The 69799-nt window shown below is 38.4% G+C and overlaps 2 protein-coding genes and 1 pseudogene across 15 annotated transcripts; 1 reads left to right on the forward strand and 2 right to left on the reverse strand.

The window, feature by feature from the left end:
• Nucleotides 1-4057: 4057 nt before the first annotated feature.
• Nucleotides 4058-6070, reverse strand: TCEAL3 (transcription elongation factor A like 3). 10 transcript variants are annotated; one of them, XM_032269312.1, is made up of 3 exons: nt 5907-6070; nt 5297-5369; nt 4058-4938 (listed from the first exon to the last, which is right to left on the reverse strand). In XM_032269312.1, exon 3 carries the CDS (start codon nt 4912-4914, stop codon nt 4312-4314), a length of 603 nt encoding a protein of 200 aa, XP_032125203.1. In that variant the 5' UTR covers nt 4915-4938; nt 5297-5369; nt 5907-6070; the 3' UTR covers nt 4058-4311. The 10 variants fall into 10 exon arrangements, with proteins under 10 accessions (XP_032125203.1, XP_032125204.1, XP_032125209.1 ...); XM_032269313.1 differs by having other exon boundaries at nt 5919-6069; XM_032269318.1 differs by having other exon boundaries at nt 4058-4933; nt 5940-6068.
• Nucleotides 6071-24109: 18039 nt separating this feature from the next.
• On the reverse strand, nt 24110-26128 carry TCEAL4 (transcription elongation factor A like 4). Of its 5 annotated transcripts, XM_032269323.1 has the most exons (4): nt 25988-26122; nt 25513-25758; nt 25329-25401; nt 24110-24961 (listed from the first exon to the last, which is right to left on the reverse strand). In XM_032269323.1, exon 4 carries the CDS (start codon nt 24932-24934, stop codon nt 24299-24301), a length of 636 nt encoding a protein of 211 aa, XP_032125214.1. In that variant the 5' UTR covers nt 24935-24961; nt 25329-25401; nt 25513-25758; nt 25988-26122; the 3' UTR covers nt 24110-24298. The 5 variants fall into 5 exon arrangements, with proteins under 5 accessions (XP_032125214.1, XP_032125212.1, XP_032125215.1 ...); XM_032269321.1 differs by lacking the exon at nt 25513-25758 and having other exon boundaries at nt 25988-26128; XM_032269324.1 differs by lacking the exon at nt 25513-25758 and having other exon boundaries at nt 24110-24956.
• A 9747-nt stretch (nt 26129-35875) lies between these two features.
• On the forward strand, nt 35876-37468 carry LOC116543599 (annotated as a pseudogene).
• The last annotated feature ends 32331 nt before the right edge of the window (nt 37469-69799 follow it).

Below are 69799 nucleotides of genomic sequence, written 5' to 3' on the forward strand. Positions count from 1 at the left end.
TGATTCACACAATCACAAGGTGAAGTCCCACAATAGGCCATCTGCAAATTGAGGAGCAAGGAAGCCAGTCAGAGTCCCAAAACCTCAAAAGTAGGGAAGCCAACAGTGCAGCCTTTAGTCTGTTGTTGAAGGTCCAAGAGTCCAAAAAATGAGGAACTTGGAGTCTGATGTTTGAGGGCAGGAAGCATCCAGCACTGGATAAAGATGTAGGCCGGAAGACTAAGCCAGTCCAGTCTTTCCAGGTTGCTCTGCCTACTTTTTTTTTTTCTCTTGAGACATAGTCTTGCTCTGTCGCCCAGGCTGGAGTGCAATGGCACGATATCGGCTCACTGCAACCTCTGCCTGCCTCAGCCTTCTGAAGTGCTGGGATTATAGGCGTGAGCCACCGAGCCCGGTTTTTTTTTGTTTTGTTTTGTTTTGTTTTTTTGAGACAGAGTTTTACTCTTGTTAACCAGGCTGGAGTGCAATGGCACGATCTCGGCTTACTGCAACCTCCGCCTCCCGGGTTCAGGTGATTCTCCTGCCTCAGCCTCCCGAGTAACTGGGACTACAGGCATGTGCCACCATGCCCAGCTAATTTTATACTTTTAGTAGATACAGGGTTTCTCCATGTTTGTCAGGCTGATCTCGAACTCCCGACCTCAGGTGATCCGCCCGGTCTCTCAAAGTGCTGGGATTACAGGTGTGAGCCACTACATCTGGCTTCCTCTGCCTACTTTTATCCTAGTCACGCTGGCAGCTGATTAAATGGTGCCCACACAGATTGAGGGTGGGTCTATGTCTCCCAGTTTGCTGAATCAAATGTTAATCTCCTTTGGCAACACCCTCACAGACACACCCAGGAACAATACTTTGCATTCTTCAATCCAGTCAAGTTGACAGTATTAACCACCATTGTAGTTTTACTTCTACATATGTTACAAACCATGTAACATATTGTTCTTATTTTTATTGCAGATAATTGTTTCATTTTAACAGCTTTATTGAGATATAATTCATATGCCTTATAATTCACCCATGTAAAGTGCACAATTCTATGACTTTTAGAATATTTATGGAGGTGGGCAATCATCACCACTATCCAATTTTACATTTTCATCACCCCTAAAGAAAACCCGCTTCCTATTACCAATTGTTTTTTATTCCTGCCTTTCTGCAAGCCCCAGGCAACCACGAATCTACTTTCTCTATAGATTTGTTGATATGGCCATTTACTATAAATTGAGTAATAAAATATGTGATCTTTTGTGACTGCCTACTTTCACTTAGCGGCATAATGTTTTCAAGGTTCATCTATGCTATACCATGTATCAGTAGTTACTGCCAAATATATTCTATTGTATAATATACCATATTTATTTATTCACCAGTTCATGGACCTTTTGTTTTCTATTTTTTAGCGATTATGAACAATGCTGCTATGAACATTTGTGTATACATTTTTCGTGACTGTATGTTTTCATTTCTCTTGTGTATATATCTAGGAGTGGAATTGCTGGGTCATATCACTACACTGTGTTTAACATTTTAAAGAATTGGCAATTTGTTATCCCAAGCAAGTGCATTTCCACCAGCAATGTATGAAGGCTCATTTCTCTCTATCCTCACCAAAACTTATTTTCCATCTCTTTCATTTTAGCCATTCTACTCTGTGTGAAGGTATCATTTTGTGGTTTTGGTTTACATTCCTTAATAACTAATAATGTTGAGCTTCTTTTCTTGTGCCTATTGGACATTTGTATATTTTCTTGGGAGAAATATTTATTCAAATCATTTGCACATTTTAAAATTGGGTTCTCTTTTTCTAATGGTTGAGTTGTAAGAGTTTTTTATATATTCTGGATATTAGCTCCTTATCAGATGTATTATTTGCAGTTATTTTCTCCCGTATGCCGTCATGCAAAATGTATACACAAATATATGATTTTGTTGTCATATCTAAGTAAAATTGCCTGACTCAAGGTCATGAATATTTATGCCTATGTTTTCTTCTAAAAGTTGTATAGTTTTAGCTCTTTCATTTATATTTATGATTTGTGCCGGGCGCAGCACTCCAGCCAGTTTACAGAGTGAGACTCCATCTCAAAAAATAAATAAAAATTAAGGCCGGGCGCGGTGGCTCAAGCCTGTAATCCCAGCACTTTGGGAGGCCGAGGCAGGTGGATCACGAGGTCAAGATATCGAGACCATCCTGGTCAACATGGTGAAACCCTGTCTCTACTAAAAATACAAAACATTAGCTGGGCATGGTGGCGTGTGCCTGTAGTCCCAGCTACTCAGGAGGTTGAGGCAGGAGAATTGCCTGAACCCAGGAGGCGGAGGTTGTGGTGAGTCGAGATCGCACCATTGCACTCCAACCTGGGTAACAAGAGTGAAACTCCGTCTCAAAAAAAAAAAAAAAATGTATATTTATGATTTGTGTTTTATGACTTTGTTGTAGGGTGTGACATAATGTTCTAAATTCATTCTTTGGCATGCAGATGTCCAATTATTTCATCACAATTAGTTTAAAAACTATTCTCTTCCCTTTGAATTGTCTTAGCAGACTTGTTGAAAATCCATTGAGCATAAAAGTGAGCGTTTACTTCTGGATTCTCAATTCTATTCCATTGATTTATTTATCTGTCCTTATGGTAGGACCACCCTGTCTTGATTACTATTGCTTTATGGTAAGTTTTGAAGTTGGAAAGTGTAAGAACTCCATTTGTTGTTGTTTTTCAATATTGTTTTATCTATTTTGGGTCATTTTAATTTAGGATCACTTTGTCGTTTTCTGCAAAGAAGCCAAGTGAGATTTTGATAGAGATTGCCTTAAGTCTGTAGATCAATTAGGAAATATTGCCATCTGAACAATATTAAGTCTTTCAATCAATGAACATTGAATTTATTTCCATTTATTTAGGTCATCTTTAATTCCTTTTGACAATATTTTGTACTTTTCCATTTACAAGTCTAGTATTTGTTTTGTTAAATTTATTCCTAAGATTGTTTTTCTTTTTGATACCATTGTAAATGGAATCATTTTTTCAAGTTTATTTTGGATTGCTAATTTCTACTGTAAAGAAATGCAATTAAAGCCGGGCGCGGTGGCTCACACCTGTAATCCTAGCACTTTGGGAGGCTGAGGTGGGTGGATTACCTGAGGTCAGTGGTTCAAGACCAGCCTGGCCATCATGGTGAAACCCCATCTTTAGAAAAAATAATAACAAGAAATGCAATTGATTTTGCATGTTGATATCATATCTTGCTACATTGTACTTGTTATTTCTCATAGTTTAAATAATTATTGACAATTTATAATGGTATGTATTTATAGGGCACAAAGTAATATAATAATCAACCTTCTCTCTGGAAATGATACCATATTAGGGTCTCAGCAATGGTCTCTGAGACTAATAGCTAGAAGTATCAACCTGGCAGTGGACAGCTCGCATGTTCAGTACTTCATCTGATCCACTGGGCAGTCCTGTGAGATAAGTATTATCCCCATTTCACAGATGGCAAGACTGACCCTTATAGCAGTGTATCCATTATAGGTTATATATAGCCAGGTTGATATCTCTATTAGTCTCAGAGGTAATATGAATTTTACTTATCATTTTATGTTCTGGCAACAGAAATTGTAAGTGTCTTTATTAACCTCATAAGCTCACTGAACAGTTATATTGCTAATCATGTATTGTTTTCTGGTTTAGTTTTAAAAATTATTATTATGACAAAAGGACATATCCTTTAAGAAAAGGTGGAGATGAGTGAGAGCAAAGAAAAGAAAAAGAATCACATCCTATGGGGGAGCCATAGCATGGTAAAGGACCCAGGAGAAGGGGTAGCAGTGCCTACTCACCTAGTTACACCTAGAGAAGACATGAGGATGGGCACAACAGCAGCAGAATGCCATGGAGGTACCTACCCAGCAGGTGACTGAACTCACTTTTGGCTACCATTCAGGAATAACCATTGCCTACTTTTTAGTGTACATGCTTTCAGAGTTTTCTTTGTGAACAAATGCATTATGCAAATATTTACACTTTTATAAAAAATGGGCTAATACTGTATATGCGGTTCTGCAAACTTTTTTTTTTATTTTTTTTTTACAATGTACCTTTAACATCTTTTCCATGCACATGGGTGAAAATCCTCTACTAAAATATAGAGCGCTGTAGTTGGGTCAAAAGGCTGCTGGTAACAAGATTGACATCTAAAGCAAAATATCAGCTTAAGGTTAAAGCACAGGGCCTGGCAAATATCTACCAGGGAAAGCAGGGACGGCAATATTCTCATCAGAGAAGTCAGAATGGAAGGTCAAAGGCATTAAACGTATGGGATATCATGTAAGCCCCTCTGGCCCCTACCTCCACCCCTCATTCCCCTGACACCTCGTTGGCCCCTTGGGGCGAACGGATCCTGTACATCTCTTTGCATCCAATGAAAACCACCCATTTTCTGTTTCTTCCTTAGCTCCTCCTGAGCCCTTGATACATCTCCACATTCTCTCATCATCTCCTCACTGCTCAGATGCCTTCCCTGTAAGTCCTCCTGAGAGTCCTTGGGGGAATCGTCCGTCCCCCTGTCCGTTTTTCTTTTTGCTTTCCGGGGCACATAATCTTCAGCCGGGCGCTTTTCGGCGGCCCGCGGCTGACTCTCTGGCTTTGCCTGGGAGGCTGGCTTGCCCTCGCCTTGTGTCTTGCCCTCACCTTCGGACTTGCCCTGCTTTTCCTGGCTTCCCTCATCATCCAGTTGTCCCTCATCACCTGGCTCTCCCTCATCCTCTCGCTTTCCCTCGCATTCTGTCTTCCCCTTCACGTCCGGCTTTTCTTCCTCGTCTGACTTTCCTTCATCATCAGGCTCTACTTCATCTTCTGGCTTTCCCTCGTTTCCCAGGTTTCCTTCATTCTTATTGTAGAGTTTTTCCATGTTAAGATTTCTCCTTTTCCTGTCCTAGGGGATGGGAGTGGAGGCAAGAGGAGACAAAGAAGAGACATGGGAGACTGACGGTGTGGGGTGGAATGCAGGTCTGGATAGTACTTGCATCTCACCCGTGGTGAGGGTTCCACTAAGCTGGCTGGGCCTCCAAGAGGGCCTTCTGCCCACCACGTAGCCCGCCACTCCTCCCACACACGTGAGCCAGCCATTGCCTGGCAGGCCCTGCCACCTTCTCTGCACTGGTTCAGCCTGGTAAGGTGCGTGTTCATGTGGGTAGGGGGATGGGCAGGGGCCCCAACTCGGCCATAGCGGGGCCCTCCACACTCTCAACCCTTGTGGGCCCCTGTCCATGCAGCCCCCCGCTTTCACGGACCTGCAGGGATTCTGGACAGGTTGTTCCTCCTTTTCGGGCCTCGCAGAGCGCTGGGAACAACAGACGCACAGACCTGCGGACAGACAGGAGACAGGGGTATGGGCTGCGCGCTCAGCGGGCTCACAGGGACTCGGCTCCCTTTCCTGAGTCCAGGCCCTGCTCACCCAACATTTTCCTCCCCTACCTCCCCCGCACCCCAGCCGCCATTTCTTTCCAGGCCTCGGGCACCAAACCCGCATGCTTTCCAAACTGCGTTTGTCTCTGTGTCCTCTTCCCCCGGAGGCAACCTGTCCCAGCGCCACCCTGTTTTTGCGGAGGTCAGGTGTTTCCATGGGAGCAGATTATGAGAGTTATTTTCAGAATACCTACGTTTCACTGTCGCACTGCGGGGTCGCTCCCTCTAACCCCCATTTCCAGCACTAAAATGGATGGAGGGCTTAGTGCAGGGGGTCGTCCAGAAGGCGGGCCAGGCTCCCCCGCCACCGCCCCCCCGCCCCCGCCCGCTCCGCATCACCCTATTCACTCATCTCCCGAATCCCTTCTCCACCTCCTCCCCACTCCTACTGACAGCCACCTCCGCCCTTTCCCCGGGTCCGCAGGCAGCGCCCACCTTCACACTGACCTGCCGGGACCCGGGACAGACCTGTGCCTCCTCCAGCTTGCTGAAGCCCGCTCGCTGTTCCCCCGCCGCCCTAGCAGCTCAGACAGCTGGTTCTGCGCGGGCGCCGGGACCGGACCGCTGGGCAGGCAGGCAGGCGGGCGCGGGGGCTGGTGCCCACGTAGGCGCCCGGCGGGTCACGTGAGTGCCGCGTCACCCGAGCTCATCCCCCCCGCCTTGGCTGACCCACCTCACCATCCATCCCCAAGGGACCGTGAGGTTGGGGACGGTCGGGATCAGGTGTGTTTGTGTAGCAAAGGGGGGGTCACCGAGAAGAGGAAGAGGGAGTGGCGTTCTGACTCCAAGTGCTTTACCTGCGCATCTCACAGCATCCTCGCAGGGTATCTCATTCTGATGCCCATTATCGCCAGGTGTGACAGGTGATCAGAGAGGGTACCCGGCTTTGTCAAGAGCGCTCAGCCCCAGAACTCCAGAGCCCGCTTTCAAGACAATCTCTGCCTGACTCCAGAGGCTGGGGCGGTGGTGCCTGCCAGGAAGCTGAGCTCCCACCTTGAGTGGCGGTGTTCCTGGGGTTCTGCCCTGGGCCTCCTCTCTCCCTGTTTGATTTCATTCATTTCCTGCAAACACCGATGACTCCCAGATGTGTATCTCCAGGCTATTCCCTCCCCAGAATCTCAGACTATTTTTGCTTTCCCACCAGTAATATAGGGGAGTGTTTTGTTTCCCAACACCCTTCCCAACATATGACATACTTTTAAATGTTCATTAATATGATAGTTGAGAAGTAATATCGCAATGGCATTTTATTTTGCCTTATCTCTAAGGACAATTTAAGTATCTTTCTTTGTGAATTGTCGTTTCATGTCTTTTCCACATTTTTCTAGTGGATTGTTAGTCTTCATCTCAATTTTCAAGTTCTCTTAATACATTAACTCAATTAGGCCTTTATCTGTTACATATGTTGCAATTTTCTCTCCAGTTTGTCAGTTGCTTTTTAGCTTTGTTTATGGTGTTTTTCTGCCATGCATTAAAAAATGTAGTCAAATTTATTAAACTTTTATTGCCTCTAGATTTTGATTCACAGTTAAGAAATCTTTTCCTACGTAAGATCCAAGAAGCATTCACCTATGTTTTCTTCTAGTATTCATATGATTTTATTTGTTTACATTTAGAGTTTATATTTGTTTATGCCATAAAGTATTGACGGATCTTTTGTTTTCTTTTTCCAATTGGCTTCTCAGTTGTTCTGGCATCAAAAAGGCCATATTCACTTCAGGGATTTGAGATGCCACCTTTATTACATATCAAATTTTCATACGTACTTGGAAAACTTTCTGGGGTTTCTATTCTATTTCATTGATCTGTTTGCTATTCATATACCAGTTGAATTATAGAGGAGATAATATATATATATATATATATATATATATATATATATATATATAATTTCATATATCTGGTAGAGCTAGGACCCCTCAGTAGATTCTCTTTTTCCTATATATTCTTGTATGTTTATTTTCCTGTGTGAACTTTGGTATAAACTTGACTCAGATCCGTTTTAACCAACGATTAGATATACCCACCTGAGTGTCCCTGAAGGACCTCAAATGCAATATGTCCCAAGTGATTTTACCATCCTTCCTTGGTCTTTTCCACACACAAAACTCCTCCCTCGTTTCTCTTGTCTTAATAGATGGCTACAGAACACACACTGTTGCCCAAGCAAGAAATCTGGGAATCATCCCTGATTCCTTCTTCCTGCCACCAAGTAATCTTGACCTTCTCTTCTAAATATCTTTGGGTATTTCCACTTTTCTTCCGTCTCCACTCTTGCTACCTTTTTTCAGGCAAATGACTCCCCACTCCTATGGTGGAAGATCCTTTCTGGTTTTGCTACCTCAAGTCTTGCTCTCCTTTCATATATTCCAAAATATTATATATTACATTGCCCCACTGCCTTTTTTTGTTTCATTTTCATTACAATCCTTGAAGTAGGTTGGTCACTAATTACCTCTTATACAGAAACTACTCCAAAAGCCGGGTTAAAAAGGGCCTTGGTCTTTAGCCTGATTATTTTCAGATCAACTTTTAGCAGTTATTGAAGATCTAAAGTAAATTCTGACTTTTGAAATAATTGAAAAGGAATGTGCCTGTTGAATATTTTGACAACTAGGATGCCAGATTCTTGGATGGGATGATTCAGTCTTGTAAAGCTGTAAATTTTATCACTCCTGCCCCCCACCACACTGGCATTTGGAAGTTTGGCAGATTTTCTTTCAAAGGTCTCTTGAAAGAAATCAAATGGAAAAGGTAGGCAAGAAATTAATAGAAGTCATGATAAAGGGGTTCTAGTTGTTTAACATATGCGAGTTCATAATAATCAAAACAGTATGGCACGGGTCCAATAATAGAGATTTAGTGCAGAAAAGATGAGAGTGCTCTTCTACACGCCTAGGTTTTAATGAGCTTTTAATATATAGATTAGGTAGCATTTCAACCTAGTGCCAAAGCTGGCCTAGGCTTTGGTGAGTACAATACATTGACTTTTTGCTTTGACTAAATTCATATGAGCACCACAACCCAGGTGTCTAAACCCGAGAGATTATTTCATGTTTATTATCATCCTCATCAATAGGTATTGTTGAATTCTTTTATGTGCATGGCATCACATGGTCACTATATAACATGTACTATAGCAACCAGTTTAATTATTTACTGTGGTGATCAAGAGCTAAAATACCAGTTTTGCTACTTACTAGTTGTGTCAACCTAGAAAAGCTCCTAAAACTCTGTGAGCTTTAGTTCTCTCTTCTAGAAAATGGGAGTAACATTTCCTATATCTGAATTATTGTAAATTCTAAATACAAATGGCTATATAAAGTGTTTATCACATAGGAGAACTTCAACAAATAGTTCCTTCAACCTCCCATAAAAGACGTGATTTTGAATAAAAATGTGCATAGCTATCAGAGGCATAATTTGGAAATGTAATAAGAGGAATTATATATACTATATGAGCTTCAGCAATATCAGATCAATAGATTATGGGATAGGAGAAAAAACACACTGCACTATCAATTGCTCTTCTGCTCCATTATTTTAACTTCTAGATAAACATCTGGGAAGCATAGGTATATGAGACACAGAAACACGCCTGTAGATGCCTCTTCTGTCTGAACAGAAAGCTGGAATCAGGAGTCAGGAGACCTCTCTTGAGTCCCCAGAGACAGAATCATCACTACTGTGTGTCCTTGGGCAAGTCACTCCCAATGTGCTGACATCACTTCTGTAACACACCAAGATCTTCACATCTTGGGCACTCAATAAAAGGCAATCATAATTACTTCTTGTATATCTACTGGGGTATGTCAGGATGAGGGAGACAAAGGCCAACCACAAGGAAACAATACTTTCCTCTAGAGACGTTTGGGAACCTCAGTATTACCGAGTGCCTACCATGTACTCCCCACGGGGATAGCTGCTTTATGTAGGACAGTGGAGCATCCCAAGTACCCTCTCAACAGCCTGTGAGTAAAGAATCTTTGCCCCATTAGATGCATGAGAAACCCAAGGCTCAGAGAGGTTTAAGTAAACTGTTAAAGGTTACACCAGCTGGTTACTGCCAAGCCTGAGAACCAACCTAGGTATTAAAATGAGGACTACTATCTTAATATGTTTTTATGTTATCTCCCATTTTCTCTACTCAACTTCCTTCCCTGTGATCACTGATGAGTCAATAGTTATTTCTCAGGGACCTACAGATGTCTAGCACTTTACTGTGTTCTTTAAGTGAAAAGGGCTAGGTATCAGAGGAGGAAGATTTTTCACCTTGGTGAATGAGATGCTTTTTGGGTAGGTAGAAAGCCCATTCACATGAGGCCACTTGGAGAAAGAGCTAAAGGAATAGGTAGACTGTTGGGCCAATAGGAGTTCAGAGAAGGCAATGGCCATGTTTGCTGGAAATAAACAGAGAAAGCTTCAGGGAGGAAAAGGACCTTGACTTGGGCCTCAGACAATGGGCGGGACCTAGAAGGAGGTAGGGAGGGAAAACCCAGTTGTTTGACTATAGTTCCTGGCCTTACATTAATCATACTGGCCTATCTTTATTAAATGATCAGGCCATCCCAACTTGAAATCAAGGTTTCATCTGATTTCTCCCTTTCCCACCAACAGAAAGCCCTCCTTCCTGCTTCACTGTTATCTCCTGAATCTGCCACTACCTTAGAGCCTCATCATTTCTCATCAGAACTCTTAGAATAATCCCTTCTGTAGTTTTCTTGGTTCCAGCCCTGCCCCTTCCTTCAGATAAACCTTGCACATTACCATCAAATTAAACTTTACTCTTCCCTGCTTTTAACTGCCATTCTCCTGCTTGAAGGCCCTGATGTAAACCCACCACCCACAGAGTAAATCCTGCACTCTTCATCCTGGCATTCAGCATCCATCAGAATTGAGCCCCAGGACACACATTTCCAACCTAGTCATGCACTTCTCTGCTCTCACACACTGTGCCCTAAGTATGCCTTATTCTTCTGTCTCATTGTCCTTATGCATGATTTTCTTCTTGACAAGTGCCCTCTTATTCCCTCTAGAAGTCCTGGTCCTGCTCATTCTTAGAGGCCCAACCCTCATCACTCAGCCTCTGAAGCCACCCTAGCTGGAAGTGATCTTTCCCTCTCCTGTTGCAGCTACACATAGGATCTCTACCCCTCATGTTGCCCTTAACAAAGGTTTTTGTACCTTATATCCTTGTACTTTTCCGTGTGTGTGTGTGTGTGTGTGTGTGTGTTCATGCATGCACTAGGAGAGTTGCGGTAGCTCACAGGGAGATGGTCAGATGCAGGAGATCAGATGTGATCTTGTCCTGCTTCTATGGTCTCTATGCTGACACATGGTGATTTGCTCAGAAAATCTCAGTCTCAGAAGAAGCTGTTTTCCAATTGGCTCACAAGCTGAATTGGCTTTCTGTATGCACAAATCTTGGAGTAGAGGTTTTATTAACTCCTCTTCTATTTAATGGGCTTTTGGTATTAAAAGAAATTAATCATATTCTGAAAGAAGAGCCATCCCTGAACCCTCAAGTCTAGATCCCTTCTCTGTTCTTTTAGCACCGTTATTTCCCCTTTGTTAACACTCGTTAGGTTGTGTAATTGGCTCTTTCCATCTCTATATCCCCCTCTAAGACCCCCAAAGATGGAGACTGCCATATTCATCTTTACATCCTACAAAAAGTCAGATTTCTGAAAGGCTACAAACTTAATGCAATTGTGAGGAATTACTAGGTTATACTACAAGAGAACACAAGCATCCAGAGAGGTAAGCCTACGTCTTAGAACTATATTTTTATTGAGGGCATCTGTGGCTGAATAATAAGCCTGTGCTAAACTGCTTGGAACTTATGGCATTTTCAGGGCACTATAGTAACAGAAATTAGAGTCCAAGACCCATCAAAAGGAGTGGAGGGTTTCCTGACAAACCATCACCCATATTATACTGGGAACCTCAAATGTTTGTACCTTCAGGTTAATTGTAAACCAAAAATATACTAGTCCTTACAAAGTCTTGTAGCTTGGCTTTGCATCATCTGGGTAGACTAGTGAACTTTAAGCTCCGAACAAAGATTATGGTGGTAACAGACAAGAAGTACTGTTATGGGCCTGAACAATGCAAATAAAATCTTTTCTAGAGTAAGATTTTATCATCTTAGGCCATAAATTATTACAACAAATAACTGCTCAAATACAATATCCACACACAAAGATAACCAGGTACATGAAGAAAAAATACATTGTGAGTAAGAAATAGAAACAACAAGGCTGGTGTGGTGGCTCACACCTCTAATCCCAGCCCTTTGGGAGGCCAAGGCAGGCGGATCACGAGGTCAGGAGTTTGAGACCAGCCTGACCAACATGGTGAAACACTGTCTCTACTAAAAATACAAAAATATTAGCCGGACATGGTGGCACATGCCTGTAATTCCAGCTACTGGGGAGGCTGAGGCAGGGGAATTACCTGAACCTGGGAGGCAGAGGTTGCAGTGAGCTGAGATCGTGCCACTGCACTTCAGCCTGGGCAAGACTCTGTCTCACGAAAAAAAGAAAAAAAGCCAGGCAACACAAACAGATCAAAATGATTTGAATTATTTGATTTATCAGGTACAGATTGTTAAACCACAATACTTACTGGATTCAGATAAATAAAATGTCATCTTGAAGATTTCAACATAAATAATAAGAAATAAATACATAAAATCCGTATTTAAAATCTTCCAAAATGTTTCTGACCAAGAAAATTTTAGGCCCAGATAACTTCACTAGTGAAGAAAATAATATCCATCTAACACAATCTTCCAGAGAATTAAAAAAAGAGAGAGTACTCTGCAAGTAATTTTAAGATTTGGTATAACCTAATATCAAAACCCAACAATGTCATTATCGGAAAAGAAAAATATAGGCCAATCTAAAAAACTGACATAACTGAAAAAAAAATTTAAACAAGGAAGAATCTGACCAGATATGAGAATAATAATATATCACACACAAGTTAAGGTATTCCAGAAATGAAAGATTGGTATAATATTTGAAAATCAATTAATGTAATTCACCACATTAAGAGAATAAACTGTAACAATCATATGATTATTTTAATAGATGAAGAAAAAGCATTTACTAATAATCAGAATGTATTTATAATAGAAGCCTTTATTAAAAGAGAAGAGATGGAAGGGGACTTCCTTGATTTGTTAGAATATGTTTATAAAATACATATTGCAAACATAAAATACAATGGTGAGTATACAAAGCTTTCTCTTTGAAGTTGAAAATAAGATAAAGAAGCCCCAGATCTTTTAAAATTTGACTGGAGGTCCTAGGCCAGTGAAAGAAAAAAGATGTAGGCAGGAAGGCAAAAGGACGGAAGGAAGGGAAGAAGAAAGAAAAGATAGAGAATTAGAAAGGAAGAAATCAAGCTGTCTTGCACAGACAACATGACTGTAATTTAGGAAATCTAAAAAAGTCCATATATAAAAATTTTGGAATGAATAAATGAGTTCATCAAATGTTCTGGATATGATAATATATAAAATTCAATTGCATTTCTTAATCAGCAAAAACCAGTTATAAAATGGAAGTTTTAAATCCAATACATGATGAATGTTACTGAGATCATTAAATAAATAAATGGAATATATACCATGGTCATGGGTTGGAAGACTCAGTGTTAGGAAGATGTCAATACTCTCCTAACTGACCTATAATTACAATGCAGTCCTAAACAAAACTCCTCCTTCATTCTCTCCTTCCCTTCTTCCCTTCTTTCATGGAACTTGACAAGCTGATTCTAAAGATTATATACAAATTCAAAAAGTCAAGAATAACTTACACATTATTGAAAAAATACCAATCTGGAGGACTTTGCTCTACCTTCTAAATACCAAAACTTATTATAAAGTCTAAATATTGAGACATATTATAAAGTCATAGTAATTTAGTGTGATGTTAATCCAAGGATAACCAAAGAGACCAATGGAATCAAAGAGAGACCCCAGAAACAGACCCATGCATTATGGATTGCTGATTTACAATACATGTGCATTGTTAAGCATTGAGGAAAGGGTAATTTTTATCAAATGACACTGAATGAACTGCATGTGAGTATGGAAAATGTAAATATTGACCCCTACCTCACATTAAACATGTGATGGTTAATTTTATGTGTTACCTTGACTGGGCCACAGAATGCCTAGACATTTGTTCAAATGTTATCCTGGGGTATTTCTGGATGAGATTAACATTTGAATTGGTAGACAGAATAAAACAAATTGCCCTTCCTAACGTGGTGGGCCTCATCCAACCAATTGAAGACCTGAATAGAACACAAAGGCTGAGTAAGAGGGAACTTCTGTCTGACTGTTTGAAATGGGACATTGGTCTTTTCTTGACTTCAAACTTGAACAGAAAAACCAACTGTCCTTGGGTCTTGAGCCTGTCTCGAACTTGCTGACTATAGATCTTGGGACTTCTCAGCCTCCATAATCACATGAGCCATTTCCTTGTAATCAATCTCTCTCTCTCTCTCTCAGTCCATATATATATATATATGTAATCATTGTGTGTGTGTGTATGTGTATGCAATATATATGTTATATATATTTGCTATAGAATAGTTCTGTTTCTCTGAAAAACCCTAACAATGAAATACACAAAAACTAATTTATGCTCAGTTATACATCTATCTTCTAGAAAATAATGTAGAATATCTTTATAACTATGATGTAGGCACGGACTTTTTAAACTGGACACAACAGTACTCAGCATAAAGGAAAAAACTGTTAACTATTATTTCATTGAAATTAAGACATTCCATTAGTCAAATGACACCACAAAGAGAGTAAAAAGACATACCACAGAGTTGTTGAGCTATTTGCAATACATTTCACTGACAAAGGGCTCAGATGCAGAAGATATTTTTAAAATCCTACACATTAATGCAAAAAAGATACATAAGCCAATAGTAGAATGGGAATAATACAACCACTTTGTAAAAGAGGATACCTAAATTGTCCAAAAAAATGAAAGTGTGCTCAACTTCATTAGTTATCAATGAAATAAAAAAGGCAGATAATAGCAATCAATGGTGGTGATGTAGAGCAACAAGAACTCTTATCATTACTGATGGAAGTGTAAACTGATACAACCAGTTTGGAAGTTTAGCATCATATATTACAGTTGAACGTGCAATTCTCCTCACAGATAGCTACCCAACAGGAATGTGTGTATGGGTACACCAAGAAGTATATACAAGAATTTTCATAGCTGCATTATATATATTGAAAAGCTGGAAATAACCTAAATTTATATAAAGAACAAAACAATGGCATAAACTGTAATATATTCAATATTATACTACACATCAATGCAAATAAATTAATTACATCTAAACATAAAAACATGGATTCATACCATAAACATAATGTTTTTGCTCAGGCTACTATAACAAAATACTATTGCTTATTAAAAAAATTTATTTCTCATAGTTCTGGAGGCTGGGAAGTACAGGATCAAGGTGATAGCAGATTCAGTGTCTGGTGAGGGCCCTCTTCCTCATATATGGCTGTTTTTCACTGTAACCTCACATGGTAGAAGAGTGAGGACGCTCTCTGGGGTCTCTTTCATAAGGGCACTAATCTCTTCCAGTGGCCCCAGCTCCTAATACCATCACCTTAATTTGGATTTCAACATATAATTTTTTGGGGGGAAGGACATAAACATTCAATTTCATTGTATATATAGTATTGAATGAAATATGTCAGCCATAAAAATACATGCTGTATACTTCCATTTATATACAGTACACAAAATAGGCAACATTCTAAACTATACTACTTAGGATGTAAAATATAAAGAAAAACAAGGAAATGGTTACCATAAATTTCAGGATCATTATTAACTCTAGTGGGAAGGAAAGGGGGGATGACTGGAGGGAATATCAATGGCATTTCTGGAATGCTATCAATGTTCTATTTCTTGACATGAGTAGTGATTACCCAGTTTTTCATTGTGTAATAAATAATTTAGCTCTATATTTTGTGTATGTGTGTGACTCTATATGTGTGCTATCTTTCATGATCAAATGTTAAAATGGCAGAACTACAGGAGAAACAAATTCACAACCATAATGAGAAACTTAATACATTAAGTTTCTACTGTTATCAATAACTGATAGAGCAAACATAAAAATTCAGAAATGATAAAGAAGCTTGGAACAATTTGACAAACTTTTCTGAAGGACATACACAGAACTCTGAACCCAGTAAATGTAGGCATGAAACATTTTTACAAATATTGACTATTAGGTCATAAAGATGTCTCAATAAAATACAAAAGGATTGCAGTTATACACATGTTCTCTGACCCTCAATACACTTATGCAGAAATCAATAATAGCAAAAATAAAACTAGAAAATTTTCATATTTGGGAATTTTTTGCCCTTTTCTCACATCATTCGTCCTGGCATTTTGTACTAAGAGAATTTGATTTGGTGCTAGAGAATTCAGGCTCTATGAGGGGCATACTTTTTGACCCAATATAACTAGAGGGCCAAGTGAAAGGAGAGTCATCAAATGCACTGTAAACTTGGGATAATTGAGATTTGGAGTGGTCAAAAGATGGTTCCAAGATCCAAGAGCTGATAGTAAGTGGTAGGGATGGGACTGGAACTCATGACCCCAATAGCCCATGATCTTAAGATACTCTGCTAGGCTGTATCTCTCATATCTGTATTATCATCCTGTGAGTTGTATGTGTGGGGATGGGGAGGAGTTAGCTACTTTGTGCTCCATTTTGAAGACAAAAAGACAGCTAGTCCTGGAACCTAAGTCTGTAAACTCAATGATTGGCCTGTGTAATTTAGGAGGGCCCTGCTCTCCATATCTCAGAGCTTTTTTCATAACAAATGTCTACTCTCCAGGGGGAAAGATTTTACCAGAGTTCTGTCTCAGAGCTGTGGGGAAATAGTGATTACCCAGCTCCATCATCCTTTACACTTGTGTTATCTAAGGGGAGGATCCACGCTATACAAAAAGAAACACTTGTGAAGGTCCCAGGCCAGAGACATAGGTCCACTAAAAGATGAAGATTTAATTGAAAGATTATAGAATACTCCCTGTCCCCAATGTCTTATCACTACACCATCAGGGCTTTAGTATAACAGTAAATTACAGTGGAAAGAGCTGCAAAACCAGAGTCTCTGGGAAACCCAAAGTCAAGAGGGGAGACAAAAATAAGAACGCTGAGAAATTTGGTGACTCTAGCACCTATAGCAATAGCAAACATTAATCAAAACACAACTCCTAGCCAGATTAACACAGCTCCTTACACTAGAGACGTATTTACCTCAGTTCCTATTAATTACCCATATAGTATGTTGGTTTTGTTTGTTTGTTTGTTTTTGAGATGGAGTCTCACTCTGTAGCCCAGGCTGGAGTGCAATGGCATGATCTTAGCTCACTGCAACCTCCGCCTCCCGGGTCCCGGTTCAAGCAATTCTCTTACCTTAGCCTCCCAAGTAGTTGGGATTACAGGCACGAGCCACCATGCCCAGCTAAAATTTTTGTATTTTTTAGTAGAGATGGCGTTTCACCATGTTGGCCAGTCTGGTCTTGAACTCCTGACCTTGTGGTTCGCCTACCTTGGCCTCCCAAAGTGCTGGGATTATAGGCGTGAGCCACCGTGCCCTGCCTAGTATGTCTGGTTTTTAACAAAAAATTACAAGACAGCAAAAGGCAAGAGGGAAAAAAAAGGTCTGAAGAAACACAGCAAGCTTCAGAACCAGACTCAGATATGATACAGTTTTTTGAAATTATAAAATAAGGAATTTAAAATAACTATGATTAGAACGGATTTGGTGGCTCATGCCTGTAATTCTAGCAGTTGTGGGAGAATCACTTGAGGCCAGGAATTCAAGAACAGCCTGGGCAACAGAGCAAGACCTCGTCTCTTGAGAAAAGAATTAGCTGGGCGTGGTGGTGCATGCCTGTAGTCCTAGCTACTCGGTATGCTAAAGAAGGAGGATTGTTTGAGCCCAGGAGTTTGAGGCGTCAGTGAGCTATGATCATGACACCATGTGCTAGCCTGGGCAGCAGAGCAATATCTTGTCTCTAAAAAAATAAAATAATAAAATAACTAAGATCAATATGTTAAGGGCATTAATGGAAAAAGTAGACAACATGTTAGAATAGATGAGTAATGTAGCTAGAGAGATGGAAATGCCAATAAAGATTCAAGAGAAAATACTAGAAATTAAAAAGAAAACTAACAGAAACAAGGAATGCCTTTGATGGGTTAATCAACGGACTGGACACAGCTGAGGAAAAAGATCAATGGTCAGTAGAAACCTTTCAAATTGAAATTTAAGTTAAAAAAAAAAGAGTAAAAAATAAAACAGAACATAATATCCAAGAACTGTGGGACAATTTCAAGACAAGTAGCATATGCTAAACTGGGATACCAAAAGAAGGAACAGAGAATAAAGCAGAAGAAATATTTGAAGTATGGCAGATATCTTTCCAAAATTAATAGACACCAAACAATACATCCAAGAAGTTTAGTGGACAATGGGCAGAATAAATACAAGAAAAACCACCACTACACCTAGGCATATAATATTCAAACTGCATAAAACCAAAAACAAAGAGAAAATAATGAAAGAAACTAGAGGGGAAAAAAACACCTTACCTGTGGAAGAACAACAAAAAGAACTGCAGTAGAATTGTCATCAGAAACCATGCAAGCAAGAAGAGAGTGAAGTGAAATATTTAAAGTGTTGAAAGAAAAAAACCACCAACCTAAAATTCTTTTTTTTTTTTTTTGTTTCCTGAGATGGGGTCATGGGGTCTCACTCTGGCTCAGGCTAGAGTGCAGTGGTACAATCATGACCCACTGCAGCCTCGACCTCCTGGGTTCAAGTGATCCTCCAACCTCCACCTCCTGAGTAGCTAGGATTACAGGCACATGTCACCATGCCAGGCTAATTTTTGTATTTTTTTGTAAAGACAGAGTTTCTATATGTTGCCCAGGCTGGTCTCAAACTGCTGAGCTCAAGTGATCCACCTGCTTTGGCCTCCCATAGTGCTGGGACTAGAGTTGTGTGCCACCATGCTCAGCCTAAAATTCTATATCCAGCAAAATTATCCTTCAAAATTGAAGGAGAAATAAAATATTTTCTCAGACAAACAAAAACTGATGGAATTCAGCACCAGCAAACCTGCCCTTTAAGAAATGTTAAAAGATTTTCTTCAGGCAACTTAGATCTACATAAACAATGAAAGAGGATTAGAAACGAAATAAATGAAAGTAAAGCAAAATATTTATTTTTCTTATTCTTAATTGATCTAAAAGATAACAGTCTAAAGAAATAATAGCAACAATGTGCTAAGTGATTATAGTGTATGAATAACTGAATTGAGTGACAAATGCTCTGCATTAGGGTATATGCACTACATACAAGTTAAGCAGAAGAGTGTTATTTGAAAGTGGACTTATATTGGTTAAAATATATAGTAAAGTTGAGAGAAATCACTAAAAGTTGTTTACAAAAGTATAACTGATACACTAAGAGAGGAGAAAAAATGAAATCATGTAAAATAATTAAAACCAGAGAAGGCAGAAAAAGAAACCTCGGACAACAAATAAAAAACAGTTATAAACATGCTTGATATTAATCCAAATATATCAAGAAACACTCTAAATGTGAGTGGTCAAACTACATCAACTGAAGACAGAATTTGTCAGAATGAATTTAAAAAACCCAACTAGGCCCAGCGCGGTGGCTTATGCCCTTTATCCTAGCACTTTGAGAGGCTGAAGTGAGCAGATCATTTGAGCCCAGGAGTTTGAGAACAGCCTGGGAAACATGGTGAAACCCCATCTCTACAAAAAAATATAAAAATTTGCCAGGTAGAGTGTCATGTGTCTATGGTCTCAGCTACTCAGGAGGCTGGGATGGGAGGCTTGATTGAGCCCAGGAGGCCAAGGGTGCAGTGAGCCATGATCATGCCACTTGCACTCCAGTCTGGGTGACAGAATGATACCCTATCTCACTCCAGCCTGGGTGACAGAATGAGGCCCTATCTCAACAAAAAAGAAAAAAAAAAAACCCAACTACATGTTGTCTACAAGAAGCCCAGTTTAAACATAGGACTGAGAGGTGAAACATAAAGCAATGGAGAAAGATATGCTACACTAATGAAAAGAAAGCTGGAGTAGCTATATAATTTTAGACAGAGCTGACTTCAGAACAAAGACAATACCAGAGATAAAAAGGGGCATTACATAATAATAAAGGGAACAATTCTCCAACACAAAAAAATCATAATTATTTATGTACCTAACAATAGAGTGTCAACATATGTAAGGCAAACACTAATAGAAATGAAAGGAGAATAGACAAAAATCCATTATTAGAGTTGCAGACTTCAATAACCCCTCCTTCCAGTCAGTAATTGATAGATTAAGCAGGCAGAAAATCAATATGGATATAGTTGATCTGAAAGGCAATACTAATCAGCTTTAGCTAAATGACACTTGACCTAATTTACAGAACATGCTCAACAGCAGAACATCATTTGTTTTTTAAGCTCACATAGAAAATTCACCAAGACAGAACATATTCCGGTTCATAAAAGATACCATGACAAACTAAAAATAACAGAAATCATAAGTATGCTCTCAATAAAATTAAACTAAAAATCAGTAAGAGGAAGATAGATGGAAAATATATCTGGAAATTAAACATACTTCTAAATACCACAACTCAAAGAAGAACTCTCAAGAGAAATGTAAAAATATTTTGAAATAAATGAAAATATAACACATCAAATTTGTGGGACAATATGATATAGCAAATGATAGAAATCACAAGTGCGCTCTCAATAAAATTAAACAAGAAATCAATAACAGAAAGGTAGATGGGAAACTCAAATATCTGGAAATTAAACATACTTCTAAATGACACAATTCAAAGAAGAATCCTCAAGAGAAATGTAAGAATATTTTGAAGTAAATGAAAATACAACATATCAAATTTGTGGGATTCTCCAAAGCAGTGGTTAGGGAAAAATTTCTAGCTTAAATGCATATGTGAGAAAAGAAAAATCTACAGTCAATAATCTAAGCTTTCACATTAGGAAAATAGAGAAAGAGGAGTAATTTAAGACTATAGAAAACAGAAGAAAAGATATAATAAAAATTAGAGAAGAAATCAACGAAACTGAAAACAGGAAAACAACAGACAACAGAAGAAATCAGTGAAACCACAAGCTGGTTCTTTAAAAAGAGTAGAAATAGGGGAGGGAGGGTGGAGGGTGGGGAGTTGGGGATAGATAGCAAGGGGAGAGATGCCAGGTGTAGGTGATGGGGAGGAAGGCAGCAAATCACACTGCCACGTGTGTACCTATGCAACAATCTTGCATGTTCTTCACATGTAGCCCAAAACCTAAAATGCAATAAAATAAATAAATGGGAAAAAAAAAGAGTGAATAAAATTGACAGATTGCTTGCTAGGCTAAGAACAAAGGAAGAAGACAAATTAACATATCAGAAATGAGGCCAGGTGTGGTGGCTCACCTGCAACCTCAGCACTTTGGGAGGCTGAGGCTGGGGGAATCGCTTTGGCCCAGGAGTTTGAGACCAGTCTGGGCAACATAGCAAGATCTCGTCTTTACAAAAAAATTTTAAAAAAGAAATGAAGGTTGAGTTATCATTATTGATCCCATGGACATTAAGAAGATAATATGAACAACTCTATGCCTACAAATTTGTTAACATAGATGAAATGGACCAATTCTACAAAATAAAAAAGAAATTTAAAGGGAAATAAAACATATGCAGATTGAAAAGGAAGAAATAAACTGTCTTTATCTGCAGATGACATGACTGCCAAAGAACTGACAAATGCCTGGTGCAAAGTCCCAGGATACAAGATTAATATAGAAAAGTCAGTTGCTTTCCCATATACTAGCAATGAACAATTGGAACTTGAAATTTAAAAATACCATTAAAATAGTAGTCCCCAAATGCAGAATGTGTCAAGAGAATTTTAAGGTATCACAAATGTGTGAAACAACCTCAGTGAAAGGGATGGGGGAATAAGGTACTGACATAGGTAAATTTGAAAATGAGTGGAGTCTGTAAGACTAAAGGCAAAAGGAACTGTACATAGCACTCCACTCCAGTTGATAAAATTGTTATCCACAAGGGTACAGGTTAACAATTTTGAAACCACTATATATTTATACGATTAATAAACAATAAAATGGATGGCAGATGGTAGGAGACAGGTTTCTCACAGTTGGAGTAGAAGGTTACAGATAAGGAAGGGGAGGCTAGAATGATCCATGCAGTAACAGACTGTAGTTGGAGACACCAGTATAAATTCATGTTTAGCCTTATATAGATACGAATGGTTATATATAGAAATATTTATATTTCTATAAATACTTTATGTATAGGTATTCTATACAGATATATCTTTTTGCTATATCAACTGAGAAGGCCTAGAAGTAATGCTATCTCAGTAGCAATGAGTATATCTAGCACCCAGATCTTGTTTTTCTAACACCATTGTCCAACATAAGATGCCAGGGAGACTTGGAGAAATGATTGATTCTAGGACTCGGGCAAAAAAGAAGAAAGATAAAGCTATAGCCATCTTGTAGTGCCAGAATGTAAGTACTAAAAAAACCCATCTACAACATAGCAATGGGGGCATGTCAAATGAATACAGGAGCCAAATGAAAGCTCCCAGTGACCAAAGCTGGAACAATTTGAGCAAAGGCATGTAAAGTGGTATTGCATTCATCCAAAATATAAAATAGTCATGAGTCTACGCTGATACAAATAAACTGAATATATAAATAAATGGGAAAGAAGAGTCAAATATCCTCTGCAGAAGGATTCCAAGTAATTTTTGTTAATAGCCTGCCTTCAAGGAAGTAATAATGTCCCACTCCTTAAGTGTGGGCTGACAAAAGTGACTTTATTCCAAAGAATACAGTACAGAAAGGGAGAAATAAAACTTTACCTTGGAGAAACCTGACAAACACCACTTCAGTCAGGTGACCAAGGATAAGAACAGTGGTAAATATATTGACGGTATGTCTCCTTTATAAGATATGATGAGAATGGCATTTCTGTGGTCTTCTTTGCAAAACACGTAACGCCTGTGTGATCACAAGACAAAAATCAAGCAAACCCATTTTGGGACATTATACAAAATAGCTGACCAATACTTCTCAAAAGTGTCAAGGTCATCAAAAACAGGAAAAGTCTGAGAAACTCTCACAGCTAAGTGGAGCCGTTGGAGATATGATAACTAAATGTAACCTGAATAGGATCCTGGGACAGGAAAAGGACATTAGGGGAAATCTGAATAAAGTATGTACTTTAGTTAATAATAATGTATCAATATTGGTTAATTGTGACAAACGTACCATACTAATGTAAGATGTTAATAATAGGGGACAGTGCATATGGGATACTCTGTACTATCTTTGTAAAAATCTGTATATTTAAAACCATCCTAAAAGTTTATTTAAAAAAAAAAAAAACACTGTAAGCAAATAAGCTACTCAAGATCCAGGGGGGAAAAATCACATAGGTACATGGGTCTGTTAAATGGTAAAGCAGGGCTTAACAGAAATTTCCTGGGAGACAATTCCTAAGAAAAAAGTGTCAGCAAACTAGAGATTAACAAATGAGAACAGCACAGCATCTGGTCACTCAGCTTTTTCTCCTGGCTCAATCTCCAGTATCTAAATCTGGTGGAAACAGCTATATGCAAAAATACACAAAAATCAACAAAAAACATGGAAAGGAGTGTTTTGTAAAAACTTTATAAAATATCAAGGCCCAAGTGGCAATTGTGTACTACCAATGTGGGATAGGATAATTCTATTGTAGGTAGAGAGGGAATTCACTTTTCTGTTGGGACATAGTGTTGCTTAGTCCATCATGATTTCCAGCCCACCAGCAGCAGCTGGGGCCTTAGGAGGGTACAGGATCCATGAGAAGGGGCACACTACCTGCCAAGTATGGCATTAACCAGGGAGAGTGGCACCCACCTCTCAGCTATCTGGACTTATTTCTGAGCACAGGTGAGACCTCCTTCAGCCCTCCCCCAAGTATCTGACTGGGTACTGGTTCTGCTAGTGCAAAGGGAGAGAGTAGGAGCCAGCCTAACACAGTTCATACATTCAATACCTTGATCTTCTCCACATCTCTAGGCTAGTTTTATGTCCGTTTCAGGTGTCAAGGCTGCCCCTTTCAGCAATGGAGCTGTAATAACCACTGGGTTGACTCCTCCAGCTTCCAGCCCCAGAGGTAATGCAACTTTTACCTATCATTCTATGTCCTGATAACAAGAATTTTAGGTATATCCACTGTCTTTATAAGTTCACTGGGCAGTGCGTTGGAATGCTTATGCACCATTTTCCAATGTTTTATCTTCCATTATCTTTTTGACTTAAGACATCTGTTTTTAGAGAAAAAGGGACAGATGAACAAAAAAGAACAGAAAAAATCACCCACAGATAGCCACTGTTAATCTTTTAGTGGACACAGCTTTCAGGATTGTTTTCTATACATAAATTACTAGGTAAGTATCTTGTAGTTTTAAAAAAATGTACTCATGCCATATATTTGGTTCTTCAAGTTGTGTTTTTTAATTTTACAATGCACCATAAACATTTTTCCATGTAACAGATGAAAATTTGCTACTGAGAACACCGCGTTGCAGTTGGGTCAAAAGGCTGCTAGTAACAGGCGGGATGCCTAAAGTATTACCATAAGGTTAAAGCACATGGTCTGGTATATGCCTGCCAGGGACACTACACATAAGGAATGTCTTCAATGTCCCTTCGTGGGGCCCTGCAGCCACCCCTGAACTCCCTTGGACCTCTAGGGTAGAAGGGGTCCTGTAAATTTCTTTGCATCCACAAATAGGCCCCCAATTTCTGTTTGCTTTTTCTCTTCTCATCCTCCACCTTAGCCATATTGTCAAATTCTCTTATCATGTCCTCATTGCTTAAATTCATATCGTGTATGGCCTCTTTATACTCCTTGAGGTAATGAGCCAGCCCCTTATTTGTTTTTCTTTTGGCTTTCCTGGGTACATCATCCTCAGCTGGGCGCTTCCCTGCAGCCCTTGTTTGACTCTCTGGTTCTCCCTCTCTCTCTGGTTTTCTCTCTCTCTCTGATCCTCCCTCCATCTCTGCCTCTCCTTCCTTCTCTGACTTTCCTTCTTCTTTTGCCTTTTCCTCACTCTCTGGCTTTCCTTTATCCTTTAACATTTCCTCATCTCCTGTCTTGCCCTTGTTTTCTGTCTTTCCCTCGTTTTCTAACTTCTCCTTGTCTTCCAGAGTACAAGCTACTTCTGGCTTTCCCTCGTCCTGTGGCTGTTCTTCATTTTCCATCTTTCCTTGGTTCGAAGGCATTCCTTCATTTTCATTGTAGAGTTTTTCCATGTCGAGATTTCCCCTCCTTTTCCTGTCCTGGGGGATGGGGGTGGAGGGAAGAGGAGACAAAGAGGAGACATGGGAGACTGAGAGTGTGGGGTGGAATGCAGGTCTGGACAGTACTTGCATCTCATCCCTGGTGACGGTTCCCCTAAACTGGACGTGCCTCCAAGAGGGCCTTCTGCCCACCACGTAGCCCACCACTCCTCCCACACACCTGAGCCAGCCATTGCCTGGCAGGTCCTGCCACCTTCTCTGCACTGGTTCAGCCTGGTAAGGTGCGTGTTCATGTGGGTGGGGGAATGGGCGGGGGCCCCAATTCGGCCCTGGCCAAGCCCTCCACACCCTCAACCCTTGTGGGCCCGTCCATGCAGTCCCCCCTCCTCACCCCGCTTTCACGGACCTGCGGGGATTCTGGACAGGTTGTTCCTCCTTTTCAGGCCTCGCAGAGCGCTAGGAACAACAGACCCGCAGACCTGCGGACAGACAGGAGACAGGGGTATGGGCTGCGCGCTCAGCGGGCTCACAGGAACTCGGCTCTCTTTTCTGAGTCCAGGCCCTGCTCACCCAACATTTTCTTCCCCTACCTCCCCTGCACCCCAGCCGCCATTTCTTTCCAGGCCTCGGCCACCAAACCAGGATGCTTTCCAAACTAAATTTGGGTCTCTGTGTCCTTCTCCTCAGAGGCAACTCTCCTAACCAGCTTCGCGATCAACGTTTTTCTCTACGCACGGAACGGCAGAGGGGTTTACTTCCACTGCCTCACTACTGGGGCGTCCCCAGCCCACCATCTTCGGCTCCAAAATGGACGAAGGGCAGAGAAGAAGATGTGCCTAGAAAGCGGGCATGGATACTTGGGGGTGCTCGCCTTCCTCACCCTCTGCCCACTGGTTGCTTGATCCCCCTCAGCCACCCTTAGCGGTTTTCCCACCGTCATCTCTGTCCACACTCGGGCCAGATTCCCTCGACCCGACCCCACCCCCAGCCTTTCCCCCTACGATACCCGTTCCCCTTCCGCCATTCTAGTGTTCCGCTAGCAGCGTGGAAGGCCCACATACTGACCTGGAAGAAGCTGGACCAAGAATTAGGAGCCCAGGGACCGGAGCATACGGGACCCAGCCACAGGGACAGAGGGCAGGCACTCGGACCGGTGCCCACATCTGCGCCCGGGCAGATCACGTGAACGCCGCAGCGTTGGAGTTCCACCGCCCCATGCCCCGCCTCCTGCCCAGCCGCTTTCAACCACCCACCACCTCTCTCCAGCAGGTACTTTCTCACCTCCCTGGGCCCTTTTGCCCTTTTCTTCTTGTTGAGAAATTGATCAAAGAAAGAATTTTAATGAAAATCACAACTTTTTTTTTTTTTTTTTTTTAATGAGTTGGACGGTCCGAAGGAGGATTCTTGATAATGTTGCTCTTAAATTCCATTGAAATAACGTAGACACACCCGGTAAAATCATATAAATGTGAACTTAAGTACAGTATAAAGAATAAATTATTGCACTTGAAAAAACTTAGGAAAATTTTTCCAAAGTAAATGAAATTGTCTCTTTTTCCTGACATGTACAAACATAAATTTTCGAATGAATTTTAAAAAGTTGTATTTGAACCAAACTAAAAGATCAATTAATTTATCTTCAGTGAGAAACTGAATATAGAAGAAACAATGACCAGACTATATTCAAAAATAGAACTGTAATCCACAGCCTTTGCTGCAAGCAGCTGGAGAATCCAAAGCATAGCATCTGCAGAAATTTTCAGGACTTTTATCAATTTGCTGGCCTTTCTGGACTTTTTTTTTTTTTTTTTTTTTGACCTGATGACCAACAAGAAAATCCCAAATATGAACCCCTACTCAATCACATAGGATGTTTGCCTCTAGCTGGCCTGCCTCTAGCTTCCTCACATCAACAACCTCCAATCAGAGTATCCTTGAAGTCTTTGTGGGTTTTTAAATTTTCCACTATAAAGCTTTCCCACTCCCCAACCTGCCTTTAAATCTCTTCCAGACTCAAATGATGGTAGGCTTGACTTCCTTGCTATACAAAAAGCTGTGAATAAGTAGCACTTGTTTGTTCTCTTATGCATAGTCTCCGTTTATCTACCGCCACATAAACTTTTGGTGTGTAAGACCTTTAAATATAGTCACATGCTGCTTAATAACAGGGATATGTTCTGAAAAATGCATCAGGCAATTTTGTGGTGGTGCGAACATCATAGAGTGTAGTTATACAAACCTATATGGAATAGCTTACTACACTCCTAGGCTATATACTATAACCTATCACACCAACCACCGTTGTAGTCTATGCTGTCCATTGTCATTGACTAATCGATAGGCAGAGTGACTATATAACAAAGAGACAAATGCTGATAGATTAGATTACATGAAAATTTGTAACAGATTTGTTGGACTGGGGACACATGCACTCTCCCCTGCTCTTGTTGAATATATTGGTGAAAATTTTCTGAAGATTAACTTTGTAAATTATTTTAAAATAAAAATATTGGCCAGGCATGGTAGCTCACACCTCTAATCCCAACACTTTGGGAGGCCGATGGGGGTGGATCACCTCAGGTCAGGAATTTGAGACCAGCCTGACCAAGACGGTGAAACCCAGTCTCTACTAAAAATATGAAAATTAGCTGGACGTGGTGGCTGGCACTTGTAATCCCAGCTACTTGGGAGGCTGAGGCAGGAGAGCCGCTCCACTTGAACCCATGAAGCCGAGGATGCAGTGAGCTGAGATTGCGCCATTGCACTCCAGCCTGGGCAACAGACTGAGACTAAGTCTCAAAAAAAAAATTTGATCTTTTGTGCCAGTAATTCCACTTCTAATAGTTACCCACAATGGTAATTTTCTTTCTTCAACTTTTATTTTAAGCTCAGAGGCACATGTGTGGGGTGTGAAAGTTTGTTACCTAGATAAACATGTGTCATGGTGGTTTGCTGAATAGATTATCCCATCACCTAGATATTAAGCCTGGCAGCCACTAGCTATTCTTCCTTATGCTCTCCCTCCCTGCCCACAACAGGCCTCTGGGCGTGTTGTTCCCCCATGTGTCCATGTGTTCTCATTATTCAGTTCCCACTTATAAGTGAGAACACACAGTATTTGGTTTTCTGTTCCTGCATTAGTTTCCTGAGGATAATGGCTTCTAGCTTCATCTATGTCCCTGCAAAGGACATAATCTCATTCCTTTTTATGGCTGCATAGTATTCCACAGTGTATACATACCACATTTTCTTTATCTAGTTTATCGTTGATGGGCATGTAGGTTGATTCCATATCTTTGCTATTGTGAATAGTGCTACAATGAACATATGTGTGCATGTATCCTTATAATAGAATGATTTATATTCCTTTGGGTATATACCCCAGTAATGGGATTGCTCTGTCAAATGGTATTTCTGTTTCTAGAACTTTGAGGAATTACCACAGTTTTCCACTATGGTTGCTGATTTACACTTCCACCCACAGTGTAAAACTGTTTCTTTGTCTCTGCAGTCTCGCCAGCATCTGTTGTTTTCTTTGACTTTTTAATAACAGCCATTCTGAGTGGCTTGAGTTGGTATCTCATTGTGGTTGTATTTGCATTTCTTTAATTATCAGCGATGTTGAGCTTTTTTTCATATGCTTGTTGGCCTCAAGTATGTCTTCTTTTGAGAAGGATCTGTTAATGTCCTTTGCCTATTTTTTAATGGGGTTGTCTTTTCTTGTAAATTTGTTTAAGTTCCCTGGAGACTCTGGATATTAGACCTTTGTCAGATAGATAAATTGCAAAAATTTTATCCCATTCTGTAGGTTTTCTGTTCACTCTGATGAGTTTCATTTGCTGCACAGAAGCTTATTAGTTTAATTAGATCTCATTTGTCAATTTTTGCTTTTGTTGCAATTGCTTTTGGCATTTTAATTATGAAATCTTGCCCGTACCTACGTACTGAATGATATTGCCTAGATTTTCTTCTAGGGCTTTTGTAGTGTTGTGTTTTACACTTAAGTCTTTAGTCCATCTTGAATTAATTTTTGTATATGGTATAAAGAAGGGGTCCAGTTTCAATTTTCTGCATATGGCTAGCCATTTCTCCCAGCACTATTTATTAAATAGGGAATCCTTTTCCCATTGCTAGTTTTTGCCAGTCTTATTGAAAATCAGATGGTTGTAGGTGTGTGGTCTTATTCCTGAGTTCTCTTTTCTGTTCCATCGATCTATGTGTCTGTTCTTATACCAATACCATGCTGTTTTGTTTACTGTAGCCTTTTAGTATAGTTTGAAGTTAGGTAGTGTGATGCCTCCAACTTTGTTCTTTTTGCTTAGGGATTGTCTTGGCTATTTGGGCTCTTTTTGTTTCCATATGAGTTTTACAATAGTTTTTTCTAACTCTTTGAAGAAGGTCAATGGTAGTTTAATGCAAATATCATTGAATCTATAAATTACTTTGGGCAGTATGGCCATTTTTATGATATTGATTCTTCCTATCTATGAGAATGAAGTGTTTTTCCATTTGTTTGGGTCCTCACTGAAATCCTCTCTGATTTCTTTGAGTAGTGGTTTGTAGTTCTCTTTGAAGAGATCCTTCACTTCCCTTGTTAGCTGTATTCCTAGGAAACTTATTCTTTTTGTAGCAATCGTGAATGGAAGTTCATTCATGATTTGGCTCTCAGCTTGCCTGTTGTTGGTGTATAGGAATGCTAGAGATATTTGCACATTGATTTTGTATCCTGAGGCTTTGCTGAAGTTGCTTATCAGCTTAAGAAGCTTTTGGGCTGAGACAATGGTGTTTTCTAGATATAAGAGAATCTCATCTTCAACAAAGATAATTTGACTTCCTCTCTTCCTATTTGAATACACTTTCTTTCTTTCTTTTGCCTGATTATCCTGGCCAGAACTTCCAATACTATGTTGAATAGGAGTGATGAGAGAGAACATCCTTGTCTTGTGCTGGTTTTCAAGGGGAATGCTTCCAACTTTTGCCCATTCATTATGATATTGACTGTGGATTTTTCATATATGGGCATTATTATTTTGAGGTATGTTCCTTCAATATGTAGTTTATTAAGAGTTTTTAACATGAAGGGATATTGAATTTTACCAAAGGGCTTTTCTACATCTATTGAGATTATCATGTGGTTTTTGTCTTTAGTGCTTTTTATGTGATAAATCACATTTATTGATTTCTCTATGTTGAACCAGCCTTGCATCCTGGGGATGAAGCCAACTTGATCATGGTGGATAAGGTCTTTGATGTGCTGCTGGATTTGGTTTGCCAGTATTTTATTGAGGATTTTTGCATCCATGTTCATTAAGAATATTGGCCTGAAGTTTTCTTTTTTTGTTGTATCTCTGACAGGTTTTGGTGTTAGGATGATGCTGGCCTTGTAATATGAAATACAAGGGGCGAGTCTTTCCTTTTCAATTTTTTTGTAATAGTTTCAGTAGAAGTGGTACCAGCTCTTCTTTGTACCTCTGGTAAAATTCAGTTGTGAATCTGCCTGGTCCTGGGCATTTTCTTTGTTGTTGTTGTTGTTAATAGGCCATTTATTACTGCCTAAATTTCAGAACTTATTATTGGTCTGTTCAGGGATTAAATTTATTCTGGGTTCAGTCTTGGGACGGTGTATATGTCCAGGAATTTATCCATTTCTTTTAGATTTTCTAGTTTATGTGCATAGAGGTGTTTATAGTATTCTCTGATAGTTTTTGTATTTCTGTAATATCCCCCATCATTTCTGATTCTGTTTATTTGATTTTTTTTCTCTTTTCTTCTTTATTAGTCCAGCTAGCAGTCTATGTATTTATTAATTTTTTCCAAAAACCAGCTCCTGGATTCATCAATTTTTTGAAGGGTTTTTAAAATATCTCTATCTCCTTCAATTCAGCTATGATTTTGGCTATTTCTAATCTTCTGCTGGCTTTGGGGTTTGTCTGCTCTTGGTTCTCTAGCTCTTTTAGTTCTGATGTTAGGTTAACTTGATATCTTTCTAGCTTTTTTATGTACCCAGAGAGATAATTAATACAGTGCTACAATAGTCTTATATTTGAAATTTTCACTTTGTGAGGCCAAGTTGGGTAGATTGCTTGAGTCCAGGAGTTTGAGACCAGCCTGGGCAACATGGCAAAACCCTGTTTCCGCAAAATTTACAAAATTTAGCCCATTGTGGTAGCATGCACCAATAGTCCCAGCGACTTGGGAGGCTGGGGTGGGAGAATTGATTGCTCTTGGGAAGTAGAGGCTGCAGTGAGCTGTGACTGCACCACTTCACTCCAGCCTGGGTGACAGAGCCAGACCCTGTCTCAAAAAAATATATTAAAAAGATTCCCATAGTAATTATTTTTTGAGCATTTATCTTTGTTTGTATTATAACTACAGTAGTCATTCCACTGGCTTAGTTTATAATTTAAAAATATGGTACAGAACAAATGTCTATCATTACAGATTTAGTTACATAATCTTCTTAGTACACCAGCTTACTCTGGTTATCTTTGGGTGTTTGGTTTATAAAAATAATTAATCCTTATATACTGGGCACTTAATACATAATAAAAATAATTCTTTATTAACTGTTCATCATCCCAATTGATGGTGGCACTTCTATATATGGTGGGGCACAAAGGACAGCCACAAGTATGTGATATTGCCCTCTAGAGATGCCACTTATGTTCCTAGCCCTCTGCTAACTACCTTGTATTATCTGGCATGCTATTTCATTTATCCCTGGTGGGGCAATTTGCACTTCAAGGAAACGGAATGACTTATAAGGCTACAGTCTTAACCCAATGTAGTACTGAAGTAAGTACAGTAAGAGAAATAAAACACGGAAGCCCACTAACACACCCAAGTGTACAAGTTTTTAATGTATGATAGGGAAACATTTCTGATCAGTAGTAAAACATAGGCTATTATAGAAATCATATTTGCATAATTAGTTAAATACTTGAGGGAAAATGAAGAGCTTTATTTTCTGACATACATTCACAGATATCTTCAGGATAGGCAAGAGACATGAAATAAAAGGTATCCAGGTTGAAAGGAAAGAAGTAAAACTATCCATTTGCAGGTGATGTCATCTTGTATATAGAACATCCCAAAGGATCCACTAAAGAACTGTGAGAACCAACAAATGAGTCCAGTGATGTGGCTGAATATAAGATTGACATACAATAATTAATTATATTTTATATGCTAGCAATAAACTATTCAAAGAGGAAAGTAAGAAAAAAATCCACTTAAAATAGCATAAAGATATTAAAACACTTATAAAGAAATTCAATAAAAATCCAAGACTTGTACACTAAAACCTAAAAAAAATTGTTGAAAGAAATATTAAGAATACGTAAATAAATGAAAAGACATTCTATATTCATAGATTGGAAGACTTAATATTGTTAAGATTGGTGTTATTTCCAAAATTGATCTATAGAATCAATGTAATCTCTATCAAAGTCTCATTTGGTTTCTTTGCAGAAATTGGTAAGCTGATCCCAAAAATCCACATGAAAATGCAGGAAACCCAGAATATACAAAACAATATTTTAAAAGAAGGACGACATTGGGGTCTCACACTTCCAGATTTCTATCAAGGCAGTGTTGTACTTACATAAGGATGTATAGATCAATGGAATATAATTGAGAGTCCAGAAATAAACCCTGACATCTACAGTCGTGCCAAAAAAATTCAACCCTGAAAGAATAGTCTTTTTAACAAATGGTGCTGAGACAAATGGATATCTACCTTCAAAAAAATGAATCTGGGCCTCTTTCTTACACCATCTACAAAACTTAACTCAAAATAAATTAAAGTCCTAATTGTATGAGCGAAAATTATCAAATTCTTAGAAGAAAACTTGTATGTAATTCTTTACGACCTTGGATTAGGCAATGGCTTTTTAGATATGACAACAAAAGCCCAAGAAACAAAAGAAATATAGATAAATGAGACATCATCAAAATGCAAAAGTTTTGTGATTCAAAGGACATCATAAGGAAAGTGAGAAGACAACCAACAGAATAGGAGAAAAATTTTTAAGTAATGTATCTGATAAGGGACTTGTATCTGTAATATATAGAGAATACTTATAACTAAATAATTTTAAAAGCCCAATTTAAAAATGGGCAAAGGATCTGAACAGATATATCTCTAAAGAAAATATACAAGTGGCCAATAAATTCATCAAAATGTGCCCAACATCATTAGCCATCAGGAAAATGCAAATCAAAGCCATAATAAAATACCACTTTATACCCACTAGGATGGATATAATAAACAAGAAATATAATGACAGGTGTTTGCAAAGATGTAGAGAAATTGGAACCATCACATACTACAGATGGGAACATCAAATGGCACACTACTGTGGAACACAGTTGGGCAGTTCCTCAAAATGTTAAACATGGCATTACCATATGACTCAACAATTCCACTCCTAGGTATATCCTCAAGGGAAATGAAACAATATGCCTACACAAAACTTGAATGCGTATGTTCCTGGCAGAATTATTCATTATAGTTAGAAAGTAGAAATATCTTAAATACCTATCACTTGATGAGTAGACAAATAAAATATGACATATCTGTATAATGGAATATTATTTGGCAAAAATATGGAACAAACTGCTGATACATGCTAAAACATGAATGAACCTTGAAAACATTGTGCCAAGTGAAATAATCTAGTCACAAATTGTTATATATTGTATGAGTCCATTAATGTGCAATATTTAGAATTGGTATATCCATAGAGACAAAAGGTAAATTTGTGGTAGCATAAGGCTAGGGGTGGGAAATTGAAGGGAAAATGGTAGTGATGGCTAATGGCCATGAGATTTCTTTTCGCAGTTATGAAAATGTTCTAAGATTGATTGTAATGATGGTTGCACAGCTCTGTAAGTATACTAAAAAACCATTGAATTATGCACCCTAAATAGGCAAACTATGTGGTATGAGAATTATATCTCAATAAAGCTGTGATAAAAATCTGTCATAATATTATTTCAAAGTATTCTATTATATGGATTTTCTCTATAATAGACTGAATTAAAGTCACATATTTTTTCTCTATTATGCATGTTTTAATATTTATATTTTAGTCCATTTCGCTGATCATTTTATTTGGATTTAGTATAAGAATTTGAATTAATGGATCAAATGTTATGAGAATTTTAAGATTTCTTGATTCATGGAGCTAAATGTCTACTATGTTGTTAATTATAAAAACTAAAGAAAATCAAACATATACATAATGTAGAGGGTGGGGTTGTATGCTATATTTTATTAAATTTTTCTACGTTTATTTCATATATAATTTGTATATTTAATGAAATTGTGCGTATGTACTGTTCTGCTACTTGATTCTTTCACTTAAAAGTATATCTTCAGAACATTCCCATGTCAGTCTACATAGGACTACCTTATACATTTTAATGGTTGCATAATATTCCACTCTTTAGAATTACCAAAATTTATTTAATCAATTCCCCATTGATTACCATTAGAAATGTTTAATACTTTTACTATTAACAACATTGATCTATTGAATATCTATATGCATACTGCATCCATTTATTCACCTGGGGAAGAGATATAATTTCCAAAGTTGTTCTGTTCCACTCCACATATGATATGTGACTTTTCTATTCTTCTCATTGACAGATGTAGACTTTGTTTTTTCCAGTTAAATTTGGGAGGACCTGTGGCTATTTTGATCAATATAGTACAATGTAAATCACTTTGTGTGACTTTGAGGTTAGGTCAAAAAACACCACAAGGTTATCTGCCTGGCATCTTTGGAATGCTCACTCTTGGACAAGCAGCTGCCATGTAATAATTCTTCCTACCCTGAAACCACCATGCTGAAAAGGCCATATATATGCTCTTTGGTTGACAGCTCCAGCTGTGTTGTAATCCAAAAGCCAGCAATAACTGCCATCCCTGTTAGTGAGCTCTGTTGGATTTCCATCCCAGTCCATCTATAAGATGATTGAGGTCCCAGCTGACATATTTAATTTATTTATTTACTTAATTATTTATTTTTTGAGACAGAGTCTTGCTGTGTCACCCAGGCTGGAGTGCAGTGGTATGATATTGGCTCACTGCAGCCTCTGCCTCCCGAGTTCAAGCAATTCTCCTGCCTCAGCCTCCTGAGTAGCTGGAATTACAGGTGTGCACCAGCACACCTGCCTAATTTTTATATTTTTAGTAGAGACAGGGTTTCACCATGTTGGCCAGGCTGGTCTCAAACTCCTGACCTCAAGTGATCTACTCACCCTGGCCTCCCAAAATGCTAGGATTATAGGTGTGACCCATGGCACCTGGCTTCCAGCTGACATCTTGACCTCAACATCATGAGAAACCCAAAATAAGAACCTAGCAGCTGAACACTTCTTAATATAAATGGTTAAATTTTGGAGTAATTTGTTATGCAGCAATACTAACCTTAATGACTTGTATAAAAGATGAAATAATACTAGGAGTAAAGGAAATCATAAATAGCCCACAAAAGCCTAAAATATTTACTATCTGGCCCTTTGTGGAAAAAGTTTGTTATCCCATGTGTTAGACCAAAGAAAACAACTTAATCTCAACCACCACAACAATCATCATCATTGAGATGTGATGTTGAGTGAGTACTAATATAGATGCATATCAGGGTACAGGTATCAGTCTATTCATTTTTGGGGGATAACTCAAACTTCTTTAATTTTTTATTTTTGAGACAGAGTCTTACTCTGTTGCCCAGGCTGGAGTGTGGTAGCACCATCTCGACTCACTGCAACCTCTGCCTCCTGGGTTCAAGTGATTCTCATACCTCAGCCTCCTGAGTAGCTGAGATCACAGGCATGTGCCACCACACCCGGCTAATTTTTGTACTTTTAGTAGAGATGGGGTTTCACCATGTTGGACAGGCTGGTCTTGAACTCCTGACCTCAAGTGATCCACCCACCTCAACCTCCCAAAGTCCTGGGATTACAGGCATGAGCCACCACACCTGACCAAAATACATACAATTTTAAAGTTACAAAAGTATTATCCTGTGTAATTTAAAAACTATCAATATTTGAGTGCTGGAAACCCATAATCTAAAAGTTGAAAACCTGGTATAGTGGAAGGAATCTAGAATTCAGAGTTGGTATTTACTTTAGAAAAGTAACCTCTTCTAGGCCCAGGGGTTAGCCCATCTGTGAAATGGGAGTATAATAGTTGAAAGAGGAACTGAGAACTTAGTCTTCCAAAATGTCAGAAAGACCATCTTATGCCCCACCTCCCACCCCAGCTCCTGTAACACAAATGCCCAGCACACCAGGGTTTGTGAGATACAATCTATACAGTCATCTCACCTACAACAAGTACAGGCTGGGAGGGAACCCGGTCACCAAGAGCTGGGTCATAGCATCCTCTGGTATTATGATTCCAAAACCCCCAAAGCCACCAGATAAACCACTGACGCCTCATGCCCTGCATGAGGTACAGCAGAAGGGTCTAGGACCAAGTACAGGCTTCCAACCCTGACCCAAAGTTGTGGGAGATTGGCAAGATTATTGATGGCGTGTGGCGAGATCTCACTGATGAAGAAAAACAAGAATATTTAAATGAACACGAAGCAGAAAAGATAAGAGTACAACGAATCTGTGATGGCCTATCATAATTCCCCCATGTACCTTGCTTACATAAATGCAAAAAGTCACAAAGAAGCTGCTTTAGAGGAAGAAAGTCAACAGAGACAGTCTTGCATGGAGAAAGGAGAACCGTACACGAGTAATCATCTGTATCTTCAGACTGCTGAAGATACAGATGATTACGATGATGGCTTTTCAATGAAGCATACAGCCACCACCCATTTCCAGAGAAACCACCACCTCATCAGTGAAATCCTTAGTGAGAGTGTGGTACCGGACGTTTGGTCAGTTGTCACAACAGCTAGAATGCAGGTCCTCAAACGACAGGTTCAGTATTTAATTGTTCATCAGAAAAAACTAGAAGCTGAACTTCTTCAAATAGAGGAACGACATCAGGAGAAGAGGAAATTCCTGGAAAGCACAGATTCATTTAACAATGAACTTAAAAGGTTGTGCAGTCTGAAAGTAAAAGTAGATATGGAGAAAATTGCAGCTGAGATTGCACAGGGAGAGGAAAAGGCCCGCAATGGGCAGGAGGAAAGGGAGAAGGAGGCGGCAGAGCAAGCTGAGCGCAGTCAGAGCAGCATGTTTTCTGAGGAAGAACATGCAGCCAACAAAGGAGAGGAGAAGAAAGACAGAACATTCCAATGGAGACAGAGGAGACACACCTTGAAGAAACGACAGAGAGCCAACAGAATGGTGAAGAAGGCACATCTACTCCTGAAGACAAGGAGAGTGGGCAGAAGTGGGTCTACAGTATGGCAGAGGAAGGAACCCGTGATAGTAACACTGGCTCGGAGAGCAACAGTGCAACAGTGGAGGAGCCACCAACAGATCCCATACCAGAAGATGACAAAAAAGAATAAATGTTGTCTTGTTTTATGTGTTCTAAATACTGTTTTAAATGAAAAAAATGCTTTTTGGTTTAAAAAAGAAAGAAAGATGAATAATGTGGAGAGTTGGTGAGGATACAGAGTAACTAGAACCCACATATACATTCTGGATAGAACTATGAATTGAAAAAGCACTTTGGAAAACTGTCAGTATTTACTAAAGTTAAACATTCATATATGCTCTGACTCAGCAGTTGCACTCCTGGTATATATGTAACAGAAATGAATTTTTATGTCCACCAAAAGATGTGAACAAGATTGATCATTAAGTACAAAACATAAAGCAATGCAAATGTTCATCAACAGAAGAATAGCGTTATAATCTTATAATGCATTACATACAGAAATGAAAGTGACAAATTTACAGCTACAAACAACATAGAATAAAAACACAAATATAGCACTGATACTTCCATTGTAATCCCTCTATCACCTCCTGTCTACATAAACACATACCTGTGGAGTTGAAAATGGGTTCAGGCTTGAGGCCACAGAAGAAATTCAAAGACAGTGAAAAGCAGAAGCAGCCCGTGGAATTCAGCATGATGGCTGATACCCCCAGTTGTTGGAATTTGTCAAGAGAAAAATGTGCTTACACATTTTAATTTGAATTAATTACCCCAGTGAATATTGAGGGAGATCAAACAAATCAACATAGCATCAGATTTTATTTTAACATATTTCTTGTGAAGCAGGTTAATGCAGAGAGGCACAGTATCTATGAGCCTCTGATATGCTCAAACACACAGTCTAATGCCTTGTCTGATAGAGCAGACACTGGAGTGAAACTTAGGAGATCGTCCTGGGTTCTGGTGTCAGATCTAACCCAAAACCTACCCTGCCATGGGTAAGGTTCTTCATTTCTGTGGGAAGATCCCATCTGGGAAAGGACTCTCAGTTACTAGAAGGGATAGAATTCACTATTCACAATTATTTTATCAAGTACAATGACTATGCATATTATTTATTCTTAAAGCAAGATTCCTCTTAGTGCATGACAAAATATCTGGCCAAGCATCAGGTCCACCCAAAGCTATATGGTTCCTGCCTAGTTTTAACCTGTAAAGGGTGATGTTGTTCATGCTTAACCTCTGTGTGCGAAGATCTTGGAAGCAGAGGTAGTTAAATTATGAATGGGTTTTAGTATTACTTAGTAATAGTAGAAGTATTACTTAGTAAAAGTAGAAGCCATGAGGGGCAGGGCTGTCCTATCACATCTCTCAGATGGACCACAGGTCATCATGTAAGGACTGGATTGATGACACACTGAAGAGAAGTCTGGGTGCTCTCATGTTCCCTGAATGCCCTCCTCAGGGACTAGGTAAGCCTGCCTGTGATCCTAGGTGTGTTTTTAAAGTCCCTCAAAATAAGGGGAAAGAGTGGCCACTCTTTCAAGCTTTCTCCTCCTCACACCATCCTCATTCTCCTCTTATCCAGTAGTAACAGGCCAGGATCAAAGAGGAGATGGGCAGTAAGGGGCCAGGAATAAGGACCAATACCATTGTTTTGTTTTGTTTTGTTTTGTTTTTTGAGTCTGAGTCTCGCTCTGTCGCCAGACTGGAGGGCAGTGGCATGATACCGGTGATCTCAGCTCACTGCAACCTCCGCCCCCCGGGTTCAAGTTATTCTCCTGCCTCAGCCTCCTGAGTAGCTGGGACTATAGTCCCACGCCACCATGCCCAGCTAATTTTTTTTTTTTTTTTTTAGTGGAGACAGGTTTCACCACGTTGGCCAGGATGGTCTCCATCTGTTGACCTCTGCCCGCCTTGGCCTTACAAAGTGCTGGGATTACAGGCATGAGCCACCACGCCCAGCCCAGGACCAATCCCATTGTATTGGTGACTGTACTGGGAGCTGGGATTTCATCCTTCCAAGTTGATGTGGTGGGTTTTATTTTCAGGCATATGTGCCTGGAAGTGTGTGTCTGTGTGTGTGTCACATTTTTTCTTAATCAGTTGCCATGTGCTATGGTTTGAATGTTTGTGTCTGCTCCAAAATTCACATTGAAACTTAATCTGCAATGTAATAGTATTAAGAGGTGGGGGCCCTAGGAGGTAATTAGGGCATGAGGGCTCTGCCCTCATGAATAGGACTAGCGACTTTATAAAAGGGCTGGAGGGAATTGGCTAGGCCCCTTTTGTCCTTCCACTTTCCTCCAAGTTAGGATGCAGCAACAAGATGCTATCTTGGAAGCAGAACCCGCTCCTTCAACCAGATATCAAACTTGCTGATGCCTCCTGAATTGTGAGAAATAACTTTCTGTTCCTTATAAATTACCCAGTCTCAGGTATTTAGCAGCACAAATGGACTAACATGATGTATGAGGCAGGAATTATGTCCACTACTACTAGCCCTGAATTTATATCCTTAAATCTCCATGATTAGAAGCAAAAGATTGGACAATAAAGCAAGCAAACATAATCAAAGAGCCACACCAGTTTCCTCTTCAACATCCAAGGCTGAACATCCCAGGAAGGTTCTTATTGGCTCAGCAGGGTCACCTCCTCACACTTGGGGCCAATAGCTCAGGGGCTGCAGGTCCTACATTGGCTGAGCCAGCAGAGGGTGGGGTATGAGCTGCTCTCATTGGATGCTCACATCATCCAAATCATGTATAATTGCAGATTATTAAGATTTGTGTTTTTTTAAAAAGAAAGACTTTTGACTGGAAAAGAACATAATTGAATAAATCTCAATGAAACAGAATAAAAACTTCAGAGTCCAGAGAGCTTGGTAAGGGGATGGTTTCTTGAAATTTTTGACATATATTTCTGTGCTTTTTGTTTGTTTTCATTATGTATTAATGTGAATTCAAAAAAAGCTTGTGATTTTTTATTCAAGTAACACTGTTTCCCCAGAAGTCCTGCTTATAGTACGTTATTTACAGTAGTTAAAACGGTTTCCCTTAGTCTTAAAAAAAAAAAAAAAAAAGAATAAGAGCATGCTTGCTCAGTCTCCTTGTTCATCATGCACCCACCAGGTTAATAATCAAATAAACTCATTGCCCCATCTAGCCTTTTAGCATCAAGCCCTGTTTTTCTCTCTACTTACCAGACTGATCTGTCTCAATCACCCCTGCACTCTCAGGCAAATTATAATGCATTTTTAATATTCTTTCACTAATGTTTCTATTTGTTTTCTGAATTTACAAGAGCAAAATGGCAAAAACACTATGACTGTCTTCATGAATTTGATATATTAAAATGCCTTTTTGCATAATACAATGTGTATGAGACCAGTATGCTAGAATAATTTTGGTAAAACGTTTGTATGGCATACTGACAGACCTTGGCATTTTGAAGCAGCATGATATAAATTAAGTGACTTAATGAAATTTTTTTTCCAAACATGTCCAGAGCTCTTTCTCTAAATACACACAGCTCTGAAAAGAGCCTCGGTTTCCCAAAATGTTGTCCCAAATGTATAAGTCAATCATGTGGTAACTCTTTGGACAGTTTACTTGCAGATGATTTTGTTGTAGTTTTTCCAGGTCTCCTCTGCAGTAAAATCCTTTTTCAAGTCCTTTTATAAGATTTTTCTAATACACCAGATCATGATAAATAATAGCCTTGATGAGAGGGCTCAATTTTTCAGAATCCTGACTCTAATGATGGTAATGCTAGTATTTTACCCCGAAACAAGCATTGTGTAACTCATCATATTAGCAAAGGAAGTTAAATAATGTACTGAGATTAACTGAAGATTACCCTTTTTTCCTTTAACATCAGGTGAATCATATTTGTATTTTACTGAAACGTCTTTATATTTTTGGATGAATCCTGCTTTGTCCCTTTTTGTTCATCCTTAGCTACGATGCCAGATATAATTGGTAATATTTTATGTAGGACTTTATATTCTTGTTCATAAATGTGACTAGTCAGAACTATTTTTAGCATGCTTTTCATTTTGATGTAAAGAAAATATAATGTGAAGAACATTATATTTTCTTTACATCAAAATGATATTTTTTCCCTTCATAATCTGACACTGTTCCATTAAGAGAAAAACATACCTGTTCCTTAATGGCCTGACATGAAATACTTTTGGAATTCTGGCCTTTTGGGATGGTAGCTCACTGATGACCTTGATTTCTTCCATTCTTCTTATTCCTTTATTAAATCTCTTTTGCAGGGAGAAGACTGGGTTTAATTTCTGTAATTTATATTTTCCACAAGTTCATACATTTAATCAATATATTCAGTTATATTATTATAGATATTTGAAAGAGATATCCATTCCATTGAATAATATTTCATGCATGATTCCCCTTTTCTCCCTAAGGAGGTTACTTAGATGTTTAGTTTAGTACCATTTTACAGCCAAGAACCCCCATATTTATCCACAAATTATACAATTTAAAGTATGTTTCTAGGACCTAAGTATTGTCAAGAAAATGATTTTAAAATTGTTTAATGGTTATGAATATTTTACATTTTCATAAATATTCCTGGTTTTTGTGTGTGTGTTCTTTGTCTGAAGACCATAGTTTTGTCATCTTTCCTTTTTCTGAGTCACTGAGGTTTTTGATCAGAATTGGAGGCAGTGGTTTGTTAGCCAGGTCTCTTATTTTCCACAAGCTCCTCTCCCATGTGGGAGAATTCCTGCTCAAGCCACAGTGGCTTATCCCAGGTTAACATTAGATTCTGGGTTAGTGGGCAAATTGCCTGAAAGTGGCCAGCATCATTCCTCTGGAATCATGGACCTGGTTTATGGAGATCAGAATCTCTCAAAAAGTTGAAGCTGAAATTGCTGCAATTTAGCTGCTGTAGATGGTATCTTCAAAATGCTCTTGGTGGAGGCTACAAGAAGCTTTCAGTCAGCCTGACCATTTCATGCCTTCTTACTGAACTGTGCCATGCAGAGCTATCTAATCACATTTGCCATTGTGTGGTTTATTGGCAGCGTTTCCTCAAATTACATTTCATCTAATTAGATACTGTGTGTGTACCCAGTACTTCATTTGAATACAGAGCCCATACATGGGCACCACCCTGTCACTGACTACTATCTCTTTCATTCCAAGGTACTGAAAAACAATGTCCGTCATGGCTGATCATTCTTCTAAATCTGACTTTACCAAAAAGGGCTTTAAGAAAGTCATTTCCAAAACACAGAAGGGAAAGATGCGAAAAGAGATGCTATGGAGACAGTTGAGTGTCTATATTTACATGTATGTTTACAAGGTTCAGAAGCAATCTCATCCTAATATCAGCACTACATTAAATTCCTTGGGCATCATGAATGATTTTCTTATCAACATCTTTGAGCACATCACCACCAAGGCTGGCTGCCTGGTTGCTACACTAAGCACTCCACTATGACCTCCAGAGAGATCCAGACCACCCGAGCCTGATGCGTCTGGCAATATCCGCAAGCACACTATATTCAAAATCAAAGGTAAGAACCATTATACTCAATAATGTTGCATTATAACACTTTACTAACAACTTCTTTTAGTTATTTTTCTAGGTCAGCGATTCATGGTACCTGTAAGACGTTATCTACATTTTTCACTCTTATTCCCTCACAAATATATGCTGAAATTTTCCAGAGATACATTATATATTATATGGCAACAGATTAATTGCAGGAACATATATAAGAATTCAACAGACTTCTATTAGAATAAATATTAAAGATATTTTCAAATAAAAAAGTCCATCTCCTTATGACTTATTTTAGGAAACATATTTTTCATATAAATTCACAATTTAGGTTTACAGGATGTAATGGATATTTTATTATAAGTTTAAAAGGAATTAATATAAATACACTAAAAATTTCTGTTTTACTATTTAAATACAATAAATATTGACAATATGACCACATGAAATTTTAAAGCTTCATTATGTTTAAACTGAAAATAACCTCTTTCTCAGTGGTTTTGCCACGAGAGGGGAAGGCCATCCTTTTCCACATCCTCACCACACAAAATTCATTTGCATATTTATAGACTGGAATTATTTCCATTGCTTTAAGTAACTAAAAGCGTACATCTTTTAGTTCTATAAAATTGCTCCCGCTGGGCGCTGTGGCTCACGCCTGTAATCCCAGCTCTTAGGGAGGCAGAGGCGGGAGGATAGCTTGAGCCCAGGAGTTCGAGACCTGCCTGGGCAATATAGCAAGACCCCGTTCTCCACAAAAAGGAAAAAACAAACAAACAAACAAACAAACAAAAAATTGCTCCCATAGAATCGGAATCAAACAACCCAGAAGGGTGTACTATAGATAACATCTAATTTTCCTTTGAAGAACATATTTCTTATAGTTTTTCTATTTTTGATAAACATTAATTTCAAAGTATGGTTATTCTTGATCACAAAATAAGGCTGAACTCGTTAGATTTGGCTTGTTTATTTACATAGGTGCAGCAGAAATCCTATTTGCTATATAGTCCTTCTTTAGTATTCATTACTGAGAGTTTTCATAATGATGACCATATTGGACATTTTTATTATATTAAAAATATGTATAACATAAAATTGACCATGTAAACAATTTTTGGTGTACAGTTTAGTGACATGAAATATATTCACATTGTTGTGCAACCATTATCATCTGTCTCCAGACTTTTTCATCTTCCCAAACTGAAGCTATATTCATTAAACAACAACATCCCATTTCCCCCACAGTCCCAGTTCCTGGTGACCACCATTCTACTTTCTGTCTCTATGAATTTGACTACTCTAGGTGCTCCATATAAATGGAATCATACAATATTTGTTTTTTGTGTCTGGCTTATATCACTTAGCATAATGTCTTCAAGGTTCATCGATGTTATAGTATGTGTCAGAATTGTATTCCTTTCTAAGGCTGAATAATATTCCATTGTATGTCTATATCACATTTTATTTATTTATTCATCCCTTGATGGACACTTGGGTTGTTTCCACCTTTTGGCTATTGTGGATAATACTGTCAATGACCAGTGGCATACAATATCTATTCAAGCTCCTGCTTCCAATTATTTTGTGTATGTACTCAAAGTAGAATTGATAGATTATATACTAATTGTATATTTAACTTTTGAGGAGTTGCCATGCTATTTTCCACAGTGGCTGTACCATTTTACATTTCCATCAACAATGCACAAGAGTTCCAATTTCTTTGCATCCTTGCCAATACTTGTTATTTTCTGGTGTTTTTTGTTTTTTTTTTTTTTTTCTCTCATATAGTAGCCATCCTGATGGTTGTGAAGTGGTATCTCACTCTGTGGTTTGATTTGCATTTCCTTATTAATTAATGATGTTGAGCATCTTTTCATATATTGGCAATCTGTACATCTTCTTTGGGGTGATAGTCATTCAGGTCCTTTGCTAACTTTTTAATTGGATTATTTGCTTTTTTATTGCTGAGTTGTAGGAGTTCTTTATACATTCTAAATATTGGTTCCCTGGGAGATATATGATTTGCAAATATTTTCTCCCATTGCATGGATTGCATTTCACTGTATTGATAGTGTCCTTTGATGCACAGAAGTTTTTATTTTGATAAAATCCAATTTATTTATTTTTGTTGCCTGTGCTTTTGTTATCCAAGAAATCATTGCCAAATCTAATGTCCTGAAGGTTTCCCCCTATGTTTTCTTCTAAGAGTTTGATAGTTTTCTGGTTACATTTAGGTCTTAAATCTATTTTGAGTTTATTTTTGTATATGGTATAAGGGAAGGATCTAATTTCATTCTTTGGCATGTGGATATTCAGTTTTCCTCACATATTCATTAAAAAGACTGTCCTTTCCCTCATGGAATGGTCTTGGCACCCTTGTCAAAAATCAATTATAATATATGTGATAGTTTATTTCTGGGCTCTCTATTGTACCCCATTAGTTTGTCTGTCTTTAATGCCAATACCATACTATGTTGATTAATGCAGATTTTTGGTAAGTTTTAAAATCGGTAGTGTAAGACCTCCAACTTTGTTCTTTCTCAAGATTGTTTTAGTTATTCAGTATCCCTTGAGATTCCATATGAATTTTAGGATGCATTTTTCTATTCTTGTAAAAAACATCATTGGAATTTTGATAGGGATTGAATATATAGATCACTTTGATTAGTATTGACATCTTAACAATATTAAGTCTTTCAATCCATGAACACAGAATGCATTTCCATTTATTTCTGTCTTTTAAATTTTCTTTCATTAATGTTTTATAACTCTCAGTGCAGATGTCCTTTGCCTCCTTAATTAAGTTTATTTCTAGTTATTTTATTCTTTTTGATGCTATTGCAAATGGAATTGTTTTCTTAATTTCCTTTTTGGGTTGCTCATTGTTAGCATATAAAAATGTAACTCGCCAAGTGTGGTGGCTCACGCCTGTAATCCCAACACTTTGGGAGGCTGAGGCAGGCAGATTACGAGGTCAGGAGTTTGAGACTAACCTGACCAACATGGTGAAACCCCATCTCACCTAAAAATACAAAAATTAGCCGGGCGTGGTGGTGCATGCTTGTAATCCCAGCTACTCAGGAGGCTGAGGCAGAAGAATCACTTGAACCTGGGAAGTGGATGTTGCAGTGAGCCGAGATTGCACCATTGCACTCCAGCCTGGGCGACAGAGTGAGACTCCATCTAAAAAAAATGCAACTGAATTTTATGTGTTGGTTTTGTATCCTACAACATTGCTGAATTTATTAGTTCGAACAGTTCTTTTGTGGAATCCTTAAATTTTTCTACATACTAGGTAATGTCATCTGTGCACAGAAATAATTTTACTTTCTTTATAATTTGAATGCTTCTTTTTCTTTGTGTAATTGTTTTGTCTAGAACTTCCAATACTATTTTCAATGCAGGTGTCTTGTTCCTGATCTTAAAGGAAAAGCTTTCAGGGTTTCACCATTGAATTTGATGTTAGCTGTGGGATTTTCACATTAGATTTTTAAAAGCCTTTTATTATTTGCCTATCCTGAGGCTACAAAGGAAACTCAAGAAACTTTTCTCTCTGGATTTCACCTGCACCATATATAATTTGGGCCAATTCTTTCTTCTTGAGGTTATCAAACAATCTCAGAGGTCCTGGTCTTTGTTTCTCACAGAGAAACAAAGGCTGGGACCCTGAAAGCTGAGTACTAAGTAGGTTTTCCTCAGGGGGCTCTCTACTTTAAACTTTAATTCTCTAACTGTAGCTGGTTATACTTGATTAAGAGAGCATCATTCTTATATTTCCAACACAGTCTTATTTGTATAACCATATTTGCCAATTATTAATATATCCTGGTTAAAAGGAGGACAAGTTCTTATTGAACCTGTACAGATCACTATATTACCATGACAAGTAGAATACCTAATTTGAATTTGTGAATTCTACAGAGGGTGGGGGTGTCAGAGAAAAAGATAATTTGTAAATGTTTTGTTTCAGTTTACAAATGCCACATCTACTAAATTGTTATGGGTTAAAGATATGTAAGGGTTAAAGATATGGGTTAAAGATATGTAAGAACGACAAGGCTGTGTTATATATCCAGAACATAGAACAACATCAACAATATTAAACAAAAGCTACAATAATCCCTCTTCAGATAATTCAATCATAAATGATTAACTCTTGTTCTGATGGACTTGGGGTTAGCAGTCTCATGAATCCACCTGCTTCTCAACTGAAAAGAAATTCTGGAAATCCTCAGTCTATTCGTATGGTTTTAAAGTTGTTGAAGCAGTGACTTCAGAAGCTAGCCAGGCACAGTGGCTCATGCATGTAATTCCAGAAGTTAGGGAGGCTTAGGTGAGAGGATTGCTTGAGGCCAGGAGTTAGAGACCAGCCTGGCCAAAAATAGACCCTCATCTCTGCAAAAAACGAACAAACCACCACCACTAACAACAAAAACACCCCAGCCTGGCATAGTGGTGCACACCTGCAGTTCTAGCTACGCAGACGCCTGAGGCAGGAGAATTGCTTGAGCCCGGAAATTAGATGCTGCAGTAAGCTATGATTACAACACTGCACTCCAGCCTGGGTGACAGAGCGAGACCCTCATCTCAAAAAAAAAAAAAAAAAAAAAAAAAAAAGGAAGCAAGTACCTTTCATGTGTCAAAATACTAAAATACATAGTATTTTGCGGGGAGGGATACAGTTCCTTTCCAGCACCCTAACATTTTTGCATGTATTGACATGGGCCATGTAGGCAAAGCTCGAACCCCTGTTCATCTAAGTCTTGGAATAATACCTTTTTGATCTTGCTTGAGCATGAGAGCAAGGCAAGCTTCTGAGCAGCTGTTAACCACATCATTTCTCACTTGCCTCCCTATCTAGCAGGAGACTATTATGAGAGTTTCTCATTGCCTCTTGGATTCTGATGAGGTGTGAGTCTTTCTGCCCCACTCCTTTGGGTTACAGCTGCAAAGTGTAAAACTTTTTAGCTGCATTTATCTTTTTTTTGTGGTGGCAATATTCACAACCTGCTCTGTTAGTTATCTTGAACTATACGATGCATTGTTATTTGCTGTAAGTCACCCTACTGTCTAATAGAACACCAAACTTATTCTTCCTGCCTAACTGTAACTGACTACCCCAATTTGATCATTATACTGTGTATACATGCATTGAAACATCACATTGTAGTCCATAAATATATAGAATTATCATGTGTCAATTATAAATAAAAATTAAATTTAAAAAACTGTGGCTGTAGTACAGCACTGACTTCTTAGAAACAGAATGTCCTCTCACACATGTTGCAGTCATTTGGCGCCTTTTGTTTTGCCCAATGCAAGCAACAATTTGTTACTAATTAAAAAAATATGTATGTAAGCAATTAACTCTCTGAATCTGACAAGGGCTAATTGTTTCTTTACTGACCAAATCTATCACCCTGCTTAGTGTTGACATCTATTTCCACGGGGCTCTGAGACAGTCCTCCTTTCTTGAAGAGACAAACTCTGGCCTGTGACTGATTGCAGGGTCTTCCGGTAAGCATCAGAATAAAACAAAAAGTATTTGTGGATGACAGAGGCTTAACATGGGGCTGTGGTTAATTCATTGATGGTAATTTTCTAAAGTGAAAGAACTCATGTGTCTATAACAAGAATAATGGAATCGACAGAAAATTTGGTTACTTCTGTAACACAAAGGTAGTAAAATTAATCCACAAAGTTTTAAACACAATGCATATAGTCATTATACAGATTTTCAGTGAAGACAGTGAATATTACATCTGATTTACAGAAAAACAGATTAACATAATTTTTATAAAGGGAAAATATTTAAATTTTATAATTCAGGAACACACAATGTACATAGTATATCATGAATATATTAAGAATTCAGTAGTAATATATACCAAGAGAATATCAAGTTGAGAGTCAGTAAGTCTTGAGTAGATCCTAAACATCTATAATTTAATAAAACTTCATAGGAAATATTTTACCAGTATATGTACAGAGGTTTAACTAGGTGTCATTGTGTAACTTGCAATTTTCACCAAATACTGTTTCTGAAATTTATCTACATTCTAATTGCCGTAGCTTTAGTCCATTCATTTTTACTGTTCCATTGAATGATTTTAGTATGATTTATCCAAAATAATCTGTTAATGGACATTTCAATTGTTTTCAGATTTATGCTATTAAAAAAATTAATTTTACTTGTTTTAAAACATACCAGTGGAATTATACAGTATTCCCTTTTTTGTGCTTGACTTCTTTCGTATTTTTTTAATTTTTAAATTTTAATTTCTGTGGGTGTCTAGTAGATATTTATGGGGTGATGTTTTGATACAGTTATGCAATGTGAAATAATCACATCACAGAACATGAAGTATTCATTCTTTCAAGCATTTATCCTTTGTGTTACAAACAATCCAATTATACTAAATTACGAAATTAAACTAAATTAAAATATATGATAAAATTATTATTGACTATAATCTCCCTGTTGTGCTACCAAATAGTAGGTTTTATTCATTCTTTCTACTTTTTGTACCCATTAACCATCCCTCCTTCCCCTTCACCCTTCTGCTATCTTCTCCAGCTTCTGAAAACCATCCTACTACTCTCTATTTCCATGAGTTTAACTTTCTTTTGCTCAGCATAATGTCTGTGAGACTTAAGAAATCTATCAAATGGCCAGGCGTGGTGACTCACACCTGTAATCGCAGCACTTTGGGAAGCTGAGGTGGGCAGATCACCTGAGGTCAGGAGTTCAAGACCAGCCTGACCAACATGGAGAAACCCCGTCTCTACTAAAAATACAAAGTTAGCCAGGTGTGGTGGTGCATGCCTATAGTCCCAGCTACTCTGGAGCCTGAGACAGGAGAATCACTTGAACCTGGGAGGTAGAGGTTGTGGTGAGCTGAGATTTCGCCACTGTGCTCCAGCCTGGGCAACCAGAGCGAAACTTCGTTTCAAAAAAAAAAAAAGGAAAGAAAAAAGAAACCTGTCAACCAAGTACAATGTGGGGATCTTGTTTGCACCATAATTGGAACAAACCAACATATGAAAAGCATTTGTGCAACAATTGATATTGATATTAATGAGTTACTATCAAATTTTTACTAGGTGTGACAATGGTATTGTGATTATGTTAAAGAAGAGCTCTCATCTTTTAGAGATTCATACTGAAATACTTATGGGTGAAAATATATTATTTGCTTAAAAATGGTGGAGGTGGGAAAATGTGGAGTATGTGACTACGAATTGATAAATCTTGGAATCAGGTGATGAGAAATGGGTGTTTAATAGATTATTTTCTCTACTTTTGTATATATTTGAAATTTTCCATAATAAAAAGTTTTTTTAAAAAAGAGTGGTACAGAGATCATTTTGTACAAATCTCCTTGTATACCTCTGCCAGGTGTTTATATATATCTGTGGGTCCATTTGAGGTGTTATCAAATAGGCACCGTCTGCTAGATATGACCAAAATTTTCTGCAAAGTCTATATGTATGGCAGGTCACAATCCAACCAATTGTGTATGGAAGATCTCATTGGTCTACACTGTTCACCTAAAGAGGAGGATGAGTGCCTGGTTCCAAACACAGGCTTTTTAGTTGAGCACATGGGGATTAAGATAGCAGCTTAGTGCTATCTTACCCATACCATCAGCACCACATATTTTCTTTATTGTCAATGTAATTTGTTCGTTTTTTCTAGACTTGCCGCATTGCATGACTCATTCCAGAGGATCATTAAGCTCATAGATTCACAGTCTCCTCCCCTAGGACTGCCAGATTTAACAAATAAGCATACATCCAGGACACCCAATTGTATTTGAATTTCAGATAAATAAAACAATATTGCATCAGACTAAAAATTATTTGTTGTTTATCTGAAATTCAAATTTAACTGGCTTGTAATAAATTCAATCTGGCAACCATACACATGGAGGACTCTGTGAAGTAGAACCAAAGGACTCCAGTCAACAGCCCCCACTGAGTTCCCAGAAGACGCTCCCACCGGTTGTCATTCATGTGAATCAGGACTCTTGGATATCTCAAAGTGTAGCCTCCAGATGACCACAGCCCAGGTGACAGATACCACATGGAGCCAAAAACAACCAGCAGAGCTCAGTCAACACACAGAATCCTGAGACATAATAAGTGGCTATTGTGGGGTGTTTTGTTAAGCAGAAATGGATATTCAAAACACGTTATTTGAGTATACTCTTTCTATCATTGGATAATGTAGGTATTCCTTTATTCCAAAAGCCTTGGTAGGACTTTGTTGTAGTTTTAGATACAGTCTGTCTGTGGGTTAATGTGTGAGTATAAATTTCTGAACATTCCATCAATTCCTTCTTGAAGGAATTTCCAAGAAAATTTTTCTGATGTATGATTTTCATTCTACTTTTGAAATTTAGAAACTAATTCCTATCCTTTTTCATAAGATGAACCTCCACTGTAATCATGCTTGTGAAGAGAGTAAGAAAGTGTTACTATAAATGGCTCCATGGGCCACATGGAGAACTATGTCATCAGAAGTGTGCTTGGTGAGCATACAATCAGAACAGAGAGGTATTTATTCTCTTTGAGAAGTGTTCCTCAAAGAAGGTGTTCTGGAATATTTTCCCCTGCTATAGGGATAGCCTTTAGCAAGGATGTCACTTTTCTTGGGCACACAAACTCCTTCAGCAGATAGCAGATGGAATATGCATTTTAGTTCTTGATGTTTGTGGCTGTCCCAGTGTAGCACTGCTGGGTGGATAAGTCTGTCCAATTCCGTAGTTCATTAATAGGAAGCCCACATGCCAGCACATCTAAGACACGTTCTCCAATCTCATCTTTATAGGGAATAAAGTTGATGTACTATTCTCCTTATACTGTTGCCATAACTCTTAGTTGGTTTAGAGCTCAGACTTGGAGTAGGAGTTATTTTGGAGGCCACTTAAAGAACCAAGCAGTTTGAAGCAAGATCATAGAAACAGTTGGGAAGCCAGTGAGACCCAGAAAAAGGAAGAAGAGTTGGAGCCCATTGGAAGACCCACTCCTGAGGGCAGAGCAGAACAGATTTTCAAAAAGTTAATACATAATATTGTACATATTTATGGGGTACAAGTAATATTTTGTTACATGCATAGAATATGTAATAATCAAGTCAGGGTATTTAGGGTATCCATCACCCCTAGTATTTATCATTTTTATATGTTGGGAACATTTCAAGTCCTTTATTCTAGCTATTTTGAAATGTATAATACATTGTTGTTAACTATAGTCACCCGTCTCTGCTATACAACATTATAACTTATTCCTTTTGTACCAAGAGTTTTAAAGGGAAAGGGCTTTGGCTGTGCAACCCATCGTTCTCCTTCTCAACTCACTAATCAGGTAACTGATTCCTGTGAGAAGGAGTGAGTGTGCAGAGAGGATGGAATTTTTTTTGTCATGGATGTCCCACAACATGGATGAAAATATCAGAAATGGAGGATAAAAATCCCCCAGGATAACTCAATACAGATGGTCCCTGACTTATGATGGTTAAACTTACGATTTTTCCACTTTATAATAGGTTTAGTGATATATTAAATGCATTTTTCATTGTATTTTCAACCTAAAGATAAGATTGTCGACACATAGCCCCATCCTAAGTTGAGGAGCATCTGTATATGATTCGATTGAATAAGTTTCTGCTTACTAAATAAGTATAATATTCTTGTCCTGCTTCCTTGAAATAACTCTGAGATTCCCTAAATGACATATTTTGGTGTCTGTAGGTCATTCAGTCACATGATTATAGGCAATCTCTTAGTTTTCTGCCACAGATGGCTAGCTGCTTAGCATGATCTGTGAGTTGTATCTGTTCCCCCTCAGAGGGCTAGCTCATCACCAAGAGCTTTAGGATACCTCCCTGGGTCTCTGTGTACTGATGATACTCCCCTACTGTCACTTTTAAGCAAAGAAAATTCCTGACAACAGAGATATGCTTTGTTTCCACAACCTGCAAAATTCCTGCATTGTCTGGGTCCCAGCCTAGTTCCTCTAATTATTATTTTAAGTTTTCTCAGGTGGTGGTCTGAAGAGTGAAGGTGTTTCGCTTTCAGGAAATGGCGAAGGCTTGGAGGGGAGGGTCGCGCGGAAGCATTTTCGGTGTGATGGACAAGTCGGCGCATCGCGGTTACCATAGTAACTTGACGTCATTTTGGCGACCGTGACAACCATGACGACTTTTTGATGGAGACCAAGTTGGCCTGGTGAGAAAAGCAGGGTTCCGTCGTCAGGTGTTTAGACTCAACTGTTGATGCGGGTACTCTGCGGTGTAGAGAAAGGAAGGGATCCCACATTCAAGTTGCCTTGTTCCCGCTTTAAGGCAAGTTGCCCTTGCTGTCTGATGAGGCAGGGAGAAGTAGGACTCTCTTGGCCCCAATGAGTATGGTGTCCTGCTCCAGGGGTGTCCCGGAGCTAGTTTCCAAGTAAAGGCAAGGTGCCAAAAAATGAGACATGTAAACACCCTCTCTGAGCCTAGCGTCTTCCTCTGTGAAATGGGGATAAAAATGCTCACCCACAAGATTGCTGGAACCTTCAGTGATACAGTTGCAAGCCGGTAGGTAGCCCTGTGGTTATTGTGGAATGGTGAATGTATGAATTCAGACCTCTTATTCTTATTCAAATTTGTTGTTAGGAGATAGATGAGAAAAGGAGAAGAAAAAGGCCCCGGCTAGCAACTTATTGTACCTTTGGTTGTTTTGATCACTACCCAATTGTATCAGTGTCATTGCTCACTTACTCAGTGCCTAGCTTAATGCCTGGCACATAGTTACTCCAAGAATGTACAGTGATTGCTGGATTCTCTCTGTCCCTGTGCAGCTCTTCATCAGGTGATTGAGCTCATATCAGGTGTCTGAAGAAGGCAGGTTTTGAGGATCTCGGTCATGATGGCTGCTGAAACTTCTACTCCAGATTTGAAGGGCAGCAGTCCTAAGGAGACCCCAGCATTTCCATCCCTGGTGGGATATGACACCTGGCTCAAGTGAGTTCATAGATCTGGACAGAAGCATGTTGTGGAATAGCTCTGTGAGGTTTATAAAGTAGCCTACAAGCAGAGAAACTCCTTTGATCTCATAATTGGAGAAGAGGTTTAGCAGGTGGAAAATTTCCTTCCATAGGCAGCTGTGTGCTTTGTAGTAGTTTTTGAGGCCCGTGTTAAAGATGCCTTTCATTGTCACAAAGCAATGAATAGTTCATTTGGGGAAGCAACTTTATGTCTAATATTTATTTGCAATAAATTTACATATATTTTCTGCCTATATAAATAATCATCAGTGATTCCTATGTATCTCTCAAATGGATATGGAAATAAGCAGCTGTTAGGTCTTCCTAGCAACTTGCTATTGTAATATAAATTATATAAATTATTTCCTGGTGACCATGGTATTTTTCCATCCTATAATAATTTTTTTAAGACAGAAATTTTGCAAGTGTTACTTAAAAATGTCAGTTACTATACCTTAATAGTTTCAGAAATAAGAATTGCCCTATAATTCACTCTATTATAATGATACTAAGCCATGTTTGCTAAAATTAAGTTACTCTTAAGTGTCATCATCATTATTTACTTAGAATGTAATATTTTTATTTTTATTATTCAAAAGGAAATGAACATCCACTTTTCCAAAAATATTTAAATATTGCAAGTTAGTATTATGGTTATATGTAGTGCAGAACAATTCGATCAGACATAGTAAGGATCTATTAATATAACAAGTGTAGTAGTGGGAATCCTTTGGCTCATTCATTTAATTGCATCACAAATTTAGGATTATACAAATGTATTTCAAATACTTTTCTTTGAGCCATTTTGACATACAGTACATTGTAACATGTTTAAAATATATAGTTTAATAAGTTTTAACATGTGTATGCTCTGGTGAATCTAATATTATAGTCAAGATAATGAACATATTAATCACCTCAAAAAACTTCCTGATGCCCCTTTGTAATCCTCTCCACCTACCTGTCTCTAGCTTCCCTCTCCATGCCACCCTGTTTCATTCCCGGACAACCACTGATCTCCTGTTACCATAGATTAGTTTTTGTTTCTTGCTCTTTTATGTAAATGGAATCATAGGATGCTTATTCTCTTTTATCTGACTTAATTCATTCGTTAACAACAACAACAAAAAAAAGTGACTGAGGCAAGTGTCTCAATCCCTAGAGGTTTATTGAGCCAAACTTTGAGGACATGCCTCGGAAAGTTGCAAGTCACAGGAGCATCTGTGACTTGCGCTTTCCAAAAAAGGTTTTGGGAGCTCAGTATTTAAGGGCAGAGAGCAAGCAGGAGTGAAAAAGCGAGGAAGGGTAGGCAGTGAGGCAAATGGTTACATTCTTGTGAGGCTCTAATTAGCACTCAGTAAATCTGAGTTTTACACAAGATAAGGTAAACATTTGAAAGAGAGGGGAAAGAATAATTATATATTCATTTCAGGGTACAGGGAAGAGTGATTGATCTTGTCTTGTCTTGGTTCTGGGAAGATAAGCTTGTAACTGACACTGTCAGTATAAGATTTAACAGAACTCAGTTTTAGGAGCTAAACTTAGGTTGCAGCCCTAAGGTTACAATTAGCATGTGCTGGTTTTATAGGGGGATATGTATCCTGAAAGATTTAGGGGCTAGCAAGGAATTTCCTTGTCAGCAATATGTGAGGGAGGCTATCTGAGGAGGTATAATGCCTTTTGTGGGAATCTGGCTTATGTATTATGCTATGACACAGGGTCGTGAAATTATAGCTACCTGGGGACAAAGGTTGGCAGTATTGCACGATTCATTTCCCAGGCTTAACTTTTCCCTTGGTGTGATGAATTTGGGGATCCTGAGATTTCATGTTATTTTACATATTTGATCTAATTATTTTTAGATTGATCCATATTGTTGTATATATGAATAGTTCCAAATGTGTTCATTTATGCTTTGGATGTTGCTGTTGGTGTCATAGCTAAGAAATCTTCACTTAAGCCAAGACTGCAACAATTTTCTCTTGTGTTTTCTTCTTGAAAATTTGTAGTTCTAGCTTTTTAATTTAAATCTTCTTTTAAGAACCACTTTTAGTTTTTTTTATCATATGATACATAGGTTAAAGTTTATTTTTATTAAATAAACATGTTCCAACACAAGTTGTTGAAAAGATAATCTTTTCTGCCCTGAATTGTCTTTGCATCATTGTCAAAAATCAGTTGTCCATATATTTGTAGGTCTATTTCTGGACCCTTTACTTTGTTTTTTCATATACATTTCTACCTTGAAGGGAATACTTTACTGTTTTGCTTAACGTAAATTTATAATGAAGCTTAAATCAGATAGTGTTTGTCCTACAACTTTGTTCTTTTACAAAGTTGTTTTTCATAGTTTAGGTCATTTGCATTTCCACATGATTTCTGGAATAAGTTTATTGATTTCTACTTAAAAATGTATGCTATGATTTCTATTGGAGTTGCACAGAATCTACACATCAGTTTGAGGAGAGTAAGTATCTTAACAATACTGTGTTCTGACTTATGATGATGCTATTACTCTACATTTATTTGGGACTTCTTTAACTTCTCGCAGCAATGTTTTGTGGTGTTCAATGTACGGGTCTTAAACACATGTGGACAGATTATTCTCATGTATTTCATACTTTTTGATACCATTATAAATGGCAGCATTTCTTTTTTTCAGCTAGAGCGCAGTGGTATGATCATAGCTCACTGTAGCTTCAGTATTCTGGGCTCAAGTGATCCACCTGTCTCAGCCTACTGAGTAGGTGGGACCACAAGTGCATGCCACCATGCCTGGCTAATTTAAAAAAATTTAATAGAGATAGGGTCCTGCGTTATTGTCCAGGCTGGTCTCAAACTCCTGGTCTCAAGAGATCCTCCCACTTTGGCCTCCCAAAATGCTGGGATTACAGGCATGAGCCACCATGCCTGGCCCAATGGCAGTATTTTTAATTGCAACTTTAATGTTATTATTTTTTTTTACTGAATCATCAGAAGCTAAGTGTTTAACACTAGCTGCTGGGGAACCTTTTTGTTGAAAGCACAGTCTACTCTAGGATAGAAAAGATGCTTAATACTTAATATCTGTATTAATCAAGGTTCTCCAGAGAAACAGAACCAATAATATACTTATTTTAAGGAACTGGCGTATGTGATTCTGGACACTTGGTGAGTTCAAAATTTGATGGGGAAGGCCAGCAGGCTTCAAACTCAGGAAAGAGTTGAAGTTAAAGTCCAAAGGCAGTGTACTGATAAAACAGGAAGAGCCAATGTTGCAGATGAAATCTGAAGAGTGAGATGGCGGAATTCCCTTTTCTTTGGAGGATATCAGCTTTTTACTCTATTGAGGACTCCAGCTGATTGGATGAGGCCCACCCACACTGGGAGGGCAATCTGCTTTACTTAGTCTGCCAATTTAAATGTAAATTTCATCCAAAAACACTCCCACGGAAACATCCAAAATAACATTTGACCAAATATCTGGGCACCGTGACCCATCGAAGTTGACTCATAAAATTAGTCATCACAACACACATTTGCCTGTATTTCCACTATCAGCTTTTATAAGTAATTGGTAATACACTGAAACCAGGGAGAAAAATGTCACCGAGACATTTTCTACAGGTCATCTCCAGAAAAATGAATTACTAAAATAAAATAGTTTTGTAGCTCTTGACTTTCTGTGTGTGGGTAGATTTTAACTGTGGAGTTTTCTTTTTATACTCCCAAACGAATCCACCTTGATGAATTTATGGATTCTTGAATGACGAGAAAAAGAGGAAGAGAGCACGTATGTATGTGTGTATTTAGGTATATACGAAGGTGTATATTGCAGAAGCTGCCAGTAATGTTTATTGTGAGAAAAAATTGAGGTTAATTACTGTGCATCATGTCAGTCCTATTCAGTTCTTAGCACATGTTAGGAATAAGATCAAGGAGTCAAGGAGGATTTTTTTCGTTTTTTTCACTCCCAGCTTTCTTTGGCCAGCATGGTTACCATGGTGACTCAGTGACTGCTATGGGATTTGGTGCAGCCTGAAAATCTATTTATGATTCTTGTTTGAATCATTTACCTCTGTGATCGTTGTCAGGGTTGCTTTTATAATATAATTCTGTCACTTAGTTTAGAAGTTTAGATTTATTAATTGAGATTTGACTGTTGGATATGTGTGTGTGTGTGTGTGTGTGTGTGTGTGTGTGTATTTTTTTTTTTTTTTTTTGAGATGGAGTTTTGCTCTTGTCGCCCAGGCTTGAGTGCAGTGGCGTGATCTTGGCTCACTGTAACCTCTGCCTCCTGGATTCAAATGATTCTCTTGTCTCAGCTTCCTGAGTAGCTCAGATTACAGGCGCCCGCCACCACACCCAGCTAATTTTTGTATGTTTAGTAGAGACAGGGTTTCCCCATGTTGGCCAGGCTGGTCTCGAGCTTCTCACCTCAGGTGATCTGCCCGTCTCAGCCTCCCCAAAGTGCTGGGATTACAGCCGTCAGCCACCATGCCCAGCTATTTATTTATATTACTTTGATTCATAGATTCCTGTTTTGCTCAACGATATAACTTTTGAGATTGTAAATATTTATTTTAATGCTCAAATTATTCCAGAATTGACCAGTAGAAGCCCCTCAAGTTGACCTCAGTCTATTTGATGCCTTCCTAGAATTCCTGGAGCGTGTATTTTGCTCTCTGAGCCTATCTCCCCATAGGTAAAAAGGATATAATGATGCCAGCCTCAGAGCATTGCTCTGATGATTTGAAGAGTGCAAGTCTGAACATAACAACCTACCACATGTGCAGCATCTAGTAGGCCTTAAACAAATTTTAGTTGTCCATTCCCACTTTCCTTCATCTGTCATTGTAATGCTGCTGACATTAACACAGTAGCACAATGACTTGTGCCTGTAATCCCAGCACTTTGGGAGGTTGAGGTGGGCAGATCATTTGAGGTGAGGAGTTCGAGACCACCCTGGCCAACATGGTGAAACCCCATCTCTACTAAAAATACAAAAAAAAAAAAAAGAAAGAAAGAAAGAAAGAAAGAAAAAAGAACAATTAGCCAGACGTGGTGGTGCACTCCTGTAATCCAAGCTACTTGGAAGGCTGAGGTGGGGAGATTGCTTGAACCTGGGAGGCAGAGGTTACCGTAAGCCAAGATTGCACCACTGCACTCCAGCCTAGTTGATAGAGTGAGACTTTGTCTCAAAACCAAAAACATAATAGCATGATTACCAGAGAGAATATTTGGAAATGTAACACCAAGCAGTGATAATATTGTTAAACTTTATTTTTTAAAAAAATATTTCATTAACAAATGTTCTATATACTTAAGTTGTACAATGTGATGATTTGATATACCTATATATTATATAATGATTATCACAAATTATAACACATCTATCACCAACTGTGCTTTATTCTAGATTCCCAGAAGTTGTTCAGCTTAAAACTGAAAATTTATGCCCTTTGATCAACACCTTCCTATTTCCCTGACTCCCTAGCCTCTGGCAACCACTGTTCTATTCTGCTTCTGTGAGCTTGACCTTTTAAGATTTCACATATAAGTGAGATCATGCAATATTTTCTTTCTGTGTCTGACTTATTTCACTGCTAATGTCTTCTAGGTTCATCGATGTTGTTGCAAATGACAGTATTTCCTTCTTGTTTCTGAATTTTATATATATATATCTATATGCACACACACATAATATATGTTACATATAATAATATATATGCACACACTGACAGAAACACACATTCACACGCAACCACCACATTTTTTATATTCATTCATTCATTTATAAACAGGTTTATTCCATATTTTGGGTATTGTGTGTAATGCCGTAATGAACATAGGAAAGCAGACATTTCTTCAAGATACTGATTTCATTTCCTTTGGATATATACCTTGAAATGGGATTGCTGTATTGTATGGTAGTTCAATTTTTTGTTTGTTTTTTTTTTTTGAGAAACCTCCGTACTGTTTTCCATAATGGCTGTACCAAGTTACCTTCCCAGCAAGACTGTACAAAAGTTCTCTTTTCTGTACATACTTGGTAACACTTGTTACTTCTTGTCTTTTTGATAATAGCCATCCTAACAGCTGTGAGGTGATAGCTCATTGTGGTTTTGATTTGCTTTTCCTTATGATTAGTGATATTGAGCATCTTTTCATATACTACACTTGTTGGCCATTTTAATGTCTTCTTTGGAAAATATCTATTCAGGTCCTTTGCTATTTTTTATTGAGTTTTGTTTGTTTGTTTGTTTTGTTTTTTTACTATTGTATGGTGTGAGTTCCTTACATGTTTTGGATATTAACTCTTTTTCAGTTATATGGTTTGCACATATTCTCTCTAATCCCATAGGTTGCCTTTTCATTTTCTTATTTCCTTTGCCATGCAGAAATTTTTTAGCTTGATGTAATTCCACTTGTTTATTTTTGCTTTAGTTGCCTTTGCTTTTGGAGTCCTATCCAAAAAATAATTGCCAAGACCTATGTCAAGGAGCTTTTCCCCTATGTTATCTTCTGGGAGGTTTATAGATTCAGATTTTATATTTAAGTCTTTAATACATTTGAATTAATTTTTGTATGTGGTATAAAACAATGGTCCAATTTAATTTTTTTACATGTGGATATTCAGTTTTTCCAACACTTATTTATTGAAGACACATTCCTTTTGTCATTGTATATTCTTGGTGCCCTTGTCAAAGATTAGTTGACCCTGTAGTGTGATCTTATTTCTTGGCTCTATTCTGTTCTATTAGTCTGTGTGACTATTTTTATTATGCCAGTACCATGCTGTTTTGATTGCTATACCTTTGTAATATAGTTTGCAATCAGAGAATGTGATGCTTCCTGCTTTGTTCTTTTTTCTCAAGGTTGCTTTGGCTATTCAGCATCTCTTGTGGTTTCTTATGAATTTTAGGGCTGTATTTTCTTTTTCTATGAAAAATGTCATTGGAGTTTTGATAGGGATTGCATCACCTCCTTGGTTAAATTAATCCAAGGTGAAATAGATCTTTCACCTCCTTGGTGAAATTTATTTCTAATTTATTCTTTCTTATTCTATTGTAAATAAGATTGATTTCTTTTTCACATAGTTGGTTGTTAGTGTAGAGAAACACAACAGATTTTTGTATGTTCATTTTGGATCCGCAACTTTACTCAATTCATTTATCGATTCCAACAGTTTTTGGTGGAGCCTTTAGGGTTTTATATGTAGAAGATTATGTCATGTGCAAACAGATAATTTAACTTCTTCCTTTCTGATTTAGACGCTTTTCATTTCTTTCTCTTGCCTAATTGCTCTGGCTAGGACACCCAGTATTAAAGTTGAATAGAAGTGGTGAGAGTGGGTATCCTTACCTTGTTACTGATCTTAGAGGAAGCTTTCAGCTTTTCACCATTGGATATAATGTTAGCTGTGGTCTTGTCATATATGGGTTTTGTGTGTGTATGTTGAGGCACATTTCTTATATACCTAATTTATTGAAAGTTTTTATCCTGAAAAGATGTTGAATTTTGCTGAATGCCTTTTATTCATCTATCGAGATGATCATATGGTTTTTGTTGTTCATTCCATTAAGGTCATGTATAGGTTTGCATATATTGAGCCACCCTTGCATCCCAGGTATGAATCCATGTGATCATGTTTAATGATCCTTTCAATGTGCTATTTAATTTGGTTTGCCAGTATTTTGTTGAGGATGTTTGCATCTATGTTCATTAAGAATATTGACCTGTAATTTTCTTTTCTTGTAGTGTCCTTGTCTGGCTTTGTTACCAGGGTAATACTGGCCTTGTGAAACGAATTTTAAAATATTCCCTTCTCTTCAATTTTTGGGAAGAGTTTAAGAAGAATTGGTATTAGTTCTTTAAGACTTTGGTAAAAATTAGCAGTGAACCATCAGGTGCTAGGCTGTTCTTTGATGCAATACTTTTTATTATTGATTCAAGCACCTTGTTCATTCAGTTTATATTTTCATATTTTCTACTTTTTCATGATTTAGTCTTGGTAGGTTGTATGCATCTAGGAATTTATCCATTCTTTTAGGTTACCCAATTTGTTGCCATATAGCTGTTCACAGTAGTCTCTTATAAGCCTTTGTATTTCTGTGGTGTCAGTTGTAATATCTCCTCTTTCATTTCTGATATATATATATATATATATTTTAAGACAGAGTCTTGCTGTCAGGCTGGAGGGCAGTGGCATGATCTTGGCTCACTGCAACCTCCACCTCCTGTGTTCAAGTGATTCTCATGCCTCAGCCTCCCAAGTAGCTGGGATTATAGGCATGCACCAACATTCCCAGCTAATTTTTGTATTTTTTGTAGAGACAGGGTTTCACTATGTTGACCAGGCTGGTCTTGAATTCCTGGCCTCAAGCTATATGCCTGCCTCAGCCTCCTTACGTGCTGGGATTACAGGCCTGAGCTACCACGCTGGGTCCATTTCTGATTTTATTTATCTGAGCCATCTGTCTTTTTTACTTTGTTAGTCTTGCTAAAGTTTTGTTGAATTGTTTTAATTTTTTTGTAAAATCCGCTCTTAGTGTTGATCTTTTCTATTGTTTTTCTCATCTCACTTTCAGTTATTTCTGATATGGTCTTTATTATTTCATTCCTTCATTCCCTCTACTAATTTGGGGCTTTGTTTTTATTTTTCTGGTTCCTTGATGTATAACATTAGGTGGTTTATTTGGAATCTTCTTCTCTTTTGATGTAGACATTAATTGCTATAAACTTCTCTCTTAGAACTGATATTGCCACATCTCATAAGTTTTGGTATTTTTCCATTTTGGTGTGTTTCAATTTCTATTTGTCTCAAAGTATTTTAAAATTTCCCTTATAATTTCTTTACTGACTCATTGGTTGTTTAGGACCATGTTGTTTAATTTCCTTATTTTTATAAGATTTTTAAAATTCCCTCTGTTATTGATTTCTAGTTTAATACTATTGCAGTCAGAAAATGCACTTGATATTATTTTAATGTTGAATTTGTTAAGACTTCTTTTGTTGCCTAAAATATGATCTATCCTCCAGAATATTCCATATACGCCTGAGAAGAATGTATATTCTGCTGAGGCACAAAGCACATGTATGCATGAAAGGACTATGGCTCTGGTATCCAGTACAGTAATATACCTGATATCTGGGGTGCTAGCACCCCTGCTGCTGTGTTGTGGCAATAGGTAAGGTGAAGATGCTCATGAAGTAGCTAAAGAGCCAAGAATGGGTGCACAGATGTACCAAAGTTAGAGAGACTCTGTCATTAGGGGAAGGCCTAGCTCTTTGTGGCATCTGAGCTGGCACCTTGAGTTGGGTTATGCATAGTGAGGACTTCGTTCTTGGGTCTGGAGTGTGGACTATCTTATTATAGCAATGGCCCTGGTATCTGAGTCATGAGTAGGCACAGTGTAGACACAAAGCCTGGGTCTGGAATGTGATCACTTGCAAAGAAGTTATGGCTCTACATTAAGGAATGCTCAGGTTTGGAAGAAGTGGTGGCTCCTTTCCTGAAGCAGCTCAACAGTGGCCACTTCTTGTGGAGAAGGAGGAGTATGCAGTTGTGTCTCCCTCTCTAGATTTCCCTGGTGGGAATGGCTGCTGGTTACCTCAGACAAGGGATGCTGGTGTCCTCTGTGGAGCACTCTTCTGGGGAACATGACGGTTCCCTGTGCATGGCTGACATGGGACCTTTCTTTTTTGCTCATAGCCATCTCCTGATGTCTCAGGTATGCTGTTCTCACAAGAAATCCTTTCTCTGCGGGTAATCTCCATTTTTTTTTCTCCATTTTTCTGCTGAAGATTTTTTATTTGACCCTTGAGCCCTTTCTGGCCTATTTTGGTTTGTGAATAGATGTTTGTATTTGTTTTTGTTGGGGGACAAAGGCTGATATCTCCTACTCCACTATCTTGGTCAGTTTTCTTTCCTTTTTTTTTAATTCTTGAGACTTTTATAGTTCCTCCTAGAGTATAATATGATATTCTTTTGTTACATGATTTTATCTATAGACACCTACTTTATGGAAAAGGAAAAAAATAATTATGAGAACAAATACATGTTCACATTTCATCAGTGGGACCTGCCATATATGCCTCCTTGTTGTGTGTATCTTTTTTCAGACTTTCTCAAACAGAAACATTATGTTCTGCAGTGGACAGGTCTATGCAGACCTACCCCCAAAGTCCAAAGAAGCTGAGAGGCAAAGAAAGAGGCTGATAAATCCAGTTTCTTAGAAAGAAACATTTAATAGGGACTAACAAACAGAAGCTATGTCTGCACCTCGGGCAGTGTTGAGACAAGATGGTAGATTCTCGCATCATTACCCTCCAAATCCAGGGCTTACATACAATAAGAAAAGGGTATAGATGATAAAGAAGAAATGTGTAGGAAAATTGAAGTACAATAACATCAAGATTGTTTGGACATAAGGGCAATAATCATGGTAAGTATATACTCTTACACAAGGAACAATGGATAAACTAGAAAATTTTAGAGACATTGCTGGAACTAAGGTTAATCAGAAGTAAATATGGCAGATTAGCATCCAAGATAGAGTAACTTTAGCCTCCATATACCCATTTTCTCAGTTTATATGCTGTAGGGAGCACTAATAGAATCTGCAGGTAATATTTGCTGTCACTTTTTCAATCTGAAGTGTCCAAAGTCTTAGAGTTTCCCAGGTGCCATCTAGCCCCAAGTAATGAATATAAACCATCTTTCCATTTGTCCATGCCCTAGCTTTCCATCTTTCATTTACACTATTACTCATTACGTTGTTATACTTGTACATCTGGAACCTAATCTGGAAAATCTTGGTGCAAAAAGGCAGTGATTTCTGGAATTTAGTTTTCATGTGTCCACACTACACAAATCTCTCAGCTGGTTTAGGGATGCATCCCATTTAGAACTTGACCTGATTTTGTGTTATAAGTACTGGGCATATGTATCTTTTCCATTCCTTTTATTATTTTTATTTGCACAAGGAAGGTACTTTAAGAGTGTTTTAATTTGCATGTATTGATTGCTCCTAGGCTGTGGGCTGAGTGAGACTGACTCAACTTGTACCCCGAACCCACTGTGTCAGAATTTTCCCCCACCAGAGGCTGTGGTGCTGAGCCCTGGGTGGTTTCATATACTCTCTCCCCCTTTCCCTCCCCTGTGGAAGTCATTGCTTGGCTAAACGGAGGAGCCTGCTTTCAATTCAAGGCGATGTATTTGGGAGAATACAGAGAGGCAATGTGTTAGTAAATTTTGGGTTGCTATAAAGGAATAGTACCTAAGGAGGTGAAGTAATTTATAAAGAAAAGAGATTTATTTGGCTCCCACTTCTGCAAACTGTACAAGAAGCATGGTGCTAGCATCTGTTTCTGGAAGATTTACAAATGGTAGAAGGCAAGAGGAGGTGGCATGTCACATGGCAAGAGAGGAAACGATAGAGAAAATAGGAGGTGCCAGGCTCTTTTTAACAATCAGATCCCATGGTAACTAAGGGAGCCAAAACTCACTCATTACCACAAGGATAGCACCAAGCCATTCATGAGGGATCTGCCCCCAGACCTAAACACCTATCCCCAAGCCTCACCTTCAGTATTAGAGATCACATTTAAACTTGAGATTTGCAGGAGACAAATATCCAAACTATGTCAAGCATGCTATTAAGCTACTTTGATTTCGTGATCATCACTAAAATCCTAGGAAGAAGAGACATTGTCCGACAGCAGATTGTAAGGTTCATTTGAGAAACATGTTTATTCTTCCCCTGGGCATCTGTAATTTTGCTGAAGCCACTTAGTTGGGGCTGTGATTTCCCTGATGCTACTCAGCTTTTCCTGAAGTTATCATGTGGATAGCGTAATACATTACCTTTCTGACAACCATATTACCTAGTTCCTTTGGCTTAGGGATGTTCCCCATTCTGATGCTAAGCCATTTTTCTATGGGAAAGACTGGAGATTTTTTTTTATTATTATTTTTCTCACTTCCAAAACCAACAGGCTTTTGTTGGAAAATGCACAAAAGGAAAAATATCATTAGAAACCCTAAAAATTCTATTACTCATGGATAAGCACTGTTAGCTTTTGAATATTGCTATGGTTTGAATTTCTTTTCTAAAACTCATATTAAAATTTACTTGACATTATAACAGTGTTGAGAGGTGGAGCCTTTAAGAGGTGATTAGGTTCTGAGAAGTCTGCCCTCATGAATTAATTAATGCCATTATTGTAATAGTAAGCTTCTAATAAAAGAATGACTTCAGCCTGATTTTCTTTGTCTTCTGCACTCACTTCTGCTTTGTACACTTCCATCATGGGATGACCCTTGCCAGATGACAGCACTATGTTGTTGGACTTGCCAGCCTTCAGAACAGTGAGAAATAAATTTCTTTTCTTTATAAATTATCCAGTCTCTGGTATTCTGTTATAGCATCAGAAAATGAACTAAGAGAAATAAACATTTTTCCAGAAGTTATACTATGCAAATGTAACTATACTTAAAACAAAAATTAGATAATATCCTACTTACAGCTTTATAAACTGCCTTTTTATGAAAAACATCATATTTTGAATATCAATCTGTATTAATCAATATAAATCCACATAATAACAAAAATGGCCATAGAAACAGTAATAGTCTATTCAGGTATATTAGTAGTAATAATAGCTAATGTTTATTGTGATTTCCTCAATCCCTGACACTGTTGCAAGTGCTAAACATATACTTAATCATTTAATCCTCACCACATTACATGATGAGGCACTGTTGTTGTCTGACTTGAAATCTAAAGGAACTAGCTGGGCGCAATAGCTCACGCCTGTAATCCCAGCACTTTGGGAGGGCTGAGGGGGGTGGATCACCTGAGGTCAGGAGTTCGAGACCAGCCTGGCCAACATGGTGAAACCCCGTTTCTACCAAAATTATTAAAATTATCTGGGCATGGTGGCAGGCGCCTGTAATCCCAGCTACTTGGGATTGCCGAAACCCAGGAGGAGGTTGCAGTGAGCCAAGATTGCGCCACTGCACTCCAGCCTTGGCAACAAGAGTGAAACTTCATCTCAAAAAACAAAACAAAACAAAAACAAAAACAAATATGAGGGAACCGAGGCATAGTGAGGGCAGGGCTAGCAAGTGCTGAGGCTTCAATTTGAACACAGGCTGTGTGGCTCCTAAGCCTCTACATCTAATCAGTATATGCCACTACCTGTCATGTGAGAAGACCAACTTTATTATTTATCAGAACAAAGCCAAATCAATGAAATTAATATACTATGTTTTACCTAATTTGACTAAGTACAGATTTAAAATATTGAAAAAATGAATGTGATTTGGCATTTGGGAAAATATGTCTGGAATACTGTGGAAGGGGCTGACCAGCATCTTGTGTCCTTTCCTGTTTCTCAAAGACGTTCCTATTCTGAAGTGAGGGGCTTTGCTGTAGGTGGAGCAGAGAATGGTTATGTTTCCCAGTGATTTTATTCTTTTGTATATTTACAGGACCACTAGGTGTTTACTACAGGTAAAATGTAAAAATATAGAACATAAGATAACCGTTCCTCAAATGTAACACCTAAAGATAAGACCTGCTAATGTTTTCATCCGCATTATTTTCTTAGAAGTTTTCTCATGCAGGAATTTATATACTTATGCATATATGGATGTATTTATATATTTATATGGAAAAGATAAGATCTCATTTTAATTTTTTAACCTGCCTATGTCAATATAGTGGGTTGGATAATATTCTCCAACAATATATGTCCAAGCCTTAGCCCTTAGTACCTGTGAATGTGCTATTATTTGGAAAGAGAGTCATTGCACATATGATTTAGGATCTCAAGATGAGATGATTCCAGATTTAGTGTGGGCTCTAAATCTAATGACTGGTGTCCTTATAACAGAGAGGACAGGGAGATTTGAAATACACAGGAAAGAAAGTCATGTGAAGAAGGAGGCAGAGATTGGAGTTAATCTGCCATAAGCCAGGGAAAGCTATGAGTCACCAAAAGCTGGTAGAGGCAAGAAAAAAATTCTCCTCCCAAGCCTTCATAGGGAGTGTGACTCTGTCAAAACCTTGGTATCAGGCTTCTGGTCTCCAGAACTGTAAGAGAATAAATTTCTGCTCTTTAAAGCCACAGATTTTGTGGTAATTTGTTGTGGCAATCCTAGGAAACTAACATACTCACTAACAACATACCGAAAATGTAATTAATTATAAATAAACATCAATCTATGTCTTATATTGTTATGGCTGTAATGATAGTAATATCAGTGACACATTGAAGAAATTTTTAAATTGACTAAAATTTCTTATTAACCAAGTGATTTTTATATGTATTGAGTCATCCAGTGCTCATAGCTCTCTTATGATATAGATATTGTAGCAATCTCTGTTTTATAGATGAAAAACTGAGGGACAGAGAAAATGACTTTGTTCAAGACTGCACAGTTAGGGAGTGGGTCAGCTTGGATTTGTGTCCAGTACATGTTGCTCCAGAGCCTGGAAGCTGTCGCAAATTTGTTAAGTGAAAGCAGTCTGCACAAGTGAGCATATTTTAGGAGGTCATTAAAAGTAATACTAAGTATTTTAATATAGTTACACATTTATACGAACACTGGACCTAGTGACAAAAGGTGGTTTGTGATCTTGGAGAGCATGTTCATTGCAATCAAGGGACAGAAGCCACCATGGTAGGGGGATAAGGAGTCAATACAGTAAACAATGTTAACAGAGACTGTAGAGAACTGTTTTAGTACTTTAAATTTGAAGGGGGTTAGGCAGAGACACACAGAGAGAGAGAATGAATTAAATATCTTATTGCTGAATGGGTAATAAGGGGTTAAGCAGGGATATTTTAAAGGCTTCAATTCCTTTAAACTTAAGTATGTTCAAAAGTTAATGTAAAGGAGCTCTCTAATCTCAGATGCAACCTTGAAGTTGCCCATATATTCATTTCCCTACTACCATCTCATTTCTGCTATGGAGTTAGTTAATGAGACACCACCATTGGAATACCATGGGTTTTGAGCGCAACGCAGATTTACTTATTAGCGATTAAAAGTGGGAAAATTGTGTGAAAGAAATGCTCATAATTCTTGGACTTTTGCCTGTCAGGGAGGCAGCAGGTGGCCGAAATTCTGGTGTGCTGTGGTGGGATAACGCATGATGTGAGGACCCCTATACTGACTGTGGATGGGGCCACATTTTTTTCTACAAATGTATTAATATACTGAGCAGTCAGGAGCGGCCCTTAGGCAAATACCACACCTTGCTTCTCTGGTGTGATTTATATCTGAACTTACCAGGTGAGTTCAAAAACATGCCCATGTTCCCAGCATTGGGAACTAGGTTTGCTGAAAGGCCTGATGTTGACCAGCTTTTATGAGATTATGAAGCACCGAAGAATGTAGAGAACATTCTGTTTCTAAAACTTTGAACTCAAGGCATATCAGAGTGAGATTTGCCTTCCTTTTATGGATGTCTTGTGTTTTCATTAGGAGAGAAACAATGAAAAATAACTTTTCACAATGCCTTCCTTAGCCTTGAGGCTCAGCCAGCCCCTACTTCTGTGTCTCAGCATTTAAAGGGCCACTGAAGTCTCACTCCATGCTATATACTCTCATTAACCCCTCAGGACAGCTCTGTAAGGATGTTATGGTCAGTTCCATTTCACAGGTAATCAGGCTCAGACTCACAGAGTCTAAATCACCTAAAGAGGCAGGATTGGAATGAGGTTCCATCTCTCACCCTCCCTAGAGGACTCTGAGCAGCCTCCCTTTTAGAAGATGTACTTCTAGGGCTTGCAAAATGGTCAGATTCCATTGCCCTGCTATTATGGACCCACACACCCTCACTCCACAGCCCCTCTGGTTGATGAAGAAGACAGAGATGATATTCTGCCCCTTGTGCTGAGACAGCTGGTCATTGGGCCACATGAGTTAGATGATCCCTGAAGTGGTGAGTGGG

This window comes from Sapajus apella, unplaced genomic scaffold, assembly GCF_009761245.1.
Source record: "Sapajus apella isolate SASKATOON/1434 unplaced genomic scaffold, GSC_monkey_1.0 scaffold191, whole genome shotgun sequence".
Classification (NCBI taxonomy): Eukaryota; Metazoa; Chordata; class Mammalia; order Primates; family Cebidae; genus Sapajus; species Sapajus apella.

Excerpts from the sequence above, each read along its gene's own strand:
- TCEAL4 (XM_032269321.1), bottom strand. The coding sequence starts at position 24,934 with ATGGAAAAACTCTACAATGAAAATGAAGGAATGCCTTCGAACCAAGGA.
- TCEAL3 (XM_032269310.1), bottom strand. The coding sequence starts at position 5,535 with ATGCGGGTTTGGTGCCCGAGGCCTGGAAAGAAATGGCGGCTGGGGTGC. Across the intron at positions 5,370-5,480 it reads GCGGCTGGGGTGCGGGGGAG|GTCTGTGCGTCTGTTGTTCC; the intron begins GTAGGGGAGGAA and ends GTCTGTCCGCAG. Across the intron at positions 4,934-5,296 it reads CCTGTCCAGAATCCCTGCAG|GAAAAGGAGAAATCTTAACA; the intron begins GTCCGTGAAAGC and ends CCCCTAGGACAG.